The sequence below is a fragment of the Bidens hawaiensis genome, unplaced genomic scaffold (genome assembly GCF_021521415.1).
Source record: "Bidens hawaiensis isolate Kalapana, Puna unplaced genomic scaffold, B.hawaiensis_p1.1 tig00003752_1, whole genome shotgun sequence".
Classification (NCBI taxonomy): Eukaryota; Viridiplantae; Streptophyta; class Magnoliopsida; order Asterales; family Asteraceae; genus Bidens; species Bidens hawaiensis.
Window position 1 is genome coordinate 2,273,711 of NW_027491215.1, and position 72,089 is coordinate 2,345,799.

The window sequence follows — 72,089 nt, forward strand, 5'->3', positions numbered from 1 at the left end:
ATTTATTTTTAAGTTATCGGTTTCAAAGCGTGAAACGGCTTTAAGGTATTTGATTATCGAGGTATGGGATCTCGGTAATCCCTTTTATTTTAAAAGAGTTATTTAATAAATTCTTTTATTTATTAATTTTATTTAGTAATTTTATTTTAAATTTTTTTAATTTATTTATTTATTTAAAATTAAAGAAAGCATAATTCGTTAATTATGAATAAAGAATTAGGTTGTTTTAACAAACTACATCCTAGTCCGTTCCCCTTATTCGCTTCCGCACTCTGTAACAAAACACACATAATTCGTTATGCATATTTAACGAACTAGCCACGAATTAAACCTACTTCGTTATGACACGTATTTAGTGAACTTAACGAATTAGGTGATTCATTAGTTCAAAATTTAAACGAATCATCTGATTCGTTACATTGGAAAGCGTGTTATGTCAGACTATATAGGGAAATGTGAAGGTGATTAGTCACACTATTCACCTTCATCTTCCTTACTCGCAAAGTTACTCTGCTCAAATTTTTCAGAATCTTTGATTTTCATTTTTCTGTGTTTGCATCATATATTAGTGCTCGTAAGGTAATACTGATTACAACGTAATCATTTTCGTCAAATCTTATAAGGGTTTGATGGGTAAATTATAAGGTTTACTTTCGGATGTTTGAGGTTTCTTTGAACTTTAATGTATAATTTGTAATGGACCATGAATCTATTACCATAGTCTTCGAACTCGGCCTCTGAGATCCATGGTGATATTTGTTCATGTTTCAATTACTATTTGATGGGATAATTTGTTAATGTGTTTTATCGGGTTTTGACGCTTCGTTCAAACCCTAACTTATTTAATCTATTCCATTTTGTGAAACCTCAAATCAGTACCATTTGGGTCGCTGTGAGTTTCCGAGACCTTTATGGTCGTTTGTTTGGCTACTCATCGATAATTATGGAGTAATCGATTTCCGATTTGCAATTTTGACTTTCAGTGTTCTTGGTTAATTTTGACCTTGACCACAAAAGTCAAAGATTAAGCTGTGATGGCCATTCGTTATACTTAGCGAATTGGAACTCATTCGTGTCCAATCCGTTAAATAAATCACACGAACTAGAATAGCGAATCATTTTATTAACGAATCAGATGTTTATTCGTTAAATTATAACGAATTAGACGTTAAATTATAACGAACTAGTTCTTGATTCATCAACTTTCAATAGTAATTCGCTATTTCTTCTTCGTTAATAATTTACTTGATAGCGAATTAGCTAATTCGTTATAAACTCTATAACGAATCAGACTAATTCTTTAACGAATGACATATCACAATTTAGTTTAAAATCTTCTTATTAATTTTTAAGTGATAAATTTAAAAGTTTTACTTTTATGATTATTGAATTTTACTGATTCTCGATGTTTTTTTTTTATTTTAGACTTATGGCTGATAACGTTGCTCAAGACCCGCCTGTTGCTGCACCACAAGATCAACAAGCTCAGGATGTCCCTTTGCTTCCATTTGATACACGGCATAACGTTTGTGCATTCGTTGACACAAACTTTCCTGATGAGGATGTCTATGGTGATATGCTGGCATTTATACGCCGTTCTCATATTCATTACGCGGTTACTGCTAATCCGGATATTCGGTACAGCATTGTTCGCCAATTCTAGAACACTGCTCAATATGTGGAAGCTGAGGACCATATTGCTGCCGAGGTTAACAACAAACCAGTTGTTGTCTCTGTCGAAACTGTTCGAAGGGTGTTACGATTCGATGATACTATTGATGACCCGAGTGAATACCACAAGGATCTGATCCAAGGACTGTTTGGACGTTTGTTTTATGCTAGTAGTCTTACTGCATCTATGTATTACAAGGCATACTTGTGTCCTCAATACAAGTATTTACTTCATGTTCTTATTCACTGCCTTGGTGGACGTAAGGCTGGTTTTGACGAATGCCGCATTATGCTACAATCGGCATTTGTTGCACTTGTTTTGAACAAGCGTTTCAATTTTTTCTGAAATGATCTTCGATCATCTGAAAGAAAATTGTATTCCTGGAAAATGACACGTGAAGTTTTTGATGTATCCGCGTTTTGTTCAACTATTTGTTAACGATGCTATCAGGGATTTGGTGCTGGACCCGAATGATGTGAACGATAAGTTTATTCTGGACAACATGAAGGCAGACACCATGAGAAGATTGAAACTGTACCGTCAATCTCCTCCTCCCAGATTTAAAAGATTGATTGGTCATCCAGCAAATCCTGATTATGTATGTCCTGACAATGATCGCTGGATCCATGATGATTCGGATTCCGAGCATGAGGAGGTACCAGGTGGGAACGAGGGTAATGATGGTGATGATGATGCAAGTGGCAATGATGGTGGTAATGATGGTGTTCGTAATGTTATGGGTGTTGCTCCTGCTTTACAACCTGCTGAGGTTGATGCGGCTTTAGTTGGTGCTATAGCTGCTCATCATAAAAGGAAAGGAAAGGGGTTGGTAAAAGAAGTTTCATCAAAGCATCGAGTGTCGGCTGGGGCTGGCATCTCGTTTGGAGTTCAACCTCCAAGGTCGTTCACACCTCAACGCCCGGCGGTGCCGCTCACTACTAGCACCCCGGAGCTTACCTTGACGACTACGCTTACGTTGGATCCACAGCTTGGTATGATTCCTCACTCAGTATTATCTACTATACCAAGGCCAACGACTGCTACTTCGGTGGTTCCTCCTACACCAACAATGATGCCTCCACCAGATATTTCATTACTGAGGCTTAGTCGTCCTATGGGACCAGTTCAGCCAATTCCTCCTTCTTTTGCTGCATCACCTCACGATCAGCAGATGAGCATGGTTTTGAGTCTACTAAATTTGTATGAAAATCAAATGTCTGCGGATCGTATGAATCAAGAACGTATGATGGAGAACCAGAAGAAGCTGCTCAGTTATGTTTCTTTCTGTCAAAAAGAAACAAAGGCCCTTCGTGAGATTGTTGAGTCTCAGGGAGGGAAAATCAAAGAACAAGAGGAGCTTATTTTGCAACTTACGTGAAAAGATGACGCGTTGAAAAGGCTCAAGAATGATTATGAGGATCCAGACGAGTCTGATGCTGGTGGTGAGACTAAACAAACTCAAGAACCAGCCTCTGGGTGCAGTTACGAGTTCTGTTGATGATTCGGGCAAACATGTTATTGTTTATCATGATTATTCAGCTGCAAAACCGATTGATATGATCGAGGCCGATACGGTTCTTTTTATTGATGGTGAGGGGGTGATTAGAAGCATGGTTAATGCTGATGAGATAGCTGTTGGGCAGTTTGTTGAGAATTCGCTGACACGAGAGAAGATTGCTATCTTGCTTGGTCTAAATGAAGACGAATTGACTGTGTTAGAAGTTGAGCCTGATATTGAAGTAATTAATAATGATGAGATCTTAAATGATCCAAATGTTGAGATGAGTACGGGTTTTATTTATGAAGATGAGGAGGTTGAGGTTGAGGATGTGACAGCTGAGTAATATCCTGATCTATTTCAACATACCAATGTTGATCAGGGTGCTCCTATATATAATGAAGAAACCGTCAAAGAAGCAGAAGATCATCTTGAGAAGACGTCCAAAGGAAAGAATTTCGTTGATACAAGATTTGACTCGCTTGAAAACCAAACTAATTATGACATTCTTAGATGGTTCAGACATAAGAAAGCTAGTAAGATCATCGAGGCATTTCGGTATGTGGATCAGGAATAGAAAGAAGAAGTTGTTGCACGTGCCAAAGCCAACCAGAAGACTACATTCAAGGTCGTGTCGAAAGTACAAGGTGATATTGTTTCTTGGCTTTTTGATTCTGATCTGAAAGTGTGTATTATCAAATGGGAGAAGGGCGTCCAGTACTACGAAAGGATGTCTGATGTTCTCTCATTACCGAGATGGGACGTACGTACTCTGGCGTATCGTCCATTTATTAATCGTGGCGGGAATCATCATGCAAGTTGGTTTCACCAAATATTTATTGTTTGAGGTAAACCACGGTTTTAAATTTTTTAAGGCACAGATTCCAATCCGTAAGCGTCTTGATGAGATCGACCAAAGGATAGGTTGGAGGAAGCTAGTCCTTAAGGTAAAGCCGCCGAAGACGATGAAGCGTGTGCCGGTGAAGCCGATGAATCAACATATTCATTTATCTTTCAACCGTTGGTACTATGACAATCGTACTGGCGAGGCCGTCATTGTCCTTGGTAAAGGTTTAAAGACTGAGCTAATCAAGATCATCAATCCGATGTGGTTAGTTAATTTAATTGAGACCGACAACGACGTGCTACACAAGAATAAAATATTGATCGAGCGCAATGAACACTATGATCTGGCTATGCAGTTCCAACGCGTGGTGCGTGTATGTTATGAGAACGGGATTCATAGTTGCAGAGATTGGCAGTCCAAGAGTTTCAAGTAAAGTAAAGTAAAGACAAAGAGCTCAAGACGAGGGGGTGTCTGTTAGTACACGGTTTTGCGTCTCGAGTCTTTGTATTTATCGTTAACGTATTGTCGTTTGTTTTATGTAATAAACAATTAATTTATCTTTGTAATTCGTTAAAGTATTGTCTAGTTCGCTAAGGATGTTTAGCAAACTAGATCTAAGTTAATTTCTCTCCTGATTCGTTAAGGATGTTTAACGAATCAGGGAGTGATTCGTTAAGTTATTTGCTTTCAATGTATGTAACGAAGTGGACTCTAGTTCGTTATGGAATATGTTAACGAACTAGGTCCATCTTCTATATATAGTGGCCTATGTCCACTGTTAAGTTAAGTTTTGAGATTAACTTTAACGAATTGTTGTCCAATTCTCTCTCAATCTTCATCTTCGTATTAATATTATCGATTCACAAACATACAACTAATATATACATATATATATATATATATAGGGGATGGTTCAAGAGAGAAATGATATTATTGCAAGAGATGTAATAAATGAATATGGACCACTAATTTTGTTTTAAGTTTTAAATGCTTAAAGCTAAATAAAGAAACTATTAATTATTCTCTTTCTTCAATTAATATAACTAATAAACCATAATACTTATTTATTTAATTAATATAACTAATTAAATTATTATAATTAGAAAATATTAAGAACTCATTTATTTTTATAACTTACTTTTTGTTTCTTGAATTTTTATCCTACACAAGTATAATTTATTCAACTAATTTCTATCCAAAACTAATTTCTTCCAACTCAATATATTAATATTCATCAACACATACTTACATTATGATGAATAATACCAAAAAACAATTTTACATGTTTTTGCATTAGATATCAACAAAAAACATACAACCTACACAAAAGCTTATAATCTACACTTGTTTTAAGAATAAGACAACATAGAACCTACACACGAAAAACATTTAACCTACACACAAAATTCATCATCAATAAAATACACACGCACACGAAAACATATAACCTACACACAAAAAACATATAACCTACACACGAAAATTTTATCTTACACAAATACAATTTATTCATACATTAATTTCTTTCCAAAACCAAATTCTTAAAATTCAACATATCAATATCCATCAACACGTAGTTACATTGTGATGAATAATACAAAAAACTATCTTACACATGGTTGCATTAAATATCAATAAAAATATACAACCTACACAAAAAAATATAACCTACACTTGTTCTAAGAATAAGAAAACATATAACTTACATACGAAAAACATATGACCTACGCATGTGTATGGTATGTGTATCTTTGTGTAGTTTATATAATTGTTGATGTCGAATTACATATGTAAGTTATATATGCTTTTTGTATGTTGTACGTTTTTATTGCTCAAAAGAAGTGTAGGTTATTTAACTTTGTGTAGGTTGTATATTTATTGAACTTAAATACGTTGATATATGCTAATATATTGAGTGGAAATTATTTTTATAATATATAGAAATAATATTATATGAATAAATTGTATTTATGTTGAATAAAATGAAGAATGTGTAAATAAAAAATAAAACTAAAGTAGTGTTTTTATATTTTTAATTATTATAGTTAAATTAGTTAGATATATTAATTAGAGATATTTATTATGGTTATATTAGTTGTATTAATTGGAGAGAGAGTGTGCATTCATTGTTGCATTTATATCTTTTTTATTTATTTTTAAATAATTAAAACCTAAACTAAAACTAGTGGCTCATATTCATTTCTCTCATTTCTTGCAATAATTTGATTTCTTTTTTGAACTTAAACCTATATATATATATATATATATATATATATATATATATATATATATATATATATATCAAGAGTAACAATGAACTAGATCCTGAGGTTAATTATTTATATATACATATCAGATCTGAGATCTATGTGTGTTAAGATTAATCAAACCGAGTTCAAACAAAAGACGAACAAAAAGATATGAATGATGTTTGGGCTGCGAAAACTGGTCTCACGAAGGAAGATGTAGAGTAAGTCAAACCGAATCCCAATACGAATATATCGAACTAATGAGAGTGAGGGCTATTAGACTCAAAGCCAAACGATCCATTAGAGTTGGAAGTTATGTTCAGAACAGGGTTGAGGGAGAACTGATCCACATCTTGGATAAAGCGGTCTTGACGATCTGACCTTAAAAGAGTCATCATGATTGTAAAAAAAATTGATTCACCACACTTCGGTACGAAGAATGGAGCAAGACCCCTCCGAAAAACTCCTTTTCGAAATACCGACAAAACCTATCACCCACATACCAAAACCTTTGAAAATATAATATTTTTTGACGTATGCAACACTTCACTAAATGGGTGGAGAATTGATCTCTCGACAAGCGTTTTTTGTAAGTCGTATCTTGATTAAGAGTGTTTATACGCACAACATTACGTGTATGTCCATATATAAAGCCGAGTTTGTCTAAACATTATGTGATGTTTTGCATAAGATGAAGCTCATAAAAGCAAACCATAGTTTTAAACATCACTACATATACTAACACATTTTGCTCTTATGAATTAACGAGACTTTCTGGTAAAATAAATACAACGATTTAGTATTAAAAATCAAACAAGTGTGTGTGGATCAATACTTGGTTCTTACATATACGATATGTACACTCGTCTATTTGTGTGTGGTTTAGTTAAGATAATAATCATTTTTATAAATTTAAAACTAGACATTGTGTGAACAAACATCTGAAAAACTTAACACCTGTTTCTACTATATCCACATCGCATCACTAAACCACCAGATCATCTTCATTCCACCTCGTGAGAAATCCCACCATAGGCGAGAAAACCCTCTGGTCCAACATGAAACCCCCTATTTTTTGTTTTGGTAACATGTAGGACTTGAACCCAAAACCTCCCCTTTTTAACTTGAGGTTTTAGATGCCTCACCTTAATCACTTAGGATGGGGATCGTTCGCATAAACACAAATAGCTACATTTTTTGGTTTGCTATATAAGCAAGATTAGATTTACTCAACAACTCATAAACATCTATATGTTGTGTTTAACCCTTTTGGAGTCGGGATCTTTCTCAATGAAGATTCTCCATGCCTTACATAAAGATAAAGTTTGCCTATGTAACACCCTCCTCTGACCTTAAGTATCCCTTAAGTATCGTTGTTGTAATTGTTTAACCTATTAGATATTCGCTATAGGGTAAATTTCTATAAATTCCACACATGGGTTCAAAAATCATTTAAAATCTCTATAACTTGGTAATTGAGTTCTTAGAAGTTACCAAATGTTGTTCTTTGTTTTCAATCAAATCTAAAGCTTGAATCTGTTTTGTTTAGTTTTGATGTTCAATTCACAGTTTGAATTCAGTCTGCTTCTTTTGGCTTTGCAAAGGCACACTTGAGAGTTTTGTTCTGACAGTTACCCGTATGAAAACGGCCTTTAGGGATTAAATTAAAAATCCATGAGCTTTCATCCTCTCCATTTTTCATCCTATAATTCAACAAAAAATTATATTTTTTTTTTTTAAATATCTCTAATTTTTATTTAAAAAAAAAGCCAAATTTATCTCTATATCATTTTTTTAATTATTGTTCTCATTCTTTTTATTTTTTATTTATATTTTTAATATGTATATGTGTGGGTGTATATGTGTAGGTGTGAGTGTAAGAGATGATACATGGGTGAATAGTAACTTTTTGTTATGTATAGTAGAACCTCTATAATTTAATACTCAATAAATTAATAACCTCAATAAAATTAATAATTTGTCCGGTCTCAATTTGGGATCAGTGCAAAATTGAACCCCAATCGATAAAATAAAATAAAATAAAAATTGAAATCCCAATGTAAATATATTGATCTCAGTGAAACTATAAATTTAAATAATTACTAATATATTCCAAAAGTATAGGATTGTCTAATATAAAAATGAATCTACAGTCACTTGTTTTTTTTTTTTTTTTGAACTTCAAATATATATTGTTTTCATCAATAAATTCCCATTGCACTTTAGAGTTGAGGCACTGTATCCAAGTATTGCAACAAAAAGTTGTGAAAAGTTGTTGTCGCTTGCAATGTTTTTTTTCGAGTAACTGGTTCCAAAGGTACTTAATCATCATCAACTGGATTTTGAATGGTATCTGCCATAATTTCTTCAATGCTTTGAACCTCATAACATTCATTATCTTCACTTGGATAATCCAGCAACTCATTCACATCCATTTTGTGCTGATAATGCATTCCCGTAATCAAGTTCTCAAGCTCACGAATGTCTTGACCAGAACTTACCTCATTTAAATCATTTGATCCTGTTGGATTAGCCAAATGAATTTTATCGTGTCGAAATCAATTTGCTATGGACTCGTGTTTCACATTTCTCCAAGCCGAGACGGCCAAATTGATGGCATCTAAAACATTAAACTTTTCACGGGAAGGAAGAAATGCCCAACTTATAACCTTCCAAAATTTGACGACAAAATCTTTTACAGTAGTACATTTTAAAGGCTCTAACTATCCCAGCATCACATGGCTGACTTTTTGAAGTTACGTTTGGTAGTAGAAAAAATAACTTGATGTTTTGCAACCCTTGAATATTATTTGAATGGGTTGGACAATTATCCACTACCAAGAAAATTTTTCGACCGTGCATTTCATCACTTAGCCAGCGAACATATTATTCGAAAAGCAACCCAGTCATCCATGCTCTTTTGTTGGCACGGTATTCACAATCTAGGTTATTCATGTGAAATTCTTAAAACAACGTGGCTTTGCATACTAACCAATGATCCATAGAGGATTTTTTTTTCCGAGCCATCCTCATTGCAACAGATAACAATTGTAAGTATTTCCTTGTCCTGTTTCCTACCTTTAGGTTGTTTTGTTTCAAGTGAATGGTCAACTTGTAACATGTAAAACAAACCAGTTTCATCCATATTAAAAGCATCTTACATTGGAAATTGACTAATTTTTCCCATTATAGACTCCAATTTATTATGCATGTCATGTGTGTCGACTGAGCCACTTTCTCCTAATCAAGTTGTGGCAGAGTAAAGAGAAGAAGAAAAATAAAGGGGTAAAAATAAAAAGAAAGAACATTCTCTTTCTATAAAACTCAAAGGCAAGTTATGTCATAACAAATCTCTACATCTCAAATGGTTACAAGACTTGATTTCTTAGATTATGATGCAACCAGGCCGTTGAAGTACAAGTGCCACTTCAAGAAGGGAAATCCAAAATTGATGTTGAAGGATAGATTTTAATGACAAAGGATATAGGTGAACTTATGGGTTTTAGGGTTACGGGTCAAGAGAAAAGAATACAAAATTTGATCATTAAAGAACAGGTAAACATCTATAACCAATGATATATATTTCATATAATATAAGGGGACCGGAGATGTGGAATGTTAAAGCCTACTCCTTCCTTTTGGTAAAACATAGGAGTAAGAGGGCGAGTATCGATTGGGATTCGTGGTGCAAGTTTAATTTTATTAATTTTCCATTATAAGTTCTTATTTGTAGTTTGATGGGATTGTAGTTTCTTTTGTTTTTATTTTGTACTATATGAACTTCTTTCTGCTTGCTTGAAGTTCCTTTTTTTCTATAAAATTTGGCCTTTCAAACAAAATAAAATAACTTTCTCCGAATCGGCGATACGATTTGATACCATGCCTTAACTTGAATTTCTCAAGCCAGCCATGTAAAATTTATGCCCAGAAGAATCCTATGGATACAAAAGCTTCAACGCCTCAACCGCCTTTCTATATGATTAACTCTCATGTTATATTCACACACTCTTGATGTTGGAGAAACCATTCATAAACAAGTTTCTCCATGACCGGATACTTGACTGCTTTGTGACGCTTGGAAGATCCATCTTTGTCATGGTCAGCCGATAGGAACTCCGATGATCTCTTAAGAGTGTTTGAGATCTTATATCGAAAGTTTTGACAACCCACTGCACCAAATCTTGTTGAGTGCATCCTTGGTGATCTTTCCTATACTCGCATAATAGTTTTCGTTGTTGATTGGTCATCGTTGATTTTTTAACACTTTTAGTTTAAAGCCATAGTTGATGTGATTTTAAAATTTATCAGTGGACATTTTATAGTGATCAATCTAGATATATGTAAATTGAACCTAACAAGTCCATTAATGTGTGAATGTATATGGGAATTTTGAAGGCCCTTGTTTCTGTTTTATTCAAACAAGTAAAGGGACAAAATTTTGATTATCGGTGCATTAATTTGAGAGTCCTCACAAATATAAACCAACTCTTTAAATTAATAATTTATTAATTTATCGATATAATAATATATCGCTAAATTAATAAAATATCTCGGTCCCAAGATTATTAATATATAGAGATTTTACTGTATAGAGTTATCCCATGTAATATTCGTGAACTATATACTGGTGGTTTTGTGGGCTTAGATTGGCGACTTGCCAGGCGAAGTTCAATTTCAATGAATTTTTTTTCGTTGTCATTTCAAAAAAAATAAAAAATAAAAAGAGAGAGAAGGAATAACAATGCGATTAAAGAGCTGTTTGGTTCATTCAGATCTGAATGAGTGTTTGTTCCATTCAACAACAACAATAAGTCTGAATGATTCAAACCTAATTTTAACCATATGTTTTTCTGTTTGAAACCAAATAGTCTGAAATCTGAATGAATCAGATTAAACAAACAGCCCTAAGACAGTTAAGTTAATTTAAAGGAAATCTGGCCATTTTGATAAGATTTTTGACTAATTATCTGTTGCCGTTATCAAGCATATCTACCGGAGTTGTATTCATTTACAATTTGTTAAGATACTATTAACATACAAATATGCTGGAAAGTCGTATTTATTCATTTAAAATCAGTCGTCAACTTAAAATTGTATGTGGCCATGTTTGTATGAATTAAATAGTATATTAGATTATTGAACATACACAAGTTCTTATTACAGAAACCAAGCAAAGTTTTGTTTTCAACCCTTGGACAAAATTTAGTTATGTGTTTGGCTCTTATAATACATAAAGTAGTAAAGTTTAGCCAAACTGAGTTGACCGAGGCAGCTCGATTAGCCGATCCAAGTCAACATCGTATGAACTTGAGTCGAACTCAAGTTAGCCTTGGCTCGGCTCGGCATAGCTCAGCTCGTTAACTCAGTTTGAAAAGATTCTTTAGCGATACTTGTTCATAAACCACATATAGAAACAAGTGTTTGAAAAAGATGCACATAGCGTGGAGACCTCAAAAGCTTTTTTAATCGGTGTTTAACATAACTTTTACACTGTATTCTTGGGTAAAAAATATAAGAAAAAGAAATGATAAGATTGGATAAGTGAAGAAAGGAAAAGAAATTATATACTTAAAAGAAATTCTCGAGCTAAAATAAAAGAAAAGAAAAGAAAGTGTTAATTACATTCTTGAGTTAGATAGGAAGGAAAAGATAGGGAAAAAATTGTAACTTTACAATTATGTCATCATAGTAATATGAAAAAGAAAATTGAGATAGGATAAATTAGTAATATTATAATGAGTTATAAATTTTCCTTCACAATCATGCCATATTTTGCATGAAAATTTTGAAGAAAAAAGGCATAAGTTTTCTTTCCATTCTCCCCTTTTTTCTTTTAATGAAAAAGTAAAAATTTTCTTATATTTTCTTTTACAATCCCTTTAATAAAAAAACTCAAGAATACAGGGTTGGGTAGAAACCATTTAAAAGATAATCAAAACTCTTTCAAATGGGGCAACTCAGTCGGTCGGAGACTTGCTGACCTCAAACCACCAATACAAACTTGCCATTCAAATGTAAGTTACTTTTTGCACATCCAGATGGTGATTGTATCTTTTAAAAACGTATCAAATGAAAAATTATAATTTTATTTGATTTAATAAATATAATAAAAATATCAAATTCTTTAAAAAAAGTTTAATAAAATAAGATTTTTTTTATATTTATATAGTTTTTATTTCAATTTCAAAAGTTATTTTTAGTACAATAAGAATAAATAGAATATATATTATATTTAATATAAATATATTTAGTTGGGTTGTGAATGAGAGTAAAAATTTGGAATTGGATGGGTTGTGTAGGTGGAAGAAAAAGAAATTAATTTTTTAAAAAAATAGTTATGTTGAGTTTAATTAGACTACTCTCATTGGCAAACCATCATTGGTTTGTCACACTATTTAGAATAAAAAAATATTCAAATACATTGAAATGATGACAAACCAGTTTGTTCTAGCAAACTAGTTTGCAACTCATATTTGTGTCACATATCACTATATGAGTAGGTATATTTTTAATTTCTTTTTCTTTATTTTTCCAAATAATTTGTTTTACGTCTAATTTTGAGTTTTGCTAATAACTTTTAACAATTACGTTTTTATAAAAATTTAAAAACACAGTCTTTTTTAGTTGTTTTTTTTTTGTATGAGTGTACATGTATAAATTTTATTATAAAATGAGTTAATTCATAAAAATATCTTTAATATAAAATTAACTTTACTTATTTAAATATGTGTGATGAATATAATTTTTTTTAGTATAAAACCATTATTTTTTATATTTCTAGCCACTTAGAAAAACAGTTATAAATTATATTTATTGAATAAAAAATAATAAAAGTTGAGTTGCTAATGGGTATGAAAATTTTGGGTTTGATTGAATTGGGCAGGTGAAAGAAAAAAATCTTAGTTTTATAATAAAAGAATGATTTGGTTGTTTGTGGATGTGAATGTTCTTATGAATGAGAGAGTAGGTTTTCTCTACGGGTAGATCTCTAGTTTGAAAATTTTGCCGGTACCGTTTTAAGATTAGGATATAGGACTAGTGGTTATTAACAAAAAGGAGGACAATTTTACTATTTTGAGAATGTGAGTAACGTCATATCTAATCAATTTTGTGGAAAAATAGGATGAGGTGGGGTGCATACTATGTGTACATGATTTCTTCTTGTGTTATTATTTATTTATTATTGAGCTAAATATCAATCTACTAAAGAAATCTGCATTTTGTCTCCCTGGTTTATATCCACATTCTATGGGTTTACCCCTGAAAAAAATTTTGCGAAGTTTGGACCCTTGTGTTTCTCCGACGGGTTCCTCTGACTCCTACCGTCAGTTGACCCGTCGTTGACTGTTAATCCAGAAGGTTAATTTAGACATTTCAGTATTTATGTCCCCTGATTCAATAAAACCCCCGATTTAGGGTTTTTTTTTCCCGAAACACCCAAATACAAACCAACCGTTCGAACATTGAACTCCTAATTTTTCCGATCACCGTTGAAATCTAACGTCACCTGCACACATCGCAATGTCGACCTCGTATTCTATTAGGCCGGACAGTGAGTATTGTGACCCGTACGACCTATATGGTAAGGTTTTACTGTTTGCTCAACATTTTCGTTTTTTTGCTTGATTGTTGTTAACGGGTTGAATGTTGTTATAGGTGACAATTATTCACATGCGTTCACCATAAAACTTTTCCATGGAGGGTATTTCGCTACCGAGGGGCAGCGAAGATACGAAGGGGAAAGATCAGTTACGTTGATGAAGTTCAAGTTTCTGAATTTCGTAAAAGTTTGTTGCTTGGAATACTTTGTAAGTTACAATATGGTTGTGGTACAGCTTGTTGTTTTCATTACAAACATCCGCGTATTAGTTTGGACTTGGGTTTAAAGCCGTTGATTGAAGATTATCATTTTCAAGATGTTTGTGATATGATTAGAGGTAGTGATGGTATAGGTACTCACATTGTTGAGATTTTTGTAGGACATGGCAGGACTAGTGGTACTGAAATTGTGGTCTATGATTCTGGATTTGTACCTGGTTTTGGTTTTGAAAGTGTTCATGAAGTGAGTGGTCAAAGTGTCCATGAAGTGAGTGGTCAAAGTGTCCATGAAATGGGTAGTGAAAGTGTTGATGAAGTGGGTGGTGAAAGTGTTGATGAAGAGAGTGCTGAAAATAGTTCTAGTGAGGAAGATGATGACAGTTATTGTAGTGATCGATCAGATGAAAGTGATCCTGAGTATACGGCTGCCTTTCAAACACCGTTGGAGGATGTAGAAGTTGACATGAGGTTGTATAAAGCTATTGTAGATTTTGATGTGGTAGAAGCAGCAGCTGATCATATTAGTGATGATGATGGTTTAAATCCTTGCATGGATACATATTAGAGCTCTGATGATGAGCGCTTGAGTGTCTTGAATAGTATGCTAAGAAATTTCAAGGGTAAGGAAAGGAATAATGATGATGAGTGTCCATTTTATGTTGGTCAGTTAATACCATTAAAGGAAACATTGAATGAAATGGTAAAGAGTTATCCTATTAATGCTAGAAGAGATTTGTATATCAAGAAGAATGATCCTTTAATGTTTAGGGTGATTTGTTTGGGGACCAATCCTAATTTGGTTGCTGTGAGGGGTCAAATGTGTCAAGTCAGGAAAAGTTGAAGGTAAAAATTGACTTGCCCTTGGACGCTGCACATCTCAAGACAATCTGTTGAGGATAATTGGTGTGTGAAGGCCATTCCTAGAAAACACGACTGCCTCAGAAGTAGAACAATTGGTTTGTACACAATGTCTACTATTGCCAAAGAGATTGAGGTTGAGATACAAACCACCCCCAACTTATCTGCCAAGGAATTGAAAGCCAAATTCCAGCAGATGCATCAAGTACAACTTTCTGAATCGAAGATGAGAAGAGCAAAGACAATAGCTTTGCAAAGGAAGGATGGTGACCACACCAAACAATACACCCACCTCAGATCCTATATTGATGAGCTTCTTAAAGCAAACCCAGGTAGTACCATTAAAGTAGATGTTGAACCATGTGCTAACCCTAACCTTAAAACAAGGCAATTTAGAAGGATATATGTGTGTTATGCTGCTTTGGTTAAAGGATTTAAATTTCTTGGTAGAGAACTTCTTGGGTTGGATGGTTGTTTTATGAAAGGGAAATACCCCGGACAGATTTTGACTGTTGTTGGGACGGACGGTAACAATTGCTTGTATCCTGTTGCCTTTGCAATAGTGGAAGCCGAATGCACAGACTCATGGAAATGGTTCTTAGATCTCCTTGGAGATGATCTTGACTTGCCTCATGATGCCAATTTTACTTTCATAAGTGACCGACAAAAGGTATGTACACGTAGGATATATTTGTAATAGGCTAACTCATGTACACTAATTATGGTTATTTAACTGTTGTAGGGACTTATTCAAGCAGTTGAGAGTGTTTTCCCTAGGGCAGAGCATCGGTTTTGTTGTAGACACATCCATGAGAACTTGAGGCAAACTTGGAGGGGAGATTTGTATAAAGGCTTGTTTTATAGGGCATCATCGGCCACTTCTGTCCCCTACTTCAACATGGCAATGGAGGAGATTAAGAAAACAAATCTTGATATGTTTCTCTGGCTTAGTGAGATCCCGGCAGCTAGATGGTCAAGATCACATTTTTCAGGAAGGGCAAAAAGTGATATGTTGCTGAACAACCTTTGTGAATCTTTCAACAAGCAACTTGTTGGAGTAAGAGACAAGCCGATCATTACATGCTTGGAGTATATTAGAGAGTATTTGACCATGAGGATTGTGACTGTGAAGAAGATGCAAGCCACTGCAAGGGGCCCATTAATACCGCAAGCAACAAAAGCATGGGATGAAATCCAAACAAAAGAAAGCAAATTGATGGTTATGATGGTTGATGATGTGACTTACCAGGTATGAGAATTTGCATGACTATGATATTACAATCAATCTTTTGTTAATATGCAAATATGTTCATAGGTTAAAATTCTGAGAAGCCAATGTGTGGTGAATGTGGGGGATAGAACTTGCACGTGCAGGAGATGGGACTTGACAGGTATGCCATGCAAACATGCTGTGGCAGCCCTATATAACATGATAGAAAACAACATGTATGTCGGTGCAGTGGAGAAGTGGGTTAATTGTCACACCCTCAAAATCCACTAACGGAGTTTTACCGTCAAAGGGTGTGAACTAACAGGATCGGAATCATCAGTTATAATCAAACCATAAAACAAAGTTTCAAAACCATGAAAACGTTTACGAGTAATTAAATGCGGAAGCGTAAAAACCTTTAACCAAAAGTTGCGTCACGCAGGACGACTTAAAATCAATGATAACTGTTAAAAATAAGTTTGCATAACAAGAGCGTTTTCAAGCAATGCATGCTCCTAAACCGCGCGCCCGCCTCGGCTACCTGAGAATAACATACTAAAAGTGTCAACACAAGGTTGGTGAGTTCACAAGTTTAAATAAAAATAAAGCGATTAGCGTTTGCGTTCAGCGTGTTGCGTTAAGCGTTTTGCGTTACAGCGTTTTGCGTTACAGCGTTTTGCGTTACCAGATAGTGTTATGTCAATTATATATCTATAGGTAGCTAGCCTATAAAGCAAGTATTACTAAGTGTTCGACACCGAAGCTGACTGTTTATCAATTTGCCTTGCCACCAGGTCATCCAGACCATGGTATGTGTTTAGCCAAGATTACACCCGCTCGACATCCAGTCGAGTTTAGCTTTGGGTGGGGTTTGTCAAACCCAGTAGTACTACTCAACAGTGACTCGCTATTATCCAAATATTACCCGGTTCGATGTTATGAAGGACTTTTGTTATTGCGTTTGTGCCACTTAGTCTTTACAAGTGATATATAATCTATATTAACAAAATCTTAAATGCGTTTTCGGAGTATGTTATCTCCCCCAAGTGAAAAGCGTTTAAAAACAATTTAAAAGGGGAAAGTGAAACTCACTGTTTGCGAAGAATTTCCCAAATTAAATCACCAAGATGCGCGTCACAGAAAAACTCTCTCTAGCGTTCTAAAACAACAAAGAGATTTTTCTAAGTGTCGGAACATTATCGAGTCTCTAGACCCGGCACATAATACCTATGCACATAACATGTTTCGTGTTTCGTTTGTGAATCGTGTGTGACTTTAACAATGTATTTGTGATACGTTACATGTGTAAGCAATCATTTACGTGTCACGTATTCATAAAGTACATCACTATCAATTACTTCCCGTAAGGGTAATTTGGTCAACACATAACAATTAACTAGCAACTATCCTCACGAGGGCAATTTGGTCAAATCATTACAATCAATTAGCTATTATTCCCCGCAAGGGCATTTTGGTCAAAACACGACATTTATCTTGCAAACATTCCCCTCAAGGGCAATTTGGTCAAAACACGATAATAAATTAGCAAGTATCATGTTTCATGCAATTTCACAAAACTCAGCAGCTAGTTTCACTGAGACAGAAATCCTACTTGAAAAATTGTACTATTCCACCGATCATAGTATCTCAATTAATTCACCAAAAATCATCACAGAAACATATATGTCTTAGGTTTCCAGAACATATTTTATTATATTTTTATTCCACATAGTTTTCTCACAATCATCAAATCATTACAGCAAACTCATAACAGTCAAATTCATGCGCAACAGAATGTTATTTGCAATTCCCGTTAAACGAAAAATTCAATAAATGCAAGACCACTTGGGTTAGGTTCCTAACTCAATAAGTCAACTTCCAGAAGTGGAACCAACCAATTGATCTCGTAGTTCATGAGATATAACATTTAGAAAACAACCTAACAGCTGGTCTAACAGCTCAGCTTTGCACAACGTTTTTGTAAAATCATAAAAGTTAACTTCTACTTGTCCAAAAATTACAAATTTATACTCTATAGAAACTAGACTCAACCTAGTTTACTGTAGTACCAATAATCTCAACCAATATTCACATTTACACTTCGTTACAGTCACTTAAACATCAAATACACATTGTGTCCAGAAACTGTTTGCATCCAAACTCAACATATTAACAATCTATGAACTATCATGCATTCATATAACATTCTAGACTCCATAAACACCATCCATGCACATCAATTACACATTACATACATGATTAGGGTTTTTGTTTGAACCCAAATCAAAGACACAACAATTTACATGTAACAATATCCAATCTAGTTATCAAATTATCATCCAAACAACAACAATCATATTAACTATACACACACACAAAATCGGCTGCTAGGGTTTTTAATTAACCCAACAAACATCAAAATCAAGTAGTAAGGATGTATAGGATAATCGATTATACCTTCCTAGCACCTAATTCTTCAATCAAACACTTGATTTCTTGCTTGTATGTGTGTGTAAAGTCGACGGCAGCCAAGGAGGTGGGGGCTTAGGTTTCCGATTGGGATTAGAGGAAATAAAGAAAGAAAAGTGTTTTAGGTTTAAGGTTTAGTATTATTTATAAACATAACATGTTACATTCAAGTCCCTCCACTTCTAAGTATTACTTTTCTAGCCTAACTAACTTGTTTACAACTTGAGTTAACGTTTATAACCATGTTACCACATACCACATAAGTCTAACACATAATTATCACATAATTACTGTTTTGACGTTTTTCGTTTATTCATCAATCGTTTGCGTTTCGGTGCAATTCCCGAAATACTACACATGTAGTAAGTGTTAAGCGTCATTTAAACCCTAGTTTAAATGTAATGAAGTGTGCGTTATAGATTCAGTGATCTTAAGTTTGAATTGACGGAGTTGAGTTAACGGAGTTAACCTGAATTGACGATTGTCACATCATTCCCATGTTAAAGAAATTTCGTCCCGAAAATTTGAGTCAAGTCGTGATGAGTGTCTGAAAGTGTAAGAAAAAAAATTTCAGTTTGTCATATCATCCCCTAGTAGAAAGAAATTTCGTCCCGAAATTTAATTCATACCTCCGGTGATTTCTGACGGTTTGCCGGGTTTCGCGGTTTTCTGTGTTTGGTTAGCCCTTCAAAAAGGTGAGGATACTTTTTCATCATTTGATCCTCGCGTTCCCACGTGAACTCCGGTCCACGTCTCGAGTTCCAACGAACCTTAACGATTGGAATTTTGCTGTGCATGAGCGTTTTGGTTTCCCAATCCAAAACCTCGACTGATTCCTCAATGAAACGTAACTGTTCATCAACTTGTAGTTCCTCCAAAGGGACTACTTGGGTTTCATCAGATAGGCATTTCTTCAAATTGGAAACCGTGGAATACATTGTGTACGCCACTGAGTTCCGTTGGTAGGTCCAGTCGGTACGCAACCGGACCAATGCGCTCAGTTATCCTGTAAGGACCAACATAACGTGGGTTGAGTTTGTTTCGCTTACCAAAGCGAACCACACCTTTCGAAGGTGAGACTTTGAGTAACACTCGATCGTTCACTTGAAATTCGAGAGGTTTTCGGCGCTTGTCGGCGTAACTCTTTTGGCGATCTCGTGCTGCTGCCATGCGATTTCAGATTTGAACAATCTTTTCCGACGTTTCGAGTACCAGTTCGGGACCAGTGATTTGGCTGTCACCCACCTCTGCCCAGCAGAGTGATGATCGACACTTCCGTCCGTACAGCGCTTCAAACGGCGCTGCTTTAATACTTGCGTGGTAGCTGTTATTATACGAAAACTCTACCAAAGGTAAGTGAGGTTCCCAACTTTTTCCGAAATCCAAAACGCATGCACGCAACATATCTTCCAGGGTCTGAATAGTTCGTTCGCTTTGCCCATCCGTCTGAGGATGGTATGCTGTGCTCATATCGAGACGGGTGCCTAGTGCGCTTTGCAGCGACTTCCAAAAGTGCGAAGTGAAACGAGAATCTCGATCAGAAATAATTGAGACAGGCACTACGTGTCTAGGCACCACTTCTTTCATGTAAACGCGAGTCAGTCTCTCCATTTTGTCCGATTCCTTAATCGCTAAGAAGTGTGCAGACTTAGTCAACCGGTCAACGATCACCCAGATGGTATCGCATCCCGTCGGTGTCTTAGGTAAACCCGTGATAAAATCCATTGAGATGTGTTCCCATTTCCACATTGGGAGTTCCGGTTGTTGTAGTAGACCAGATGGTTTCTGGTATTCTATCTTGACTCTGCACAAGTCAAGCATTTGCTCACGTAGGTGGCAATGTCGGCTTTCATGTTCGGCCACCAGTAAAGTGCCTTTAAATCATGATACATTTTATCTGAGCCAGGGTGGATAGAATATCGGGACTTGTGAGCTTCGTCCATTACCAGAGTTCTTAACTCTCCGAACCGTGGAACCCAAATCCGGTTCTCAAAATATTGGACCCCGTCCGATCTGGTTTCAAGTTGCTTGTTCATGCCCCGCATGAGTTTCGATGGAAGATTATCATCTTTCAAAGCTTCAAGTTGCGCATCGCGAATCTGATCGGGTAAGCTTGCATGAATCGTGAGTTGCAATGCTCGCACTCGTCTGGGTTTATCTGTTTCTTTTCTGCTGAGAGCGTCGGCCACTACATTGGCCTTGCCAGGGTGGTACTTGATGACACAATCATAATCCTTGAGCAGCTCGACCCAACGACGCTGTCGCATGTTCAGCTCCTTCTGATCGTAGATATGTTGGAGACTCTTGTGGTCGGTGTAAATGGTAAACTTGGTACCGTACAAGTAATGCCTCCATATCTTAAGAGCAAACACCACAGCTCCGAGTTCCAAATCATGGGTCGTGTAGTTCTTCTCGTGAACCCGTAGTTGTCGAGAGGCGTAGGCTATAACCTTCTCGAGTTGCATCAGCACACAACCGAGACCTTGTATAGATGCGTCACAGTGTACCTCAAAATTTTCCGTTCCCTCGGGGAGGGCTAGGATAGGGGCGCTGCAGAGTTTGGTTTTCAACAGTTGAAAAGCGGATTCTTGCGCGTCACCCCAATTGTACTTAGTACCCTTGTGAGTCAAAGCGGTGAGGGGTTGAGCAATCTTTGAAAATCCCTCGATGAAACGCCGGTAGTAGCCGGCCAGTCCTAGGAATTGCCTCACCTCAGTCGGAGTCTTAGGGGCTTCCCAGTTTTTGATGGCCTCTACCTTACCGGGATCGACATGGATACCATTCTCGTTGATCACGTGTCCTAAAAAGTGAACCTCACGAAGTCAAAACTCACATTTCGAGAGTTTAGCATACAGTTGTTCCTTCTTCAATAATTCCAGAATTACCCTTAGGTGCTCTTCGTGGTCAGTCTCGTTCTTGGAGTAGACGAGAATATCATCAATGAAAACAATCACAAACTTGTCGAGATACGCCTTGCATACTCGATTCATGAGATCCATAAATACGGCTGGTGCGTTGGTTAGGCCAAAAGGCATAACCGAAAACTCGTAGTGACCATACCATGTTCTGAAAGCCGTTTTTGAGATACCTTCTTCGCGCACTCTTAGTTGGTGGTAACCAGATCGCAAATCGATCTTCGAGTAATAACTCGATCCTTGAAGCTGGTCAAACAGATCATCAATTCGGGGTAAAGGATAACGGTTCTTGACCGTCACCTTGTTCAACTCCCGGTAGTCGATACACATTCGGAAAGTCCCGTCCTTCTTTCGGACAAATAAGACAGGGGCTCCCCATGGCGATGAGCTAGGTCGGATAAAACCCTTATCCAACAAATCTTGCAACTGAGTGGACAACTCCTGAAGCTCCGCCGGTGCGAGCCGATACGGGGATCGTGCTATGGGTGTTGCACCGGGTGTCAACTCGATTTGGAATTCGACTTGTCGTATAGGAGGGAGTCCAGGAAAATCCTCCGGGAAAACTTCCGGAAAATCTCGCACAATCGGTATATCTTCAATTCGCTTCTCCTCCGCGGGTTTCTCAACGATCTGCGCCAAAATTGCCGGATGACCCTTTCTTAGGTACTTCTGCGCCTTCATGAGGGTGATGACGCTAGTGGTCATGCCGCTTCTCTCACCTCGGACCGAAATGATCTCGCCGGAAGGGTAGTAATGTGAACTATCTTGTCGTGACATATAATCTCCGCTCGGTTCTCGGATAACCAGTGCATGCCGACAACGACATCGAAACTACTAAGCGTAAAAGGAATAAGGTCGATATCAAAGACATGACCTGACAGTTTTAACTTGCATCCCGCAAGTACATGAGTCGTTACTATTGTCTTACCGTCAGCTAATTCAACAGGAAACTTAGCATCTAACGGAGTTGGAGTTAAGTCTAAGAGTTGGCTAAAGGCTTTCGACACAAAACTCCTATCAGCTCCAGTGTCAAACAATACAGAAGCAAAACAATCGTTTACAGGGAACTTACCAGTCACCACGTGCGAATCATTGCGGGCTTGACCCGACCCAATTACAAATGCTCTTCCCTTGCCATTGCTTCCACCACTACTGCCACTTCCATTACCCCCGTTGTTGTCGTTTTGTTTCAGCTTGGGACAATCTTTCCTGAAATGACCTTCCTGCCCACACTCAAAACATCCCTTCGTCGTCATAGGTGGCTTAGGAGCACCCTTTGCCGCAAGGTCTCCTCTACATTCTTTCGCTTGGTGACCCATCTTTCCGCATCTTTGACACTTGACACGGTCACACTGGCCAACATGATGATAGTTGCACCTATTGCACTTCGGATATTTCCCAGCATATCCGCTCGAACCCTGTCCGCTACCGTTGTTATTGTTGTTGTGATTCTGAGTGTTAAAACTCCGAGCGAATTCGGGCTTACGGTAGTGCTGTTGCGGTGGGAGGTTCGAGGATGAAGATCTGGTGTTGTCAAACTTCCTCTTTCCGCTGCTCGGGTTGCTGTTGCTGTTGTTGTCATTACTCGGGTTGTCACGGGCTTTAGTGGTCGAACCCCTAGGTGGTAACGCACCTTGGGTCACAGCCTGATCCGTCAGTTTGTGGGCTAAACGGATTGCTTGTTGTATCGTGGCTGGTCTGGAAGACGTCACCATGCCCTGAATCTGCGGTGCTAACCCATCAATGTACATTTCGATCCTCTTGCTCGGCGGATCCACCATCCGCGGACACATCACAGCCAACTCGTGAGAACGGGTAGTGTAGGCTTCGATTTCCGAACCCACCATCTTTAATGACCAAAACTCTGACTCTAACTTCAAAATCTCCTCTCTCGGACAGTACTCCTCTCGTATCATGTTTTTGAACTCCTCCCAGTTCATCGCATTAGCCAGTTCCAATCCAAGGATCTGGACGTTCGAATTCCACCAAGTGAGGGCGGAATCCTCAAGTGTTCCAGCAGCGAATTTGACCCTACTGGCAGGGGGACAATTGCACATCTCAAATGCCGACTCGGCCTTCTCAACCCAACGCAGGAAGCCTATAGCTCCCTCAGTGCCCTTAAACGTACTGGGCTTGCAGTCAAGGTAGTTCTTGAAGGTACACGTTCCACTCGGACCTCCAGCTTGATTCTGAACGTGTGCGGCTAAAGCGGCCGCTGCATGGTCGTTCAGCAGAGTTTGGAGTTCAGCTGCAGTCAAGTTGATGTTACCACGTCCGTGTCCAGCGTTTCTTCCAGCCATCTAGGTGTTATCATCCTTAGATGTCATCGTCTGAGGACACCTCTGAGCGTGCCTCCTCCTCAGCCGGTTCTTCCTCCGGTTCTTCTTCGGGTTCCTCCTCGGGATCTTCCTCGGGATCCTCCTCAGGCTTCTCTTCGGGATCTTCTTCAGGTTCGGCCTCAGGCACCGCCTCAGGCTCGGCCTCAGGCTCTGCCTCAGGTTCGGCTGCGTTCTGAGCAAGTTGCATTTGTAAGACATCGCAACGCTCTAGAGCTATCTCGGTTCGGGTCCTTGCTACTTGGAGTTGCTCTTGCAAGTCTATCATCTCGGCTTGCATCTTTCTCATAATCTTCATCTGTTGATCACTAGCCTCTTGCATTTCTTTCATTGCCGCTGCCATGCGGGCAATCTCCTCCTTAGTCTCGGTTCCGTCTTTTAACAGTCCGGAAACGTTCGCTCTCGTATAGCGCATGTAACCCACGTCACGCTCCAAGCATGAAACAACAGCTGCGAGAACTCGCTCTACAGGTTCGGTTAGGGGTGGTAGGGTGTTGGGATAAGCAGGATGGTTCGGGTGAGGTAACGGGGGAACTTGTTCGCGATAGACCATACGTCTGATCATGTTAGGGTACCAATCCCAGCTAACGTCGTTTTCGTATATGCCTCCGGATAGGCGGTACCTCTTCGGTGCGGGAGCTTCGAGTTCCGGGACTACACGAGGTGGCGATGAGGTGGGTAACTGCGGTTCCTTCCCGTGAGCGTGCGTCATCGAATCGGATGATGATGAGGGTGGCGTCGACATTCCTACAGGTAAGCCGTGTATGCGCGCGCGTATGAGTGAAAGAGGTAAAGAGATAAGATAACAAAGACAACACAAATCTATGCAGTGCGTATCATTATAACTAATGGGTCGTCGCGGTTATAGTCTAGTATGCATGCAGCTTCTAGTTCACTATAACCAATGGCTCTGATACCAATCTGTCACACCCTCAAAATCCACTAACGGAGTTTTACCGTCAGAGGGTGTGAACTAACAGGATCGGAATCATCAGTTATAATCAAACCATAAAACAAAGTTTCAAAACCATGAAAACGTTTACGAGTAATTAAATGCGGAAGCGTAAAAACCTTTAACCAAAAGTTGCGTCATGCAGGACGACTTAAAACCAATGATAACTGTTAAAAATAAGTTTGCATAACAAAAGCGTTTTCAAGCAATGCATGCTCCTAAACCGCGCGCCCGCCTCGGCTACCTGAGAATAACATACTAAAAGTGTCAACACAAGGTTGGTGAGTTCACAAGTTTAAATAAAAATAAAGCGATTAGCGTTTGCGTTCAGCGTGTTGCGTTAAGCGTTTTGCGTTACAGCGTTTTGCGTTACAGCGTTTTGCGTTACCAGATAGTGTTATGTCAATTGTATATCTATAGGTAGCTAGCCTATAAAGCAAGTATTACTAAGTGTTCGACACCGAAGCTGACTGTTTATCAATTTGCCTTGCCACCAGGTCATCCAGACCATGGTATGTGTTTAGCCAAGATTACACCCGCTCGACATCCAGTCGAGTTTAGCGTTGGGTGGGGTTTGTCAAACCCAGTAGTACTACTCAACAGTGACTCGCTATTATCCAAATATTACCCGGTTCAATGTTATGAAGGACTTTTGTTATTGCGTTTGTGCCACTTAGTCTTTACAAGTGATATATAATCTATATTAACAAAATCTTAAATGCGTTTTCGGAGTATGTTATCTCCCCCAAGTGAAAAGCGTTTAAAAACAATTTAAAAGAGGAAAGTGAAACTCACTGTTTGCGAAGAATTTCCCAAATTAAATCACCAAGATGCGCATCACAGAAAAACTCTCTCTAGCGTTCTAAAACAACAAAGAGATTTTTCTAAGTGTCGGAACATTATCGAGTCTCTAGACCCGGCACATAATACCTATGCACATAACAAGTTTCGTGTTTCCTTTGTGAATCGTGTGTGACTTTAACAATGTATTTGTGATACGTTACATGTGTAAGCAATCATTTACGTGTCACGTATTCATAAAGTACAACACTATCAATTACTTCCCGTTGGGCAATTTGGTCAACACATAACAATTAACTAGCAACTATTCCCCACGAGGGCAATTTGGTCAAATCACTACAATCAATTAGCTATTATTCCCCGCAAGGGCATTTTGGTCAAAACACGACATTTATCTTGCAATCATTCCCCTCAAGGGCAATTTGGTCAAAACACGATAATAAATTAGCAAGTATCATGTTTCATGCAATTTCACAAAACTCAGCAGCTAGTTTCACCGAGACAGAAATCCTACTTGAAAAATTGTACTATTCCACCGATCATAGTATCTCAATTAATTCACCAAAAATCATCACAGAAGCATATATGTCTTAGGTTTCCAGAACATATTTTATTATATTTTTATTCCACATAGTTTTCTCACAATCATCAAATCATTACAGCAAACTCATAACAGTCAAATTCATGCGCAACAGAATGTTATTTGCAATTCCCGTTAAACGAAAAATTCAATAAATGCAAGACCACTTGGGTTAGGTTCCTAACTCAATAAGTCAACTTCCAGAAGTGGAACCAACCAATTGGTCTCGTAGTTCATGAGATATAACATTTAGAAAACAACCTAACAGCTGGTCTAACAGCTCAGCTTTGCACAACGTTTTTGTAAAATCATAAAAGTTAACTTCTACTTGTCCAAAAATTACAAATTTATACTCTATAGAAACTAGACTCAACCTAGTTTACTGTAGTACCAATAATCTCAACCAATATTCACATTTACACTTCGTTACAGTCACTTAAACATCAAATACACATTGTGTCCAGAAACTGTTTGCATCCAAACTCAACATATTAACAATCTATGAACTATCATGCATTCATATAACATTCTAGACTCCATAAACACCATCCATACACATCAATTACACATTACATACATGATTAGGGTTTTTGTTTGAACCCAAATCAAAGACACAACAATTTACATGTAACAATATCCAATCTAGTTATCAAATTATCATCCAAACAACAACAATCATATTAACTATACACACACACAAAATTGGCTGCTAGGGTTTTTAATTAACCCAACAAACATCAAAATCAAGTAGTAAGGATGTATAGGATAATCGATTATACCTTCCTAGCACCTAATTCTTCAATCAAACACTTGATTTCTTGCTTGTATGTGTGTGTAAAGTCGACGGCAGCCAAGGAGGTGGGGGCTTAGGTTTCCGATCGGGATTAGAGGAAATAAAGAAAGAAAAGTGTTTTAGGTTTAAGGTTTAGTATTATTTATAAACATAACATGTTACATTCAAGTCCCTCCACTTCTAAGTATTACTTTTCTAGCCTAACTAACTTGTTTACAACTTGAGTTAACGTTTATAACCATGTTACCACATACCACATAAGTCTAACACATAATTATCACATAATTACTGTTTTGACGTTTTTCGTTTATTCATCAATCGTTTGCGTTTCGGTGCAATTCCCGAAATACTACACATGTAGTAAGTGTTAAGCGTCATTTAAACCCTAGTTTAAATGTAATGAAGTGTGCGTTATAGATTCAGTGATCTTAAGTTTGAATTGACGGAGTTGAGTTAACGGAGTTAACCTGAATTGACGATTGTCACATCATTCCCATGTTAAAGAAATTTCGTCCCGAAAATTTGAGTCAAGTCGTGATGAGTGTCTGAAAGTGTAAGAAAAAAAATTTCAGTTTGTCATATCATCCCCTAGTAGAAAGAAATTTCGTCCCGAAATTTAATTCATACCTCCGGTGATTTCTGACGGTTTGCCGGGTTTCGCGGTTTTCTGTGTTTGGTTAGCCCTTCAAAAAGGTGAGGATACTTTTTCATCATTTGATTCTCGCGTTCCCACGTGAACTCCGGTCCACGTCTCGAGTTCCAACGAACCTTAACGATTGGAATTTTGCTGTGCATGAGCGTTTTGGTTTCCCAATCCAAAACCTCGACTGATTCCTCAATGAAACGTAACTGTTCATCAACTTGTAGTTCCTCCAAAGGGACTACTTGGGTTTCATCAGATAGGCATTTCTTCAAATTGGAAACCGTGGAATACATTGTGTACGCCACTGAGTTCCGTTGGTAGGTCCAGTCGGTACGCAACCGGACCAATGCGCTCAGTTATCCGGTAAGGACCAACATAACGTGGGTTGAGTTTGTTTCGCTTACCAAAGCGAACCACACCTTTCGAATGTGAGACTTTGAGTAACACTCGATCGTTCACTTGAAATTCGAGAGGTTTTCGGCGCTTGTCGGCGTAACTCTTTTGGCGATCTCGTGCTGCTGCCATGCGATTTCAGATTTGAACAATCTTTTCCGACGTTTCGAGTACCAGTTCGGGACCAGTGATTTGGCTGTCACCCACCTCTGCCCAGCAGAGTGATGATCGACACTTCCGTCCGTACAGCGCTTCAAACGGCGCTGCTTTAATACTTGCGTGGTAGCTGTTATTATACGAAAACTCTACCAAAGGTAAGTGAGGTTCCCAACTTTTTCCGAAATCCAAAACGCATGCACGCAACATATCTTCCAGGGTCTGAATAGTTCGTTCGCTTTGCCCATCCGTCTGAGGATGGTATGCTGTGCTCATATCGAGACGGGTGCCTAGTGCGCTTTGCAGCGACTTCCAAAAGTGCGAAGTGAAACGAGAATCTCGATCAGAAATAATTGAGACAGGCACTACGTGTCTAGGCACCACTTCTTTCATGTAAACGCGAGTCAGTCTCTCCATTTTGTCCGATTCCTTAATCGCTAAGAAGTGTGCAGACTTAGTCAACCGGTCAACGATCACCCAGATGGTATCGCATCCCGTCGGTGTCTTAGGTAAACCCGTGATAAAATCCATTGAGATGTGTTCCCATTTCCACATTGGGAGTTCCGGTTGTTGTAGTAGACCAGATGGTTTCTGGTATTCTATCTTGACTCTGCACAAGTCAAGCATTTGCTCACGTAGGTGGCAATGTCGGCTTTCATGTTCGGCCACCAGTAAAGTGCCTTTAAATCATGATACATTTTATCTGAGCCAGGGTGGATAGAATATCGGGACTTGTGAGCTTCGTCCATTACCAGAGTTCTTAACTCTCCGAACCGTGGAACCCAAATCCGGTTCTCAAAATATCGGACCCCGTCCGATCTGGTTTCAAGTTGCTTGTTCATGCCCCGCATGAGTTTCGATGGAAGATTATCATCTTTCAAAGCTTCAAGTTGCGCATCGCGAATCTGATCGGGTAAGCTTGCATGAATCGTGAGTTGCAATGCTCGCACTCGTCTGGGTTTATCTGTTTCTTTTCTGCTGAGAGCGTCGGCCACTACATTGGCCTTGCCAGGGTGGTACTTGATGACACAATCATAATCCTTGAGCAGCTCGACCCAACGACGCTGTCGCATGTTCAGCTCCTTCTGATCGTAGATATGTTGGAGACTCTTGTGGTCGGTGTAAATGGTAAACTTGGTACCGTACAAGTAATGCCTCCATATCTTAAGAGCAAACACCACAGCTCCGAGTTCCAAATCATGGGTCGTGTAGTTCTTCTCGTGAACCCGTAGTTGTCGAGAGGCGTAGGCTATAACCTTCTCGAGTTGCATCAGCACACAACCGAGACCTTGTATAGATGCGTCACAGTGTACCTCAAAATTTTCCGTTCCCTCGGGGAGGGCTAGGATAGGGGCGCTGCAGAGTTTGGTTTTCAACAGTTGAAAAGCGGATTCTTGCGCGTCACCCCAATTGTACTTAGTACCCTTGTGAGTCAAAGCGGTGAGGGGTTGAGCAATCTTTGAAAATCCCTCGATGAAGCGCCGGTAGTAGCCGGCCAGTCCTAGGAATTGCCTCACCTCAGTCGGAGTCTTAGGGGCTTCCCAGTTTTTGATGGCCTCTACCTTACCGGGATCGACATGGATACCATTCTCGTTGATCACGTGTCCTAAAAAGTGAACCTCACGAAGTCAAAACTCACATTTCGAGAGTTTAGCATACAGTTGTTCCTTCTTCAATAATTCCAGAATTACCCTTAGGTGCTCTTCGTGGTCAGTCTCGTTCTTGGAGTAGACGAGAATATCATCAATGAAAACAATCACAAACTTGTCGAGATACGCCTTGCATACTCGATTCATGAGATCCATAAATACGGCTGGTGCGTTGGTTAGGCCAAAAGGCATAACCGAAAACTCGTAGTGACCATACCATGTTCTGAAAGCCGTTTTTGAGATACCTTCTTCGCGCACTCTTAGTTGGTGGTAACCAGATCGCAAATCGATCTTCGAGTAATAACTCGATCCTTGAAGCTGGTCAAACAGATCATCAATTCGGGGTAAAGGATAACGGTTCTTGACCGTCACCTTATTCAACTCCCGGTAGTCGATACACATTCGGAAAGTCCCGTCCTTCTTTCGGACAAATAAGACAGGGGCTCCCCATGGCGATGAGCTAGGTCGGATAAAACCCTTATCCAACAAATCTTGCAACTGAGTGGACAACTCCTGAAGCTCCGCCGGTGCGAGCCGATACGGGGCTCGTGCTATGGGTGTTACACCGGGTGTCAACTCGATTTGGAATTCGACTTGTCGTATAGGAGGGAGTCCAGGCAAATCCTCCGGGAAAACTTCCGGAAAATCTCGCACAATCGGTATATCTTCAATTCACTTCTCCTCCGCGGGTTTCTCAACGATCTGCGCCAAAATTGCCGGATGACCCTTTCGTAGGTACTTCTGCGCCTTCATGAGGGTGATGACGCTAGTGGTCATGCCGCTTCTCTCACCTCGGACCGAAATGATCTCGCCGGAAGGGTAGTAATGTGAACTATCTTGTCGTGACATATAATCTCCGCTCGGTTCTCGGATAACCAGTCCATGCCGACAACGACATCGAAACTACTAAGCGTAAAAGGAATAAGGTCGATATCAAAGACATGACCTGACAGTTTTAACTTGCATCCCGCAAGTACATGAGTCGTTACTATTGTCTTACCGTCAGCTAATTCAACAGGAAACTTAGCATCTAACGGAGTTGGAGTTAAGTCTAAGAGTTGGCTAAAGGCTTTCGACACAAAACTCCTATCAGCTCCAGTGTCAAACAATACAGAAGCAAAACAATCGTTTACAGGGAACTTACCAGTCACCACGTGCGAATCATTGCGGGCTTGACCCGACCCAATTACAAATGCTCTTCCCTTGCCATTGCTTCCACCACTACTGCCACTTCCATTACCCCCGTTGTTGTCGTTCTGTTTCAGCTTGGGACAATCTTTCCTGAAATGACCTTCCTGCCCACACTCAAAACATCCCTTCGTCGTCATAGGTGGCTTAGGAGCACCCTTTGCCGCAAGGTCTCCTCTACATTCTTTCGCTTGGTGACCCATCTTTCCGCATCTTTGACACTTGACACGGTCACACTGGCCAACATGATGATAGTTGCACCTATTGCACTTCGGATATTTCCCAGCATATCCGCTCGAACCCTGTCCGCTACCGTTGTTATTGTTGTTGTGATTCTGAGTGTTAAAGCTCCGAGCGAATTCGGGCTTACGGTAGTGCTGTTGCGGTGGGAGGTTCGAGGATGAAGATCTGGTGTTGTCAAACTTCCTCTTTCCGCTGCTCGGGTTGCTGTTGCTGTTGTTGTCATTACTCAGGTTGTCACGGGCTTTAGTGGTCGAACCCCTAGGTGGTAACGCACCTTGGGTCACAGCCTGATCCGTCAGTTTGTGAGCTAAACGGATTGCTTGTTGTATCGTGGCTGGTCTGGAAGACGTCACCATGCCCTGAATCTGCGGTGCTAACCCATCAATGTACATTTCGATCCTCTTGCTCGGCGGATCCACCATCCGCGGACACATCACAGCCAACTCGTGAGAACGGGTAGTGTAGGCTTCGATTTCCGAACCCACCATCTTTAATTACCAAAACTCTGACTCTAACTTCAAAATCTCCTCTCTCGGACAGTACTCCTCTCGTATCATGTTTTTGAACTCCTCCCAGTTCATCGCATTAGCCAGTTCCAATCCAAGGATCTGGACGTTCGAATTCCACCAAGTGAGGGCGGAATCCTCAAGTGTTCCAGCAGCGAATTTGACCCTACTGGAAGGGGGACAATTGCACATCTCAAATGCCGACTCGGCCTTCTCAACCCAACGCAGGAAGCCTATAGCTCCCTCAGTGCCCTTAAACGTACTGGGCTTGCAGTCAAGGTAGTTCTTGAAGGTACACGTTCCACTCGGACCTCCAGCTTGATTCTGAACATGTGCGGCTAAAGCGGCCGCTGCATGGTCGTTCAGCAGAGTTTGGAGTTCAGCTGCAGTCAAGTTGATGTTACCACGTCCGTGTCCAGCGTTTCTTCCAGCCATCTAGGTGTTATCATCCTTAGATGTCATCGTCTGAGGACACCTCTGAGCGTGCCTCCTCCTCAGCCGGTTCTTCCTCCGGTTCTTCTTCGGGTTCCTCCTCGGGATCTTCCTCGGGATCCTCCTCAGGCTTCTCTTCGGGATCTTCTTCAGGTTCGGCCTCAGGCACCGCCTCAGGCTCGGCCTCAGGCTCTGCCTCAGGTTCGGCTGCGTTCTGAGCAAGTTGCATTTGTAAGACATCGCAACGCTCTAGAGCTATCTCGGTTCGGGTCCTTGCTACTTGGAGTTGCTCTTGCAAGTCTATCATCTCGGCTTGCATCTTTCTCATAATCTTCATCTGTTGATCACTAGCCTCTTGCATTTCTTTCATTGCCGCTGCCATGCGGGCAATCTCCTCCTTAGTCTCGGTTCCGTCTTTTAACAGTCCGGAAACGTTCGCTCTCGTATAGCGCATGTAACCCACGTCACGCTCCAAGCATGAAACAACAGCTGCGAGAACTCGCTCTACAGGTTCGGTTAGGGGTGGTAGGGTGTTGGGATAAGCAGGATGGTTCGGGTGAGGTAACGGGGGAACTTGTTCGCGATAGACCATACGTCTGATCATATTAGGGTACCAATCCCAGCTAACGTCGTTTTCGTATATGCCTCCGGATAGGCGGTACCTCTTCGGTGCGGGAGCTTCGAGTTCCGGGACTACACGAGGTGGCGATGCGGTGGGTAACTGCGGTTCCTTCCCGTGAGCGTGCGTCATCGAATCGGATGATGATGAGGGTGGCGTCGACATTCCTACAGGTAAGCCGTGTATGCGCGCGCGTATGAGTGAAAGAGGTAAAGAGATAAGATAACAAAGACAATACAAATCTTTGCAGTGCGTATCATTATAACTAATGGGTCGTCGCGGTTATAGTCTAGTATGCATGCAGCTTCTAGTTCACTATAACCAATGGCTCTGATACCAATCTGTCACACCCTCAAAATCCACTAACGGAGTTTTACCGTCAGAGGGTGTGAACTAACAGGATCGGAATCATCAGTTATAATCAAACCATAAAACAAAGTTTCAAAACCATGAAAACGTTTACGAGTAATTAAATGCGGAAGCGTAAAAACCTTTAACCAAAAGTTGCGTCATGCAGGACGACTTAAAACCAATGATAACTGTTAAAAATAAGTTTGCATAACAAAAGCGTTTTCAAGCAATGCATGCTCCTAAACCGCGCGCCCGCCGCGGCTACCTGAGAATAACATACTAAAAGTGTCAACACAAGGTTGGTGAGTTCACAAGTTTAAATAAAAATAAAGCGATTAGCGTTTGCGTTCAGCGTGTTGCGTTAAGCGTTTTGCGTTACAGCGTTTTGCGTTACAGCGTTTTGCGTTACCAGATAGTGTTATGTCAATTGTATATCTATAGGTAGCTAGCCTATAAAGCAAGTATTACTAAGTGTTCGACACCGAAGCTGACTGTTTATCAATTTGCCTTGCCACCAGGTCATCCAGACCATGGTATGTGTTTAGCCAAGATTACACCCGCTCGACATCCAGTCGAGTTTAGCGTTGGGTGGGGTTTGTCAAACCCAGTAGTACTACTCAACAGTGACTCGCTATTATCCAAATATTACCCGGTTCAATGTTATGAAGGACTTTTGTTATTGCGTTTGTGCCACTTAGTCTTTACAAGTGATATATAATCTATATTAACAAAATCTTAAATGCGTTTTCGGAGTATGTTATCTCCCCCAAGTGAAAAGCGTTTAAAAACAATTTAAAAGAGGAAAGTGAAACTCACTGTTTGCGAAGAATTTCCCAAATTAAATCACCAAGATGCGCATCACAGAAAAACTCTCTCTAGCGTTCTAAAACAACAAAGAGATTTTTCTAAGTGTCGGAACATTATCGAGTCTCTAGACCCGGCACATAATACCTATGCACATAACAAGTTTCGTGTTTCCTTTGTGAATCGTGTGTGACTTTAACAATGTATTTGTGATACGTTACATGTGTAAGCAATCATTTACGTGTCACGTATTCATAAAGTACATCACTATCAATTACTTCCCGTTGGGCAATTTGGTCAACACATAACAATTAACTAGCAACTATTCCCCACGAGGGCAATTTGGTCAAATCACTACAATCAATTAGCTATTATTCCCCGCAAGGGCATTTTGGTCAAAACACGACATTTATCTTGCAATCATTCCCCTCAAGGGCAATTTGGTCAAAACACGATAATAAATTAGCAAGTATCATGTTTCATGCAATTTCACAAAACTCAGCAGCTAGTTTCACCGAGACAGAAATCCTACTTGAAAAATTGTACTATTCCACCGATCATAGTATCTCAATTAATTCACCAAAAATCATCACAGAAGCATATATGTCTTAGGTTTCCAGAACATATTTTATTATATTTTTATTCCACATAGTTTTCTCACAATCATCAAATCATTACAGCAAACTCATAACAGTCAAATTCATGCGCAACAGAATGTTATTTGCAATTCCCGTTAAACGAAAAATTCAATAAATGCAAGACCACTTGGGTTAGGTTCCTAACTCAATAAGTCAACTTCCAGAAGTGGAACCAACCAATTGGTCTCGTAGTTCATGAGATATAACATTTAGAAAACAACCTAACAGCTGGTCTAACAGCTCAGCTTTGCACAACGTTTTTGTAAAATCATAAAAGTTAACTTCTACTTGTCCAAAAATTACAAATTTATACTCTATAGAAACTAGACTCAACCTAGTTTACTGTAGTACCAATAATCTCAACCAATATTCACATTTACACTTCGTTACAGTCACTTAAACATCAAATACACATTGTGTCCAGAAACTGTTTGCATCCAAACTCAACATATTAACAATCTATGAACTATCATGCATTCATATAACATTCTAGACTCCATAAACACCATCCATGCACATCAATTACACATTACATACATGATTAGGGTTTTTGTTTGAACCCAAATCAAAGACACAACAATTTACATGTAACAATATCCAATATAGTTATCAAATTATCATCCAAACAACAACAATCATATTAACTATACACACACACAAAATCGGCTGCTAGGGTTTTTAATTAACCCAACAAACATCAAAATCAAGTAGTAAGGATGTATAGGATAATCGATTATACCTTCCTAGCACCTAATTCTTCAATCAAACACTTGATTTCTTGCTTGTATGTGTGTGTAAAGTCGACGGCAGCCAAGGAGGTGGGGGCTTAGGTTTCCGATCGGGATTAGAGGAAATAAAGAAAGAAAAGTGTTTTAGGTTTAAGGTTTAGTATTATTTATAAACATAACATGTTACATTCAAGTCCCTCCACTTCTAAGTATTACTTTTCTAGCCTAACTAACTTGTTTACAACTTGAGTTAACGTTTATAACCATGTTACCACATACCACATAAGTCTAACACATAATTATCACATAATTATTGTTTTGACGTTTTCGTTTATTCATCAATCGTTTGCGTTAACTCATTTGCGTTTCGGTGCAATTCCCGAAATACTACACATGTAGTAAGTGTTAAGCGTCATTTAAACCCTAGTTTAAATGTAATGAAGTGTGCGTTATAGATTCAGTGATCTTAAGTTTGAATTGACGGAGTTGAGTTAACGGAGTTAACCTGAAATTGACGATTGTCACATTAATGAAGCTTACTGGTTAGACACTTGGAAGAAGGTGTATAATCACCAAATCAGGCCCATACCAGGCCCTGATATGTGGACACCCTCAAATTGCCCAACAATAATAACTCCTCCTAAACATCATACTCAGATTGGCAGACCGAAGAAGAGCAGGAAGAAGGCACTAGGTGAGAAGAAGAAATTGGCAGCTAGCAAGAAGAGGAAGAGGAAGATTGAAGAGGTTCAGGAAGTGTTTTCTGCAAGAGGAAGACTTACCAGGTTGGGGCATGAAAAAAGTTATGGAAGATGTGGAGGTTATGGACACAACATCAGAACTTGCAGGGCACCAATTCAACAATAATGATGTCAACCATAAAGTTGTGTTTGAGTTAGATTGATGGTGTGTGTTTGAGACTATTTAAGACTTTTGTTTTGAACTTTCTAGTACCATGTCATGGTTTGTGTTTGAAACAATTTAAGACTTGTAGCATGTGTGTTTGATTTGGACATGATGGTTTGTATGTTATGTTTGATTTGGGACATGATGGTTTGTATGCTATTTTGACAGTATTTTGTTTAATGCTTTTAAAACTAGTAGCATGTAGGCAAATAATGCAAACATTACAATAGATTTAATCATGTCAAATTAAAGTACAATTCAAATGCAAACAATACTTGAAACCAACTACAATGTTACTTCCAATGACAATCATCATTTGACCAGTCAGAGTCCCACACTGGATCGTCTTCGTATGGATCATGAAAGTAAACTTCTTCTGGCTCACTGTGTACTTGAAAGCTGCTTTCACAACCGCAGGGTCATAATCATCACCAGGATCCATTTCATGTTCTTCACTTGGTCTAAATAAGTCATCTTCTTGCACTAAATAAGCCATCAACTCATCTTCACCCAATTGATATTCCTTGTCTTCCATTTGACTTTTGTCTTGGTCAAACTGCACTTTCTCAATTTCATCGTTCCCTAACTCAACATTCTCCGTTTCATCATGGCTGCAACATGACTGATAATGTGGAACACAAATTTAAAGTAAATAGATGAAACAAGAAGCTCTAAAATTTAACATAAACTTAAATAACAACAACAAAGATTACATTATCCCATACTACAAAGACAATGTTAACAGCTAATCAATAAAAACACACATAAACGAAGAACAAAAACCAACTAATTCCTAACAACATCTTCAAGCTTGTTACATTTGGTTTTCATTCTTGCAAAATCATCTTTCTTGTTCATCATCTTCACCATTGCTTGAATTACCTTTTCACAACTAGGGCATTTGGGATCATCAGCCCATTTTAGCCATCCACAACTCCCCTTCTGTAACGGACTAAATATATCAACAAACAAACAACCCTAATTCGATTCACAGTTCACAGATTACCCCTAAAATTGACCTAAGCAACACGACATACCAAATCATCATCGATTAACAGACTAGAACCCTAATTCGTGAGTAATTAAAACTTACACAGCACAAGAATTGACGCCCCGAGTTTGCATCGGTCCTGGATATCCTGTAACATGTCGCGGCACCACATGAACATCTCACACAAACCTCATATGCACGGCAAGGCTTGGAAGGTGAACCCGAGGAGAATTGACTTGACTTGGATTGAGACATCGTCGCCCGATAATGCCTTTCAATTACAGGTTGAGATAATCACCGGAGATGGTAACATAAAGGGAAGAGGGTAGATCGAGTAGTTATAAACGAATCAGGGGTAATAAAGTAATTCCTTTTTTTAACGGGTCAACGACGGGTCAACTGACGGTAGGAGTCAGAGGAACCCGCCGGAGAAACACAGGGGTCCAAACTTCGAAAAATCTTTGTCAGGGGTAAACCCATAGAATGTGGATATAAACCAGGGAGACAAAATGCAGATTTCTCAATCTACTATTTCAACATTTTAATTTGTTTTACCAATTTTAGAAACTATATTTTTTTATAAGCAATTTTAGTAAGTATGGCCGGGAGAACTGGTTAAAATATGATACGGAGTATAATATTGGGATTTTCTAACGTGTATCCTTATTAATTAGGAGAATATTCTTGTTGAAGATATAATTTTATATTAATTACATTCATCTCTTAATCTACCTACTTATATTCTAATAAGATAAAATAATTGTGGACACTTGTCATCTTTTGGTTAATTCTCACAATTTTTTCTCTCCAAAACTAAGATCAATAATTATTCACTTTCCTTTTACATTTTATTTATATTATATCTATATATTTTTATAAAAATAAATATTAACATATTATTTTACTATATATTTCAAAACATTTGGTGAAATCTAAAAATCAACAACAAACCATATCATTAACATATTGTAGTATGTAATTTTTTTATAAAGTAATTTTTTTAATTATTAAATTATAAATATATGCTTAAAAGTCGAGCCATTTTTTTAAAATCAATCAATTTATCTGTTGTTGTTGTTATTATTATTATTATTATTGTAAATTGTCATATAAATTTATATAATGATACTAAAGTTTAAGGGATACATTATCCCGTGTAAACTTTGGTTTCTGGGTAAATGACTCGATTAAAGAGTTTTATATATATATAAGCGTATTCACCTTTGTTTTGATCAACGCTTTCACTGATTAACTTTGAGTTACCTTTGACCTATAGTACGAGAATAATCGTGTATAAATATCTAGATAAAAAAGTCTAGCTTCAGATCTTTAGTAATGTAGATGGCTTAATAATGAATAGAACCATATAAACATTTACCTTAAACGATGAACGTTTGATGGTTAATTAGAACAAATAGCAGACGACAAGAACGTGATCAAGAACAGGTATAAGCAGGTAACAATAACGCAATTGATTATAGGGCTTATGATCACCAGGTATCACGGAAGGTGCAGACATGTTTAATTGTAATAATATAACTTCTATATGATATAATACCAATTAGGTTAGACGGTTAGGTTAATATTGTATATACGTATCAGATAATCTTGTTTCCTAATTAACTACGCAGTGTAGATGTTTAAGCATTATAAACGATATATGTCATATATCCATAATTATTCATTTTCCTTTAACACTTCATTTATATCTATAATATATATAAACGAAAACATAAAAATCCTACGTGTCGCGATGTGGTCGCTCCCCCTTTTTTGGAGTCACCAGATTTGCTTGATTTTTAAATGGAGGCTTCTCATGCATTTGACCCGAATTCATGGGTATGGGTCTTACCAAACCCAGATATTCCTTAAACGGGTTATAACATCTCATTAAATAAAAAATTATTCTCATCAAATTATTGATTTAAAAATCCTATAAAATAGGATATACTAAAAGTTAATATCTTATTTATTTTAAAAAAGATATATATATTATTTAAATTAAAAAACCAATTTTATAGTAAAAAAAATAAACGGGTTTTGGGTCTCATCAAACCATAAGTATATTATTAACTTTCATAAATATTATTTATAATTAAAAAAAACCAGGTTTATAGTAAAAAAAATAAACGGGTCTTGGGTCTCATCAAAACCATATAGCTTTTAAACCGGGTTATAACATCTCATTTATTTGTGAAACAATTTATCATTAAACCATAAGTATATTATTAACTTTCATACAATAAAAAAATGTAAATTCAAAAAATAAATAAATATTAAAACAAATAATATAAAAAAACCCCCGTAATATGGGGGATAAAAACTAGTTATATATAACATGATTAAATTATTCACTTTTCTTTAAACTCTCTTTATATTATATCTATACACTTTTATAAAAATAAATAAAAGAAAAATGAATACTTATTGATCTATGTTAGGGTTATTAATTTAGAAGGGAAAAGAGTTGTGAGATTTAACCATAAGCCGACACGTGAACCATAAATCGACACATATCTATAATTATTTTACTTTAATAAAATAATTAAATTAGATTAGTTACAGAAAAAAAAAGGAAAAAGAAATATGAGTTGTAGGAAATGACGCTACAAAAGACAATAATGAAAATTATACATAATGCTAAAAAGAACATTTGTATTTTCATAAAACATGTGTTTCAATGCATCTTTGCCTTTTAAAGTCATTTCGTGATATAAACGATTAGAGAACTTTATAATATAACATCATATCAAACAAACATTAGTGGATGCCAATAGCAGTTCGTAGATGGTAGGGAGACCGATTGTAATAAAATGTGAAAAGGACAACCTCTAAGTGATTCATCTATTTGGTCATGTGTAGTGGAGGGGTTACAATTGGGGGCGAATTATGAAACGTCACGCCCAGTCAGTAAGGAGTGGAAATTTGTTTTTGGGTGTAATGGTGTAGGGCTACAAGTTGGGCCCACAGTGTCTTTTTTATTGTTTTCCTTTCATAATTAAACTAACTAAATAAAAACCAATTTATTTAAATAATTAAATAAAAATGCATTAAAATTAAAAAGAAATACAAAAAAAAATACATAACTAAAAAAAATACATAACTAAAAATATAAAAAGACATAACTAAAGAAAAAAATTTAAAAAACCATAACTAAAAAAAAGAAACTAATATCCGTAATATTCACGCATTTTTCACGTCGTCGTTGAAACAATAATGCGGCTTCCTCGTGATACCTTTCCGCTTTGAGGGATTCGTAGTCGTCTTTCATTTGACGTAATTCCAATGTCTGGTTCAGCTTTTCTTGTTGTTTGTTGGATGCTCGAAGGTCGTTTCCTATTACTGTGGCATTTGTTTCCAAACGACCGACCAACTCGTTTATTTCAATGGGCTCCGTATTGAATCGTGTTGACGACGAACCTTCCCCCTTATTTTTTCTCGATCTTCCGCGTGGTCTAGGCAACTCCTCTACCTCTTTATCGTCGGCTATATCAACATCGTCGGCTAAATTGATCGTGTCGTCCAGTAAGAAGCTAAGAGCATCGGAGGGTGTGTTTGGTGTGCTCGGATTTGTTGACGACGATGTCTTCGACCTTTTTGAAGGCTGGGATGAGCCGGCTCGTCGGGCGGCTGGAACGGTTGGTGCCCCCTTCCATTTCGAGCAACCACGTTGCCTTTTCCAACAATTCAAATACTTGAACGGTTTCCCGGGTCGCTCAAAAGTTTGGCCCTGAGCTCGAAAGTCGCTCAAGGCTTGAGTTATAATGTCGCGGTCGTTATGCCCGCTACGCCAGCCGGGCCCCTGCAATCGATTAATTATCCCGGCAAATTTTTGACAATCAGCATTAAGCCCCTTCCAGTGGGCTTGAACTGCTTCTTTTCCCCTGTAGTCTTCGGGTTTATTGGTTATCGCGAGCCAAGCTTCAAAGACTTTCCTCCAAAACATCCCGGTGGCTTGAAAGTTAGCTACAAATTAAAATTATTTGTTACAATTAGTATACATTTTAATAAACACTAAATACATTTTTAATAAATACTTAATATTAAAAAACTTACCGACGTCCGGGTCCTCCAAATGACGATCCAAGCCCTTGCGAGGGCCACCTCCTCCTCCTCCTCGCTCCAATGCTTGTATGGATCACGTTGCGCCATCGGCTCCCCCGGTTGTTTTTTTTTGTGTGTTTACGGGTCGGCTTTTGGCTTGAACCGGATGCCCGTGACGTTTGCGTCTCCGGCACCGTCGCCGGCTCCGACTCCGGTGGTGTAGACCCGAACGCCGGCATTGTGTTTCGGGGGGCTGAGAAAGTTGGCGTACATGTTTAGGTTCGGGTCGGAAAATTGATACGGATAGCTCGGTTGGTTCGGGTTCATCGGGTTCCATTGTAAGTTCGGTTGGTTCGGTTGGCTCGATTGCGAACCGTACGTTTGACCGAAACCAGGGAATTGGTAGTTCGGTTGGCTCGATTACGAACCTTACGCTTGACCGAAACCAGGGAATTGGTAGTTCGGTTGGTTCGGGTGGTTTCTAGGATTCATTTTGTTAATTTTTTGTAAGAATTTGAGTATGATTTGTGTATAAAATGGATATAAAATGGAGAAGAAGGGTGTATGTTTATATTTATATATATATATATATATATATATATATATATATATATATATTGTTTAAATTAAATAATTTTTTTTTAAATATGACCGTTGTAACGGTAATATTAATATAATATTATTATTATTCAACCATAGCCGGCGACAAGTTAACCCCGCCCCCGCCCCAAATCGCCTGGGGGCGGTGTTTGCGCCCTTCCTCGCCCCAAATCGCCCCCAACCGTCGCCCATTACACATGGCCTTAGTATTATTTTCTGTCGCATATCTATATATATATTATATAATAAAAATAAAAATAAAAATTGTATATATTAATTTTTAAATTTAATTAAATAATACTTCTTATATCTTTATCAATTATTTTATGTGTTCTCAATTTAAAAATCACTTTAAAAATATTAAAAAATTATACAGTATAAACGGTGAAATCATAAATTTAATTTTCTCATATAACTTTTCTTTATTTTTTACTCACAACAACTCACAACAACAATAATTCATATCATGATCATTGTATTGACCAGATCTGCTCAAAATAGCTTGCAACCTTATGAACTTGGCTAGGGCTAGAAACAAAAATGTTAGTATCTTTTGGACCGGGTGTTTTATAAACCCTCTTCTATTCATATAATTTTGGTTTTGTGATGGTTGGTTAGCTTTTTTTAACCATCATCTTTTAATATTAAATTAGTTGTTAAAAAACATCTTTGAGTTCGTTCAGTTTGCGGAATTTTGATAAAGGATTTGGAATGGAATGTATATAATCCCATCATGCATTTGGTTGGTAAACTTGTTGATGAAATTGAAATTTCTCTATTCAACTCGTCTCAGTAATTACTAGAAGATATCAGTCAAGATAAATTCAAATACATATTATGATTTAAGGCAACTGAAGCTACCAATTAATTATAAGATTTGGGTTTAGGAAAAGAAAAAAAAAATAGATCAGACCTTTCAAGTGGTGGATGAGCACGATGGTGGTGGAGCACGACGGCGGAGCTGGACGCCGGTGGACTTGACGGCGGTGAAGGCGAAGTGAGAGGATGAAGCGTGAAGTGAAGTCGGCGTTAGGGTTTTAATTTCTAAACATTCTTGAGTTGTTTAGGAGATTCATTATAAAACCATGAATCATGGGATTTGATGGGATTTAGTTTCCATTCCAATTCTAGTCAATAATGAAACGAACACAACACAACAACACAGGAATCCATGAGATTTAAAATCTCATTCTGTCCAATTCCATCCAATTCCGCAAAACGAACACGACCTTTGTCTTGAATGTTAACATAGATTTACGCATTGGACAACTTAAGGATTTAGTAGTTGATTCTCCTGGATGAAACGTCTGAAAGCTATAGTACTAAAGTTAAAACACATTATGGTTGTGAAATGTGAACGCAAAGTGTTCTTAAATCAAAAAAAGGACTTGTCATCTTATTGATGAATTATTCTAACACGCGTTCCTTGTATCTGATTACTATTTTGGGAATTATTGTCTGGATAAAGCCTTACGATAGAGAAATCGAGTCGTTATCGTTAGTAGATGTAACAATTGGTTTTCTTTTAAATATTTTTATATTCTTGATTCATTATTAAACTTAAAACTTTTTCACTTTTGTTTTTAAGATTTGAATAAAAAACCAGATACATGCTTCAAGTAATTGGATGGATTACCCTTAACAGGATTTTCGAATCAAACCCTAATATAATATAGTCAACACTACTGAGTATCTCTCTCATGCATATTTATCATTGCCATCAAAACCAAGCCAAGGAAATGGTCTTTGTGGGCTTAGACCATATTGCCAAATGGATCGATCAAACCCATGACCATACCATATGTGATAACAAGGTTATTTGTTACATTATCAACTTTCAACCTACACAAATAAGATTTCATCTTACATGTTATGAACATAGATGAAGATAGAATTGTGAGTCGAAGTGACTAGAGTGAACGAAAGACCAATCTCCAAAAGCTGGTGTGAAACAAGATTGAACTGTAGATTTGATATCGCTTTGAGAACCTTTTCGTTGAAACCGGTTAAAACCAAATTGAACCGATTAAAATTGCTTTTAAACCGAAATTAGTTAGTTTCAAGAGACCCTTTCATACTTGAAAACTGGTCTCACAGGAACCAATTTTGACTTGGTTAAATGGTTTATGCAATGGGTAAATCCTAGAAAAAGTATTTGAAAAGAACTGGTGTAAGTGTAATCGTGTTCAAAGTCACACTATCTAAAATGCATAAAACCACTTCAAATAAGAAAAGAAAATCAGATTCGTCAATAAAATAAATATACTTTTATAAGAATCGTTAACCAACTAGACAACCAAATTGAGCCAGCCACTTATTGTTAATTTCTTTCTTAGTTTATACTTGAATTAGTTTTCTTTCTTAATCTTTTGTACTTTTGATTTGTCTTTTATGTATATGTTGTACCTTTCTTTTTTCAACTTTTGCATTTATTATTATTAACATCATCCCCGTTTCTGATACCGGCTTGACAGTTGATCCAATAAACGAATTGTTCTTGAAAGCATCGTATTTGACACATCAATTGTTTAGAAAGTGTATAAAATAACTCGTGCTTAGTGCTCTAACATCTTGATTCTCTCAAGATTCTGCATATGTTTATTAACATCTTCTGTTTGTAGAGCACCAGAAACAATCTTTAAATGTTCAAATTTCAGTTCTTCACACTTCAATGCTGCAGATTTACATGCCCTAATGTTCCCTGATTCACAAAAATTAAAATAACAAAAAAACATTAGTGTTCTCGTTGTGCTTTATACCTAACGGGTCAAAAAAAAAAAAAGACCAGAGACTAAAAAGTCAAGTCCGCCTCACTTGTGAAATTAGTTTATAGACCATCAATGCATGTATAGCTTTGTTTAAACCGACTCCGAAAAACATGATAAATAACGGAAAATACCCTTGTAACCTTTTGGAAGACAAAACAATTTTAACCTATAAAGTGCGACAATTCAAAAAATTTAAGGGCATTTTCGCCATCACACTAGTTTTAGCCATGGCTGTAAAAATCCCGACTAGACGTCGATTAATGCTATTTGGTCAAAATCGGGGAAAATTGAAAAAAAAATTTATATAAAATTTGGTATGTATGCATACTTGGAAAATTCCATATAATTTCCAATCTGATTAATCACTAGTCCCTACCCCACTACCTTACTAGCGCCTAACGAGTTCCACAAGACTGGTTTTCGCCTAAATTGGCAAGAAAATAATACACGCTTGGGTGGCCAATACAGCAGTTTCAATTACGAGTGTATTCGAGCTGAGCTCGAATAATTTAATTTAAAAGAGCTCAAGCTTGAATCATTTAAGCTTTATTTTTTAAACTCAAGCTCGGCCCATGAGAAGGTTTTTCAAGCTCGAGCTCGGCTTGTTTATAATCTATTTAGTTATTTTTATCATAATTTTATAAATAGATTATTATAATATAACTATTAAATATAATGAATAAAAACTATATGAATAATTGGCTCATTTAGGCTAGCGAGCCAGCTCGAACTCCATAAGTGAAGCTCGAGCTGGGCTCTTCTATTACACAAGCTCATTTCTAGGTATGAGTTTAGCTCGTTTACACCCCTAGTTCTAATATATGGGTTACTTTTATTAAAAAAAGTTGAACACATGGGTGGCCTCCAAATATATTATCTCTAATAAATTGCTTTATTATCATTCCAATAATGCATTTTTTGTAACCAAATTTAACACACAAAGTATTGATGTAAAAAATTTGTACTCACCACTAAGGTCCAATAAGTTAAAAACCACGGGGCAATTCCCGACACTTCTAACCATGGTAATCGCAGCCCAAACTTTCTGATGCTCATCTCTTGAAGCTCTTATAATGCATACTTTGGTGATAGGGTTAACATATTTGACTGCACAAACATGATATTGAATATTCATGTGTAAAAAAAACATTTTGCAGAGTAAAAGAACATAATGCTGTTAATAACCTTGGAAAGATCCTAATGATGAGGCGAGACCGCACTCGCCAAAGTTGAGAAGAATAGTGTCTTTGATTGCCTTTGATATGTTATGTTGGCTAAGAATAATGGGATCGTTTTTTGAAATATCTTTGTTTGGATCGACAATACCTCCATCACCAAGTACCTGTTTTTAAAGCCGACCATTATGATTTCGAGGCCTACAAAAGCAAACGAAGTTTAAGTTGAACTACAAATAAGAAAATGATGAGTTAAAAAAGAACCTTTGAACTGACTATTGTGGCATAACATCAAACAGTTGGTGTGCATGCTTAACTAAACTTAATTCAAAAACCAAAATGGATTATTCAGAAAAATCATTTGTCATCTGTAATTCCAACAATGATATGTTCTTCCTTTCCTATGGTGTGAGTTGTGATCATATGAATGAAGTCTAAGATAAAAATATAAAACAACATTAAGATTTCCAACAAATAATATAATTCAAGTATTAATATTATTACTAATAGTAATAATCCAGTTCACCGATAAACAGAAATTTATATAACATTCAAAGTTGCTAGGTAAAAGAAAAACACTTAACAGATTATTCAAGTAGTAAGATTTGTAACATTACAAATATTCAAGCTCAAGTAAATAAAAATATAAAAGAGAGGGGAAAACCGGAAACCTTCTGGAGCAAAGGCAGGTGAGAATAGAGAGAGAGGGGTTTTAGGATGTGGGCTTATTTATATCGATCAATTGGGTTTAATCTAGCTGTTACACAACGTCTAGGTTTAATTCCGTAGCCTGGTGATGTTAACGTCTGGTGATGTTTTGCATGCTGTGGGATAACACCAAACTGATGGTGATGTGGCTCCACAATGAGGGCCTAACCGGTATTTAAGAATAGTAATACGATATTATCGAAACCGGCTATTATGTATATTTACTTAATATTTTTATCCTGTTTCAGTGTCACCAAGGAGTACTTATTAAAAACAATTTAATTAAAGGCTTTGTTTCAAAATTAATATCATGAAACTAATCCATATATATATATATAAGATTGATTTATTTTGAGAAACACTTTGAGTTTTAAAAACTCGAAAGAACTCAACGCAACAGTTTTTCTATTTTTAATTTTTTTACACATATGTAATATGTAAGTGTAAGTAACGTAAAAAAATTATCGTATTTTTTTACACACAAATCGACATTTTACACATGTGTAACTAACATTTAAACTTGCGTAATCATCTAAAATCTTTACCCTCTCTTCTGATACATTTTTTAATTAAATTTAATCTCAGTCACATATTTTATACACATTTAATTAAATGTGTGGTCTATGTTGAATTCTTAAAGTATTTACAACTCATCAAGTTTCAAAATATCCTCCCCTATATATATATATACTAGCAGGTGAGCCCGCGCGTTGCGGCGGGGACGCGATGGAAATTCGACCGGTAGCAATTCACTTTGTTATAGTACCGACACTTGGTAGTAAAATTTATATCGTGTATAGTTTACAACACAAAAGAATGGTATACAAGAAGAAATGGTGTACATTTTGAATGTAAGTTTGAACGTAACCTGTTGTCATAAAAGAATCGTCTATACAGTAGGTATGTCCTTACCAAGCAAATCTACTAAGTAATTTTAACAAGGTTTTGAACTCACGCGTTGCTGCGCACAAGCATGTTTGTGATAGATGGTGGTCAATAAGTTGATGATACGCGGTTAGATTTTTGTTCAAAACACACGATTACCATTAGAATCGATAACTACATAATTTTTCAATTCTTTGATGGCATTCAGCGAAGTAATTAAATCCAATATGAAGATACAAATCTCTCACTTATAAAACCATGTGAGGCTCTTTTACATCAGACCAATATGATTATATGCCCAAGTCATATCATCATCTACATTCTATTAACAAAAAAGGATGAAAATGTTGTAAGTTAATCGTATGCACATTATAAAACACTTTTGTAAGACTATATACCTCATTATCGTTACAGAGTGCCTTTCCATATGCATTTATGTTTGAAATTTCAAAGTCAAAACTTAAATTCATCCTCATCTAATTGTCTGTTTCTGCTTATGAGCGTAAGCTATCCAATGAAGTAATCCCAATAGCACCATTATAAAAAGTTGACACTTGCATCTACAACTTACAAAGGAGTGATATTTCCTTTTGGTGAAGCAAAAAAATTGGGAAATTTAGGGGTTAAAGCGTTAAACTGAACTTACTATTACCAACAAGGAAACAAACACAATTTATGAGAAAAAGAAAAGAAAGTTTATACATATTATTATACCTTGATTCAAAGTCATTCATGTTATATTCGTTTGCTAATCATGTTCATAAGAACATAACTCAAATTATGCTTCAATATTCCAACTTTGCCCCTGCAGCCTGCACAAACGCACATCAATTTGAACATGTATTCAACCCGTAGTGACTCGCAATTAATTCCGAAACTAAACTATTACCCGTATCAAATTTGCCAAAACTACCCTTAAAATCATAAGCTGCAGTTTGACTCAGTAAACGAATATGTGGGAACTCAAAATTCGTAGTAGACTTGATAAAAAAAATTAATTGTTTTGTAACCACGAACATTGTTTATACATTATACCTTACAACGAACAAATAATATCAGACACACAGTTCAACGTAAATCAAGTTATTGTAAAAGATGAAAATAAAATCGAACACGAATTCACAAACAAACCTTTACTTTGCCCGCTATGAAGGATTGAGGTTGTTAGACCGTAACTAAACACCGGGTTATCCAAATCTGTCATGGCTGCAGTCGCAGTTGCGATTCCCAAAAGACGGTAATGCCATCCAGGTTGCCAAAAAAAAACATTAACTATAACATTTGGCAAAAGAAGAAAAAGACTAATCCTACTGTAGTCATAACATTCAAGCAAAAATTACATCTAAAAATTGCAATGAAACAGCAATCCAAACATTTTTTATTCGAGACAACTAAAACTTACTTTTTTAATATATGCATATAATGTACCAATTCACAATAACAACTTGCAAGGTAAATTACCTACAAAGTTCATCGTAAATCCACATAACATTAATCTAAAGTAATTGAGAACCAAATTCATTACAACAATAACCTTAAGTGATTACATTCCAAGTTAATGGAATCCATAAAAAATAGCTAATTAAACCTAAAATCAACATCCACACGTGCTAACTGCAGACTGTTTCGTGAGTGGAACGGCATAATTCGAGGATTTACAAACTATTGAATTCGAATTACAAACTATTGAAATATTCATCTACAGATTGATGTCATTCTACAAATCAGTAACGACCACTAAATCTGATCGTATATTGTCCGTTCTACCCCTGAAAGCAAATTTTAAAAACATAATGTTATAAGCAATCTATTTACATAAGAGTGACATGAAACAATAGCAAGTTTAATTTGATTAATTGTCAAGTTGTTTGGATATTAATTAATCTAATCTTATTAACGTTGTCTTTTACCTTTAAACACAGAACCTGCAAGATTCGATAAACCGAAGCTGAGATAAAACCTGCACAAAGAAACACCAACAAATAAAAGCAACATGTTTAAGAGCCTGGTAAATAACAGGGGGGGAAAGTGAACATTGTATGACCAAAATGAAAAAAAAAAACTTGAAGCAATTATATATGCATACAACACAACATAGAATTTTTAAACCAAATCATGAAACATGTTAAAAAGAATGATAGATCTAGACTGCATAATAATAGACTATTTAATCAACCAATTAGCATATACCTAAAACACAACACCAATATTGTAAATAGTATCACGAAATAAATCATTAAGTGATAGATATGGACCAGATAACTCGAATTAAAAGATCATCCTAATATTATACAGAAAAAATATTAATTAATCAATTACATAAGCATGTAGAGGATGTATACCTTGTAGAAAATCACAATTATCGGCTTCATTCCCAACAAAATCATCAGCTAAACGCCTTTAGTATAACGTCCTTTCACCCAACTGTCACCAACACCAAACGGACCAAACACGAAGTTATCCAGCTTGAAGATTTGGCATAGTCAAACCATATTGCAGTCAGCTTAATCATAAATATGAACCCAATTAATCACATAAACAAAATTGAAAAGTAGAAATAAACCGAAATCCAAGTGTGATACCCAATTTGAGATCAAGAGACAACCATAATCAATTGAGCAACACAACCATAATAAAGAAACCGATGGGTTGTTCATGAAGGAGAGGAACTGTCCCGCTTAATTTATACACCGGAGACTTAACGGGCATTGAATATAACGGTAAACCTAAACTAAAACGAAAGGTTGGAATTCGTATAAAGGATTAATGGAGAATATCAATTGATGATGAAACCCAAAAACTATCATTGATTCAACGCTAAATTGAACGGGTTGAAGGGGGACGGTTGGGATGATTGCATCATCTACACTTGTGCAAATATTCTGAATATAGTCTTAAGCGTTTAATAAGCGTGTTTGTGATAAATCTAACAGCTAGCTCTGTCCAATTAATCTAAATATAGTCTTAGGCGTTTAATAAGCGTTTTGGGATGATTGTATCATTTGCAACTATGCAATTAATCTGAATGTAGTCTTACGCGTTTATTAAGCGTTTAATAAATGTTTTATGTGTGATTCAGTTAAGCGAAAGGTTAAAACAAAACAAGTTGATGCCGGAGTGAAAAAGCTTAAAACAAAACATGTTGAAGCAAACTCTGATTCAAACTTTGAAGCTCCAATCAACAAGTTGTTAACAAAGAAATGGAAAGATGTAGAAGATAGTACCTCTGACTCGGACTTTCAAAAACCAAAGAAGAAAGTTTTTAAAGAAAAGAAGTCAGCTGAGAGGATACAAAGGAAACCTTTTGTTGAATTTATAAACAAAAAGTTGTGAGTCAGATGTGCACCATTTAACATTGTTGATGTAGTGAGTGCAATGAACTCTAACCAAAAAGCTTGTTTGGAAAAAATGGGATTTGGGTCAATGTTAAGACTACAAGTAAACCAAACTCTATCAATGTTGGGGCAATTGTTTCTGATGAACTATGATCAATGTTTTAATGAATTGAACATTGGCAGTCATGTCACTAAGATAACACCAACAAAATTTCATGAAGTGTTGGGGATACCAATGGGTAAAATACCAGTTTTAGACAAGAGTAGACCAAGATTGGGGGATGATGCAACCACATATCTGTTCAAAAATCAATTCCCGACTACAAGAATAAGTATAAAACATGTGAGAGAGAAGTTGACGGAAGATCAAGGAGTTGGTGACTTTTTTAAGATTAGTTTCCTTGTGTTGTTCAACACATGTATAGGATTTATAACAAAATCAACAACAATCAATCACCGATTCATCACCGCAATTTATAAACTCTCAGATATTCCAATATGGACTGGTGCAGCTATGTAATTGAAAACCTGAAGATGACAAAGGAAGACTGGAAGGATGTCAATGAACAATACAACGGTCCAATCATCTTTCTTGTGATGCTTTACACGCATGAGTACCAGAAAAGATATGGTCCATTTGAAGCTCCGGTCACAACACCTGCAGTCAACTACATAACAACAACTCTTGCAAAGATGGAGAGATACTTATATAATAATGGACCTTTTTTAGAAGATGATTCTGAAAATGAGGAATACGCTCCTACGCATGAGAATTTTGAAACCTTTGGTGTGGCCGATGATGTTGGAACTGCAAACAAAGGATTGATTGAGCCTACAACTGATACTGCTGATGTTGGAACTGCTGCTGGTAAAGTTGATGTTGCAGCTGCTGGTGAGATTGCATCTACTGACGATAAGATAATTCCTGAGGCTGTTGCTGATAATACAGTTGGTGTTGCTTCTGCTGATAAACCTGCAGAAAAAGAAAAAACTGCTGATAAACCTGCATATACAGTTGGTGAGGCAGCTGCTGGTTTCAAAGCGAGGCATCAGGCTGATGCATATGGTAAGAAAACTTGTTATTTTCTTCTAAAAATCTCTCATGTGTATTTCTTCTAATGATACATTTATATCAAAACATTAATATATAATCAAAACAGATGAGGGAAGTGAAACAGAAACAGATAATGCCGATCACATTGCCGAAGGTGAATTTGATGATGATGACGATACGTATTCACATTTGAGTTTGAAAATGCCAATGGGAACACACACGCAAGAGCTGGTCAACTTTTATATGACCCCACTTCAGATGTCTGGGATATCTGCTTACCTACCACCAAAAGAAACAAAGGAAGAGAAGGTGAGACATTTGATTTATTGAATATCTTAAATTAACTACTAACTATATTTTAATTTTACCGTCATGGAATAAGGCAATGGCTAAAAAGGTAAAGAAATTTGATAAACTTTACTTAGAAATCAATGAATTTGATGAAGGAAATGAAAAACATCTATCAAATTACAAGATCTTTGCTAGGTGTTGTGAATGAGAAGACAGATTCAATAATAATGTGGTTCCCAAAACACAAGAAAGTGAAACCGTGAAAAATAACTCACTCCTTAATTTAGGTGAGAAAACAATCTAATTCTCTTTCAATTTTCAACCAAATGCACTTCTTTAATATATATATATATGAAAGTTCCCACTTCTTATATAGCTGACGCAATCGATTCAGTTCATTCAGACACTGTAGTTGGAGATGCAGTAGTTGGTTTAGATGTTGTGGTTGGTGAAGAAGGTATTGTTACTATTATAGTTATAGTTATACTAAAAACGCTCAACGGATTCTCATATCTAAATTTTTTATCCCAGAGGTTCCTGAAACTTATAATCTATCTGAAGAAAAGAAAAAATCTGGGGCAACTGTTGGTGATGCAGGCGTTGGTGATGCAGGGGTTAGTGATGCAGTGGTTGGTGATGTAGTGGTCACTACAGGGGTTGAGGGGGCTCAAGAAGGTATATAATTTATAAAAACTTCTTTTATACACCTTAAAAGCTCAACAAACGCTCAGATTATTATTTAAAAATTTATGACAAATGCAACTGTCTTTGGTAATGCAACTGAAGTAAACAATGATGAAGAAATTATAGTAACAGAATTAGAATGGAATAATAAACTTGATGCAGTTGTTACTACAGTACTTACGTGGGCTAAGAAAGATACACAAGTTGGATCAATAGAGGACAAGATGGAAGACACTGTTGCAAATGCTCCAGTGTGAAGTGAAATTTCTAAAGAACCTGAAGGTATCAAATTTTGTTTTAACATATTCATGCATAGTACGCTTGTTAAAAGCTCATACATATTGCTTTACAAAAATCTACAGCTACCTCACTTGGAGATGATATTGGGCATGTTCATACAAATGCTCAGGCGTCTAGCGCAGTTACTAGTGAACAAAGAGGAGGTGAAATCAGAGATGTGTTGATCTCATAAGCACTGATGGAATTCTAGAAGATATCATAGGTAAGACACAGAAAAAAAATGCAATGGTTTATATAAGTAAATTTAGTAAACTGCTACAATGACTTGTCCTTATTGTTTTTCAGTTAGTAAAGTTTAAGAGAAAAACCAAGAATCAAAAGTTGACACTGGTTTGTCTCCAAGTGAAAATTTCATAACACCGATATCAATTTCACAGATGATACCCAAAATTACATCTCCTGTATCATTATTACAATAAAATAAAGACAAATGGTTGGTGAAAGAAGAAAGAAAGAGAAAGTTAGCTCCTGCGTTGAAATCATCATATCTTTTAAGAGAGGTTGACATATTCACAAGTGTGACAGAGGATGAAAAAATAATTTCGGAGTATATATTTTTTTTCTTGAAGACATATGGGAAGAGGTTTTCAAGCCTGATTACACAGATTCATTTAAGGTGATTTCTGAGAGTTTTTGTCCAGGTTTGTATTTAACAACAAATGCAATGGATGCATTCTGTGAACTGATTAATTATGAAGAACTGAAAAAATCTGCAGAATCACCATTCAGGTTCTTCGCTACAAGCACAGTGCTGGTATGATTTAATCTACCTATTGTCTTTACACTTTTATAAATGCTCGTTAAATGCTTAATCATCTACATTTTAATTCTTATGCAACAAAGACTCGAAGTGTTTACGGACAACATTGAAAAACAGATGATGAGGTGTGATGTCAAATCAATGAAGAAAGTTGATATATTTGTCGTGCCAATTCTACAAAAGGATCACTTCTATGTGGTTGCTTTCAATCTTCAAACAGGAGTGATAGAGTTGCTTGACAACAGTGCACATCAGGAAATACCAACAGATAAAAAGTTTAAAGGCCATAGGACAAAGAAAAAGCGATCACAAGACTTTTTGAAGAAAGATACAACAAGAATCCTCAAATCCTGGTAAACGCTCAACAAACTCTCAAATATCTATTATAAATTTGTGATATACCTAAGTGCTTTTATTTTTTTTAGAGAAACGTCTTTTACATGTATATTAAGAATCTTAAGAAAATCAATCACCCCATTGCTGATCGAATCTAAAAGGCTGCAATCACTAGATTAAGGATGCCATGGAGAACAACCGAAAATGGAGTAGATGGTGGGGTTTTTGCTATGAGACACATGGAGACATATGATGGGAAGAAACCGTGGATGTGCATATTTTACAAGGAATGTCCTAAACAAGTAAATCAGCTAAAAAAGTTGAGGGCAAAGTATTTGGGCAAAATCCTCCTGTCAGATCTAAACCAGAAAAGAGATAGTGTTATCGAGAAGGCGCAGTCATTTTCTGAAAATAAAAACACTACTTTATCCGGGGCGGATTTGATTGAAGAACTCCAAAGAAGGCAACAACTAATTTGATTTCTTTCAAAACATTGTTATATATTTTAATCCATGGCCTTATGTTAGTATAAATCAACAACAAAGTTGATGTCTCACAAAACATTGGAATATTATTATTACCAAAACACACACATCACTACATGAGAAATATTAAAAGAACATAACATACGCTCATCAAACTCTCAACAGATCAACCCACTAACCCCTACTCTAATAGTGACATGAGAAAATCCAACTTCAATTTCATTGAGCAGTTTAGTTCAAGAATTGCCTTTGCTAATACTTTGTACTGTTTAAACTCATTATTCCCTACATCAACCATAAACAAAACCGCAAGATCTCGGATAGTACTAGCAAACATTTTGACAAGAACATTTGTAATAACATATTTGTAATCCAAACTATTTCTATGCATCACAAATTCATGTGTTAGCCTTTCACGAAAAACTTTGTCTGCCGCGACCTGCTCCCCAATCTTCATCTTCAAAGCTTCCTTGAAAGATGCTGATTTCGATGATGATGATGAGACATCCATTATAACTGGAAAAACAAATTTTGAGATGTGTGGATATAAGTGTAACAAAATATAGCATATATATAGGAAAAGATCACTGACCAAATAGTAAAAACAGGACAAAAAAACAAAAAACAACTGCAGGTTCACGGACCAAAAACAGAATAAAAAGACAAAGCACTTGAAAAACACTCACAACTGTATACTCACGGGCGCACATAAAAAAGTGTGAGGACATAACCATGAGACGCTTACTATACGATCACAACTTTATTTAAAAAATATCCAGAACATAAGTCTCCTATATGCTTGTAATACGCTAAACTACTGTATCTGGTTAAAAGCTTATTTTTAATCTAGTTTTGTACAGAACTTAATTACATTTATAACTACTCACCTTCCAAAAAGTGGGAAAAGATGTTTGTGATGATAGCCTACATCAAATCTCATCAAATTAATTACATTTATTTCTACACGCTTAAGAATTTATGGCTACTCCACTTAGTTGGAAAAAAAATATTTTCTGTGATGATGATATCCTACATCAACATTAAATGATATTGAATACCTTTATCTCAGCTACCAAAATTTAAACTTTATGTCTATATATATCACATCTGTCTTGCTATTAAGATCACTCAGAAAACCCTCAAAAAACTTAAAAAACATCCAAAACAATGTATTCATGTAATAGAACCGTGAAGAGCATGGTCAAAGCCAAGTTGGATCTAGAGAAGCCAAACGATGAGAAGTTTCTCACCGCCATTCAAGAATCACAAAACTATGTGCTTCAAGAGAAATCCAAAACTCTTGATACGTATAACGAACTCATGCTGCTACCAGACAGTGAGTTCAAGGCAAAAATTGTTGAGTTCCTGAAACAACAGACCTCATGCTATGACTCATTGTATGGCACTTTGGTTGACACGGATTCAACAGTGTCAACCAACATGGAGTTCAAATAAGCTGGGCGTGATATTATCAAGAACAAGGAGAGATGGGGTCTAATGATGTTAGTTTTTTTGTCTTCTTTTTTTTAATCTGATATTGTAATCGAACTTGCCATGGTCTGCCGCAGTGTAAACCGCGTGTTTTATAAATAAACAGTTTTATCTAAAAACGCTTGTGATACGCTTGTTTAAAAAAAGTGACTATAAACCCAGAATCTTTAAACAAAAATACAGTAAAAAAACAGAAAAATAATGGCTAACTCTTTCTATATAAAACGCTATACGCACGCTTAAAAACAATGGCTAACTCTTTCTATCTAAAACAATGAATTACCTAAAACGCTTAAAAATTCTTCACTACTGATTCATTGTTGCTGTTGCTGCTGCAATGCTTTGCAAGTTCTACTATTGTGGCCAGGTTGGTGACAAATCTGACACTCCCTATAACCCTTACCAGATCGACTAATGGCTATCTCTTTCTTTGATTTAATTCTTTTGTGTGAGACACGACCCTTGTTTCTTATTCCAGTAGGTACACGAATAGTAAGTAACTTCTAATGGTTGTTCAAAACCTAAAACAACAGCAAATCTATCCCTTTTAGATGTGAGCCATGACTCTTTCATACCGAGTTAAGTCAGCTTTTTCAATCATCAAATTCATCTCATCTATAACTTTAATCAATTCATCGATATCTACAACATAACTATTGATAAGGTATTCATTGGCATATTTTATTTCTCTTGAAATCTCTTAGATCTTCGTGTTCTGATCATTACCAAACTCTTACATTCGGACTGTTCTTATATTTACCGCAACCTCTTTCCTACATCGATCATTTATATATCTTTTCGGGAAATTCTTGACTTGATACATATTCATGACATAGAAAATATGCCGACACAACAAACCACATTGTTCAATTCTTTTGTAGGAGCATGTTGTAGTAGACTCTTCACCAAACTCACCGTCCTTCTTAAACACAACCTAAAAAACAATGTAAACTCTCAAGTTAAACACTTATTAAACGCTTGTTAACTAATTTAATATTAAACAACTTTAAACTAAAATGCTTACTAAACGCTCAATATTACATCCAAAAATCCTGGAATATACGCATTAAAATCCCATATTTTACACCTCAAATAACCTCCTTCTTCTTCACAAGCACTGAATTGTGAAACACCACTAACAGTTTCATTCATTTCATATTGAACATTATTAAAAATAGATCTTGTATATATCTTAACCGCTTCCCTTTCAAGATAACTTCTGGTTGTGTACCTACTGTCATGATCACACCATCTGCGATTGCATCTCTGTATCTCCATACAAAAATCAAAATGGTTGAAAAACTCAACTAATGTTAACTGAGAATTTGTAGCTTGACCGAAAAAGTGGTTGCTCTCTGATCTTAATGTTGTACACATCAATCTAGACAAAGGTTCGTCTCTATAAAAAGCAAGTATCCAATCAAATCTGATTTCATACATATCAGTAAGCCATTTATTCTTGTCAAGCTCAAACTCAACCATTATCGCCTGCCATTTCTCCTCAAATTCAAAATGACTAATTGAATCCGTCCACACAATATCACATATCCTACGCTTAAAATCTTCGTTGTTACATAAATCGGCTCCCACCTAAAAACAAATGTTAAACGCTTCTGAACCGCTCATGACCAAAATATACTATCATGGTACGCTCATAAGACGCTCACATATTAAACATCAAAAAAAGCTATTACCATGAAGCGCTTGTAAAAGGCTCACTATTTAAACTACTTAAAAGTTAAATCAAAACAGTTAAGTTTACCTTGTCAACAACTTTCTTCATGATATGCCACATACATAACCTATGCCTGGTATTTGGAAACACAGATGCAATAGCTTGCTTCATAGTCGGGTCCTGATCTTTAACAACAGCCTTCGGTGCACTACCAAACGACTTAAGTAACATTTGCAATAACCATGTGTACGATTCAATAGTTTCAGAAGCTAATAATCCAGCACCAACAGTCACATTATGACAATGGTTATCAATTGCTGTGAACGGTAAAAAAATCATCTTGTACCTATGCATAAAAAACAAATTCATACATACAAAACACACAACTAATACGCTTGAATTTTATATTAAAAGTGTATGGATCAATAACTTACTTGTTAGTCTTAAATGTAGCATCAAAAGATATAATATCCCTAAATGCAAGATAATTACTCTTTGAAATCTCATAAGTTCAAAAACCACGAATTAACTCACGATTATCATTGACATCATATTCGAACGAATAATCTGATGTAAATGTTTTCTTCGCACGCAATCTTTGAACAATCATCTCAGCATCATACTCTCCAATATAACAATTCAAACCTTGTTTGAAATTCTTACAATCAACTTTAGTTGCACCTACTTTTTCAAAACCACCATACTGTGTTCTCAAAAGGTTAAACGCTTTAACAGGTCCCAGGTTCAAATTAGACAGCTCATAAATAGCTTCCTCTTGGACATGTGTTAACTTCCTCGCTGATCGAACAAACTGCATATCACAATCTGCTACCATACTATGATTATGGCCTTCAACAAAATCATGTACATCAAAATTTACACTGTCAACAGATTTTAACTGAAGATGTGCTCTACAACCACATCTAATTCATGGCCTTTCCTTCTTTATAATATGACTTATTTGATTCATTACAATCACCTTTTGAATTATAACTTTTGGCTGGCTTGTGACCTTCTTTACAACATGTAAAATACTTGGTCCTTAGTACACCATCATGCATGTACGATCCACCTGTGCGAACCCCAAATCCAGCTTTCTTAGCATATTCACTATAAAAATCAAATGCTTAATTAGTTGACGAAAACATCATTCCTTTAACAGGTTTGTAAGAAGAAGCAACTTCAGGAATAATATCAACCCCTTGATCTTCAACCAAAACACTTGAATCATCTGCAAAAAAAAACATAAATAAAAAATGTATACTACACGCTCATGAAACGCTCATACTGAAAGCATGAATAAAAATGAATATCAATCTCAACACTAGCATGTTACGTTCGTAACACGCTCATATTCTACAACATCAAATCAATCATGTTAACACGCTCATGCTATAAACACCAAAAATCAACCATGTTAAACACTCCTAATAAGCACATGCTCATAACACACTCATATTCTACAACATCAAAATCAATCATATTAACACGCTCATGATATGCTCATACTATAAACACCAAAAATCATTTAACATTCCTAATATGCACATACTCGTAACACGCTTGCAAACTAAACTAATCAATTATCTTGTGATTCTCATAGTACACTAACATGCAGATTACTGTCCGATTAGAAACATAGTATATATCTACTGTCGACTAGTTCAAACAGAGCAAAAACTTACATTCATGATCGTCTTCCATTTCAAAATCCTAAATCAAAAATCGGTTGAAAACTGGTCCGTATACTCAATTGATTGATTTCGGTACCAAAATTGGTTCGTAAATAAGAAATTGATTTTGATTAAGCTAAAAATCAGGATCGTAACCGTTTATACGCAAATTACCAAATTTAGATTACGAATCAAAAAGACAATCGTAACCTTCTAGCTTAAAATATACGGAATCTTCTCAACTGATCGCAACTAAATCGAAGGTGTAGATCGACGCTTCCAGATGTCGCGTACATTTTGTACGATAAGGCATTAGCGTATTCCATCTTTTCTCTCTCTCTATATATATATATATGTGTGTGTGTGTGTGTGTGTGTGTGTGTGTGTGTGTGGAATCTAGAGAGAACTCCTATTAAATAGAGAACTAGAGAACTCGTTTTAACACCATATATTTTATTAGATTAAAGGCTAAAAAAAGGAAAAGGGGGAAACTAAAAGGTGCTGTTTTTTTTAATGAGGAATGGTAATATTGGAATGGATAAAAATTACATTCGTTCTTTCTTCCCTCTTCTCGTTCACTCACATCCCATCACTGATCTAGGGTTTCAATTTTTGTCGATCGATCATACAGTTCATCCAAATCAAGTACAAAATCAAGCACGAATCTGAAGAATACTAACAGGTAAGCGGATGTAATTGTTATTTTCATATATTAACAATGTCGATTTGGTGTATTATACACCAATCAAGCATAAATAGAGGGTATCACGTTCGATAAGCTCTATTTTTGTTTTTTTGTTGAATCGAATAACAATACCATCGTCAAACATTAATTTGTACACTGATTGTAAATGAAACTATTTATTAAGTAATGTGACTATTAACATGTTGTCAAAACAAAATGAGCTGGCTGGTTATGAACAACACAATTTAACTAAGTTTTCTATGTTTTTAAGCTTGCACATGTTCAATGAATTTCTTATGAGAAAGCGAAAATGGGTACCAGAACTGATGTATGGCATAAATGTGCATCATTGGACAATGGGAATACACGAACCCAGCTATATCTAATTTTACACATTATCAACATCGTTTAGTCGATGATTTGTCAGGTATTACATATACGCGGTGCATAATTGATGCATCACTTATCTATCAAGCACATATATAGTTGGTTATATTACATATATGCAGCACTATCTATTATATACATATGTAGTTTATTGTAGTAAATTTATACAATTCTTGTCTATTAAATTCATATGTGGTATGTTGTATTACATATATGTGTCATTTTTCGGTTATGTGTATATGCAATATGTTATATTACATATATGCAATAGTTATCTATACTTTTGTTTGATAGGCAATTAACAACTTCATGAATTGCGGTGTGTTTGCTAAGAGGCATGTGTAATGTTCCAAGGTATTGTATTTCATATATGCACTTATCAACTACTAAATGCATATGGACTATGTTGTGTTGCATATATGCAATGCTATTGTCTGTTGTATTACACATATGCATTACCTTTGTTTAATAGGAAAATGACATCTTCACATAATGTAGTTTGATTGCTATGATGCATATGGAATGTTCCAAGGTATTGTATTACATATATGTAGTTATCGATTACTAAATACATATAGACTGTTGTATTACATATATTCAATGCTATTGTCTAATGTAATATATGCGTTACTTAATTTTAATAGGCAAATGAAATTTTCACATAATGCGATGTGTATGATGTGAGGCACATGGAATGTTTCAAGTGTAAGAATGGAGTTTGCGAGTTTGGTTTCATTGATGAAGATATTAGAAAGACTGAACAATTAAAGAATATTCTATGTCACGAGTATTTTCTTTCAGATGTCAGCGTACGCAAACAACGGGTGATGGAATATGGAAGAAAACACTATAGTAGAAAAATCCAACAATGAGACTAGTTAAAAGGGTGTATTTTTTGTAGTTTATATTGCTGTTGTGTATAATGGAATTTCATAAGTTGTTAGAACGTGTATTTGAATTTGAATATGAATGCTTACTTGGGTTTGTAATTAATGCTTGAATTTAGTAGTCGACTATTACGGTTAAAACTCGTATCACATGTGCATAAATGCAAATACATATACGCAATACATTCATACGTCACATATAATACAAGCATACAAATATAAAACACAAACATATAATGTTGAACACATGATGTATATTATGGTCTATGGAAGCGTAATAGAATGTTAAAATGCATTTAATGCTAACATCCAGTACATATATGCAAGACAACCATACATACATATATGTAATACAAACATATAATGTTGAAAGAATTTTGTATATTATGGAGTACACATATACAATGTTTAAAATGCAAATAAAACAACCAATACATGTATTTGATGCAAACACACAATACATATATGAAATACAAATATATATTACATATATGTAATACTAACATATAATATTGAACAAATGTTGTATATTATGAAATGCACGTACAAAGTGTTTAAACAACATGTAAACAATCGATATACATATGTAATACAAACATACAATACATATATGCAATACAAAGATAATGACCAGTTAATTCATAATCCAATGTATCAGTTTATTACAAATACTTAAACATACAAAAGTAGTCAGCGGCGACAAATCAACCACATCTATATCTTGCTTATTTCGTCAAGTTAATATTTTTTTTTCTCCGGTGTCTGATTTCTGGGTACGTTTGTCTTGGAAAGAATTATCCTCCACTTTGTAGATCAAAATTTTTCCTTATGCTTATGTGCTTTCCTTTGTCAGATGTATCACCTTCTATTCTGAATGCTTTATACTTGCACATCTTGTTGCTAGCGACCTTTACTTTTAGTTTGTATCTTGTTCCGATGCAGGTGACCTGTTGTCTCTGTTTCAGTTAAACCATGGGTGTTATTTTTTTCTTTCAAATAGCATCCACAAACGAAAAACATGCATACATTTTGATTTTACTAAAAACTAACCTAAATATAAGTATCTATCAATGCTAAAATTATACTATATATTAATTATTACTAAAATGCTCAAAATTCAAAGGCTTTTTTCGTCTCTCTGATTAAAAACAATTAAATTAATATTTATGGCTGCGGATTCTGACCCATCACCAACGAATGATCAGACTTGGTTGGTGGTTTATCTTAAATAGGGTCATTAGAAAACAAAGCTAAAAGGAGACGGTCAGATGGATTGAAAGTTGCACAAAAGTATATGTTAATACATAGTAAAATCTAAACTAATTTTATGAAAATATATATATTATATACAACCATATGCTTAAACACATCTCTTTCCAGCACATCAATGAACCCAAAGTAACACCTTTAAAATTGACTCTCACTTAATAACAGTTGAAAACTAAATATTACAAAATGTTGATACCAACGATCAAAAATCTAGAACAACAGACACGTTTTACCATATATAAAAATGAAAGTGTGTGAATTTGGTTGGCTATGGTTCAAAACAGAATTGTTTTATTGTATAAGTTTGGTTTTGTATGTTTCATATAGTCATATAGTCGGCTTATTGTGTCTTTCATATTGCTTTAAAAGCACGAGTAGTCTTGAAAATTTTGATTCTATGAATACTCCAAAGACTACTATCATTTTAACAAATCCTATAAAATGTAGAGTGATTTAACTAACAGTTAAGAATGAAAAAATTCATTTGATGATTCATCTTAAAAGTTGAATTTACTCATAACATTATTCACCAAATGAGTTATATTTGACTTAACTTGAATAAAAAAAAAGAGACAACCCAAATCAACACTCTATATAAAAGAATGCATTTCAATGGGTGAAAACGGGTTAGGTACATCACAGGTCAAGTCGGTTGTCTAACGCGAATCCAAAGTGGTTCACTTAGATTGTTATAATTCTTATTAATGAATTTTTGTGAATGTAATTAAGTGTCATGTGCATACCATGGTATGGTTGTTGAACAATTCCATTACTTCAGCTATGAACAACTCAGGTTCTTTTTCCAAGAGCGATTTTGGACGATGTTGAGACTTGGAGGGGTTATGTACCTGCAAGTGATTTTGGCAAGTGCAATTTTTAGTAGAATGGACAGTAGTATAGGAGACTTGTTCAATTGTCTAGTTGAGTACATTATTTAGCTATGAAGGTTCTTATTAGTGATGCAAGTTTTTACATGTGTCTTAATGCTGAAGAAGGCTAGAAACTTACCTATCTAACCAAGTATGCAATTGAAGCACCAAAACTCTGTTTCAACGTTTCAACAACCATAGGTGGCTCCTATGGCCCAACCATTTCTTGGTAAATGCCTAAAACATGATCCATATATGTTAAGCTCAAACAAACAACTAACAAGTAACTGACAAACAAACCTTATATCCTAACAAAACAAAAAAACTGATTTGTGACATTAAACACTCTCAATTATACTAATTAGATAATATGTAATACTAACAATATTACACATATGCAATACTTTGTATGACACATTATTACCCATTTGTAATAGTTAGCTATCTTCTAATAATCTATTAACTCGTGATTAATTAATTAAACTTTCAAATCAATATATTATGGAAACAAATTATGTTTTTTTTCCATGAGTAATAACCGTTTTTGACCTAGAATATGAAAATTATGTCAGTTTTTTACCTAGAATCACCAAACTATGGAATTAGAGTATATAATTGAAATTGATTGTAGAACTTGCAAATACATCAATATCTAATCAATTTAACAGAAAACCGATGAAAATCAGTAAATACACACATTATTAAGGAAGATACAAGTATGAAATCAAAGATACCTTCAATTGTAATGTTCAATGGTTGAAATTAAGGTTGGAGATACGATGAACGAATTTAATTGCGTAACCACGCACACGCAGAGGATCAATTACAATATATACAATGAGTTTGGGTTCATAATCATCAAGTAGAGTTGACTGATCCGTAGGTGTTTTTTTTGAAGGGGGGGGGGGAGTCCATCGCGTAGGGAAAGGTCCTACAGGGGAAGGCAACACAAATTGTAATCTATTTGGGTAATTTACAAAAAAAAATTGATACGTTGAGTTCTTTCGAGTTCTTAAAACTCAAAGTGGTTCTCAAAAGAAATAAATCATATATATATATACACACACACTAGCAAAAGTGTCCGCGCGTTGTTGCAGGTTCGCGTAAATTATCTCCTCGTATTGGTTTGTAGTGTTGTGTGTAATAGGTTGTTAGTGCGAATGCGCTGTCGCATGTGCATATGGTTTGTTAGATGTTGTAATTTGTGTTGGGGGTGCACACTAAAATATTGATGTATGCATATATATATATATATATATATATATATATATATATATGATAGATGGTGTTACTTGTGGAAAAAAATTTATTTGGGGAGTTACAAATTGACAAGTAGGAATGTGTTGGGAATTAAAAAATTATATGACATTGACAAACTAAAATAGCGGGAGGGACAAGGGTCTTAGTGAAGACCGCCCCTTTTTCACTGGTAAACCAAGTCATGTGGTAGGCACGTCCTAACGGTTAGGTGACAACCGCAATCTCATGTAATTTTGTTAATGCACGGTTTTGCGTCTCGAGTCTTTGTAATTATCGTTAATGTATTTATCTTTTATTTATTGTAATAATTATTAATATATTAATGTAGTTCGTTAAAGTAGTCATCTAGTTCGTTAAGGATGTTTAACGAACTAGACTTAAGTTATGTTTCCTCCTGATTCGTTAAGGATGTTTAACGAAGCAGGGGGTGGTTAGTTAAGTTAGTTCGTTTAAATGTATTGTAACGAAGTCGGTGTCTAGTTCGTTATGGAATGTTAACGAACTAGACCCGTCTTCTATATATATTGTTTCATACACTGTTTAATTTAAGTTTGGAGTTAAAGTATATCGAACCTCTGCCCAATTGTGCTCTCAAGCTTCACCTTAATATTACACATACACACACATATATATAACTAATACTAATATATAAACATTAACGTATTAATCAATATAATCAATAGCATCATGAACTAGATCCGTTTATATTATTAAGTAATCCTAGATGTGAGATCGATCCAGGGTTTCACAAGTGGTATCAGAGATTTTGGTTGTTCGATTGCTCTTGATTGGAGTGTTTAATTCGTTAATTACGAACTGTCTATTATAATTTTGTTTTTGGTTTGGTTTTGGGTTGTTTTTTATCAGATTTAGTGTGAATTGATTGGGATATGGATTGATTTGGACTGGATCTGAGTGTGTTAAGGTATTGGGATGGTGTGTTAAGTAGGAATTGGATTGGTTTTGGATTGGATCGGTTTGGATATGTTTTTGGCCGAAAACATGGTGTTCGTTTTGGTCAAATTGGTTCTGATATACGGTGATTTGGGTTATGAGATGGATTGAATTGGGTTTGCGTTGTGTTTCTGAGTAATTTGATAGTTGATTTACGCGATTTGGTGTGGTATTGAATTGGTATTATGGATTTGAGACTGGGTGTTTGTGTTATTGAATCTGGAAATTTTTTCTAGATTTATGGAAATTCTATTTGAAGATTTAAAGATCTTCATACGAGTTTGAAGATTCGTTAAATATTTGATAGTTCATTAAATATTTGATGGTTCGTTAACTACTGTTCACCAGTTCGTTACCTAATTCGTTACCATTTTCTGATTCGTGTCATTCAATTCGTGTGACACGTGTCTACTTCATTACCTTTAATTATAACAACTTTTACCACGTGGCAATAGCTGTCAGAGTTTATTACAACTGTCACACCCGGCCCTGAACGGCGGAAACAGCCGGGCGCGCGCGAGTGGGGATTGATAATTAAGCACGGGTCATTACAAACATTCAAAGTAAAATTTCCATTTCACATGAAATGTTTTGTACAAATACATTACATTGTTTAAAAAAAATTACAGATAAAAACATCCAAGTATGAAAATCATTGAAGATTTCCGTGCCATATCCCCTTACGTGGCGGGAACAACCGCGCGCGTCGAAGGGATAGAACCAAAATCTTCCAAAAAGCTAACTTTAGATGTTCTGCGTGAGGTGCTCTATGTGTGACTCCATGCGCTACCTAGTTGTCTCCTGAAAGACACGTAAAAACATTTGAATCAGTATAAACTGAGTGAGTTCACAAGTTTTAGTAACTTGATAAATCGTATTGCATCATAATCTTGATACAACCGTACTGAAACATATTTCTGATAAAACCATAAAACACATGCTTTGTGAATCCGTATTGAAACATAGTTCTGATAACATATTCCTGATAAAACTGTTCCGCGGGTTACGCGCGAACATTTCTGAAAAACGTGCTCGTCTATGCAAAGTGGCGCTGCCACTACGAGCAAAATAAAGTAATACCGTCCCGCGGGTTACGCGCGGACATCTCTGAAAAACGTGCTCGTCTATGCAAAGTGGCGCTGCCACTACGAGCGAATTAATAATACCGTCCCGCGGGTTACGCGCGGACGTTGTGCCGGAAAAACAAGGCGCTCGTCCATGCAAAGAGGTGCGACCCCTACGAGCGGGCTCAATCCCATAGTACTGCCCCATGACCATACTAGGCACTCGTCCATGCAAAGAGGTGCGACCCCTACGAGTGGGTTGATCAAACCAGCAGTCCCTACCCTTAGAGTTCCAATGGTAAAGTGATCACTTACTCGAATCTTGCGCACTTACATCGAAAACCATAGATAACCGTTTGCATTGCTCGTAAATATACCATAAGGAAACATAGTTTAAACGCATAATTGCTTGCATTACTTGTAAAAGTACCATGATAAAGCATAGTTTAAGAACGTGTCCCTCGCCCCGAAAACAGTTTAAAAACAGTGAAAATAGTGAAAATAGGGGCTGTGAGACTCACCTGTGGTTCTTGTTGAGAGACTAATCGAGATTCGGGTTTCTTGGTGTTAGGCTCGAAATTGAAAGTCTAGAATATGATTAAATAACAAGAAATACATATATTAAGATCAAGAAATCGGAGAATATAAGGGTTGGAAAGTAGATCTCAAGGTTATAATTCTCGGCTTACCTAGTACAGGAACGGAAATGAAACGGATGTTGATTTGCAGTTTTAAGAGTTTGAAGTGTGTTTGGGTGATAATTTAGGTTACATATTTATAGGCAAACTCAAGGGAACACAATCCCTTGCTTTAGGGGATTGTAATCTTTTCATATCTAGGTGTAATGATGATAAAGTATGGGATTTATTATTATTTATTTAGGGATGGGGGTGATGATCCTAGGGAGTGGTTAAGAAAAGATTCTGATTGATTTTGATAGGACATGCAGAACTGTGGTTGGTGGGAGTAGGTACGGCTGACAGCTGACTTTTCATGTTACAGTATACTTTTCCTGGTACTGTTGTCAGTGTGCAGTCAAAAGGTAAAAATCTCTGAAACACGCTACTGGTCCCTTCTGGGCGGGGGGGGGGGGGGGAAATCCCCTTACATTTGAGACTTAAGTGTTTTGTGTGTGTAGCCTTGTGCGTATAACCTTCTGCGTGTAGGCTGTTTCTTTGCTGCGGGTAGGTGCGTAACCTTCTCGTAGTCAGGGACGTTTGAGTTTCATTTGTAGATTCTCCATGAGGTCTTGGTATTTCAACATAGTGATCAGTTATGTTGAAGTCAATTCCATCTTGGAGCTTCAGACAAACTAGCTCTCAATGTTCCCGCCATGCGGGGAGGTTAGCCCCCTTTCCGCACGTGCATAAATGATTTGGGATGCACCAGCCTTAGCATCAGGCGGGGCGTCCACCCATATGACAAAAAGTTAAGTTATATGAAAACATAAAGCCAAAACATCCGCGCATGACGCATATAACACATGCCCATGCTGGTTCTAACAGGGCGCGCTCGCGCAGGGCGCACATAACAAATGCCCGCGCTGACTCTAACATAGCGCGCTCGCGCAGGGCGCATATAACATAATTACCTAATAATTAGGTTGATTACTTGGTTTAAGGGATTGGGAAATTACCGGGTGTCACAACAACCGTTGTAACAACCTGATTCGCTATAGTTGATTCATTATCAACTGTAGCTACTTCGTTACTATAATTCGTCACTTAATTCGTTAAGTGATTCGTTAAGATTTACTCAGTGATTCGTTACTCTGAAATCTGATTCATTAATTTGATTCGTTGACTCATTTCATCATTCTAATTCGTTGACCAGTTCGTTAAAACTTATTCCTGATTTGTTAACATTTAAGATTCGTTAAAACTTATTCCTGATTCGTTAATATTTCAGATTCGTTAAAACTTAATCCTGATTCGTTACCTGGATTTGTGAATTGTGATTCGTTAACAACTGTTACAGTTCGTTAATAGTACTGTACACAATTCGTTAAGATAAATTTTCAAATTTGATCCTTGAAATTTGATTGCGTTATCATTTTTCAAAATGGCTGGTATGTATGCTTTGGCTTCACAAAATTTGTTAATGCAACAAATGTTGCAACTAGATACCAAGATAGGTTCACATTCAAAATGTCCACGATTAATGAAATTTAGCGATTTTGCTTAATGGGAACCCCGTTTTCGTGCTCATTTGGGTTCTGTTCATCCTGATTGTTCGTATTGCTTGGATGAGGTTTTCACCATTCCTATGATTGGAGATGAGACTATCAGTTACACACCTAAAGCTATCTCTCAATACTCACTAGAAGAAAAGAAAGCGTTAGAGATTGAGACAAAAGCCTACTCTACTCTTACAATGGCTTTACCCGAAAACATCTTTCACCAAGTGGGTAGCATACAAATTTGTGCTTCACTATTCCAACACATTTGTATGAGGAGTATGGGTAACACTACTGAAAGCAAGAAAGTCATGCTAAAGTTTCAATTTAGAAACTTTAATTTATTGAAGGGTGAGACTGTCGAGGAGATGACGACAAGGTTTAATCATTTGATAGCTGAGATGTATAAAATGAAGTTGGAAACTTCTGAAGTTGATAAGATTGATACTATCAAGAGTGCACTACCGAGTTCTTATTCTACATTTTTAATGGTTCTGAAAGAGAACAATTACTTCAAGTATGAAGACTTGACTGCAACTGAGTTCTTGCAAAAGATTGAAGCAAGAGAGTACGATCTAAAATGTCAAAAGTCTTCCAAGGAGAGTCAAGATCCTGCTTTTTACGATGGTAGCATGACTTTAAGTTCAACCATTTCTCCAATCACTGCATTTCTTACACAAAATGCAAGTGAGAATGCAACAACCATCTATAGTGATCCAAGAGCATGTTTCTACATTGCTGGAAATTCTGGTTCACCAAATGTCTCGAGTTCTTCTGGAGGATCTGAGAATTCGTCTACTACAAATCAATTCTCATCACCATCAACTGTCAACATGAAGGAAGCTGAACAAAACTTTGCTTTCTTGACAGCCTTCATGTCTTCCTATGAGAATTTGGTGAGTAGTAAGATAGCTACAAGCGATTTGACTGATGAAGACTGTGATCAAATTGATCCGGATGACTTAGAGATTATGGACTTGAAATGGAACATGGCAATGATTGTTCGTAAGGTTAAGAGGTTTATGAAAAGGACCCGCAAAGATCTTCCTGCTTTAAACAAGAAATTGGGATTTGATAAGTTGAAAGTCAAATGTTATAATTGCTAGGAATTCGGACACTTTGCAAAAGAGTGTGATAAGCCGAAAAAAGAGTATACTGGTCCTCGTGGTCAAAACCAAAGTTCTTCTACACCACGAGGGAATGATGCTGAAAAGAAACCATCTACTTCTGGGTCACAAGCAATGTTAGCTGATGGGACTGATTGGTCACAACGATTATTGTGTAATGACAATCAAGCCAACTTGGTCATGTTCAAGACAAATGATGTATTTCAAGATGCAAGCGGAAGTGAGTTATCGTCTGATAATGACACTGAATCGGACTCTGATGATTCATGTGTTAATATTCCAACCACGTTTGCTTGCATGGCTAAGATCAATGAGGTTAGTCCTTCTATCTCTGCTACTTTGTCTGTTAAAGTAACTTGTGTTGAATGTGAGACTAACAAAACTAAGTTCGAGTCTTTAAAGAATCATAATGATAATTTAGTGAGAGAAATTGCTTCATTAAAGGATAGTTATCAACAATCTCTTGAATCTCAAATGAGATCTTGAGAGAAGATTGAAGCTTTGTCAACAAGTAACCATGATCTCAAGACTGAGTTATCTGTTAAAATGACAATCAATGATCAAAAGTTTCAAAAAGTTCTAAAACATCGTTCAAAGATAACCGAGCTTGAGAATGAGGTTCTTGAGTTAAAGAACAAGTTGGGAAAATTCAGAAATTCTTCCGTTTTGCTAAATGAAATAATCGAAGTATCTGGTAAGCAAAAAGATTCAAAGAGAGGTATAGGTTTTGTTGAAATTCCACCACCTTTTCACAATGATTATAAAGTAAATCCTTTTGCTAAAAGAAAAGAAGATGTGATTGTGAAAGAACCCGTGATTTCAGAAAAGTCTAAACCAGTTAAACCTGAAACTGTTAAAGCCCAACATGCAACTCAAAAACCTCATGTAGAAAGCAACAAAGTCTTTGTTGAAAATGTTGACAAAGTGATTATTGAGGATGTGTTTGAACCTGAGGTTGTACACAAAAACGAGAACATTCCAAGTTCTAATCACATTCTTTGTGAACCTCATGAATTTGAGGATGCTGTGTATGGTTCACACACAACTCATGTGAGAAAAGAAAACCAAGTTAAGGTTAAACCCGTGAAGGCTAAGAAACCAGAAAAACCTAAAATTTCTGATGAGGACTTGATGCGTTTCATCAATCCTACTGTTTCTAAGCCATCATCTGCTCGTGTTTTTAAGTTAAAGGGAATGAACACGATGTTTACTGAAAAAGACATTCCGATTCGTATTATCAAACCGGAACTGAGTGAAAGTGTCTTTTACAATGAAACTGACAAGATACAAGATCTTGAACGTCAATATGTTTGTGCCAAAACATCAAACTCATCAGACCCATTGGTTAGAGCTAAACAAGTATTAAAAATGCTATGAAAGTTCAGTTTGTGAAATCCACCGGAATTGACACATTGCAAAGTTTTTCAGACTGCTTTAATCTTGACTTTTATATGAAAAAGAAGTCTGTATCGTCTGATGATTTGGCCAAGAGTTTCATTAAAAATGTGAGTCATTAACCTTCTGTTGCATCTGTTTTTGCCAAACCTCAACATGATCGTGTGGACATGCGAAGTTGCTTTTTATGTGGATAACAAGGTCATGTGGTGAGAAACTGTGGTTAGCAGAAATCACAGAATCTTCATCCATTTGTCAAGGCCCATTCAAAACTGGTTCCCTTGATAAACGAGATTTTGAAACGACCTGTATCTTGTGATGATGATACTCATATCATGTTTTCAAACGTGAATCCACGTAAGGTAATTCATGTGAACGAAACACATGGTCAAGTGAAACCAAAGTTTGTGCCAACTAAGCGTATATGCAAGAATGTGAACTCAAATGTCGTTCAAGCTGTTTATCTAAGACGAAAGTCTAAGAATCCGGTAACTTATTCTCAAGTTG

At 36.4% G+C, this 72,089-nt stretch overlaps 2 protein-coding genes and 1 pseudogene across 3 annotated transcripts; 1 reads left to right on the plus strand and 2 right to left on the minus strand.

Moving 5' to 3' along the window:
- The first annotated feature begins 15,051 nt into the window (after nucleotides 1–15,051).
- LOC143624268 (uncharacterized) lies at nucleotides 15,052–36,215 on the plus strand. The gene is made up of 4 exons (XM_077094979.1): nucleotides 15,052–15,612; nucleotides 15,685–16,191; nucleotides 16,258–16,333; nucleotides 35,884–36,215. Exons 1-4 carry the CDS (start codon nucleotides 15,052–15,054, stop codon nucleotides 36,213–36,215), a joined length of 1,476 nt encoding a protein of 491 aa, XP_076951094.1.
- An 8,229-nt stretch (nucleotides 36,216–44,444) lies between these two features.
- On the minus strand, nucleotides 44,445–46,019 carry LOC143624285 (putative ribonuclease P/MRP protein subunit POP5; annotated as a pseudogene). Its single transcript, XR_013152080.1, has 3 exons — nucleotides 45,843–46,019; nucleotides 45,627–45,764; nucleotides 44,445–44,590 (listed from the first exon to the last, which is right to left on the minus strand). The product of XR_013152080.1 is annotated as a putative ribonuclease P/MRP protein subunit POP5 (transcript).
- Nucleotides 46,020–56,708: 10,689 nt separating this feature from the next.
- Nucleotides 56,709–58,671, minus strand: LOC143624269 (protein FAR1-RELATED SEQUENCE 5-like). Its single transcript, XM_077094980.1, has 6 exons — nucleotides 58,384–58,671; nucleotides 58,271–58,338; nucleotides 57,924–58,182; nucleotides 57,203–57,751; nucleotides 57,020–57,095; nucleotides 56,709–56,803 (listed from the first exon to the last, which is right to left on the minus strand). The coding sequence occupies exons 1-6, from the start codon at nucleotides 58,669–58,671 to the stop codon at nucleotides 56,709–56,711; spliced, it is 1,335 nt and encodes a 444-aa protein (XP_076951095.1).
- Nucleotides 58,672–72,089: the final 13,418 nt, after the last annotated feature.

Bases quoted from the DNA above. Each gene is read 5' to 3' on its own strand.
- LOC143624268 (XM_077094979.1), top strand. From the start codon at position 15,052: ATGTCTACTATTGCCAAAGAGATTGAGGTTGAGATACAAACCACCCCC. The intron at 15,613-15,684 runs GTATGTACACGT...TAACTGTTGTAG, and splicing joins TCATAAGTGACCGACAAAAG to GGACTTATTCAAGCAGTTGA. The intron at 16,192-16,257 runs GTATGAGAATTT...ATATGTTCATAG, and splicing joins TTGATGATGTGACTTACCAG to GTTAAAATTCTGAGAAGCCA.
- LOC143624269 (XM_077094980.1), bottom strand. From the start codon at position 58,671: ATGGTAGCAGATTGTGATATGCAGTTTGTTCGATCAGCGAGGAAGTTA. The intron at 58,183-58,270 runs GTAAGTTATTGA...TTTTATGCATAG, and splicing joins GCTACATTTAAGACTAACAA to GTACAAGATGATTTTTTTAC. The intron at 56,804-57,019 runs GTTTGTTGTGTC...GTTATGTTGTAG, and splicing joins CAAAAGAATTGAACAATGTG to ATATCGATGAATTGATTAAA.